This window comes from Akebia trifoliata, chromosome 9 (genome assembly GCF_017979445.1).
Source record: "Akebia trifoliata isolate Shusen 1 chromosome 9, ASM1797944v1, whole genome shotgun sequence".
NCBI classification, from domain to species: Eukaryota; Viridiplantae; Streptophyta; class Magnoliopsida; order Ranunculales; family Lardizabalaceae; genus Akebia; species Akebia trifoliata.
This window is the reverse complement of record NC_141383.1, coordinates 13,703,537-13,775,625: the sequence shown is the minus strand read 5'-3', so window position 1 is coordinate 13,775,625 and position 72,089 is coordinate 13,703,537. Positions and strand designations below refer to the sequence as shown.

General features: G+C 33.4%; 2 protein-coding genes across 5 annotated transcripts; both read left to right on the top strand.

The window, feature by feature from the left end:
- The first annotated feature begins 35,073 nt into the window (after window positions 1-35,073).
- Window positions 35,074-46,867, top strand: LOC147394322 (uncharacterized). Its single transcript, XM_086453445.1, has 6 exons — window positions 35,074-35,821; window positions 36,773-36,981; window positions 45,381-45,657; window positions 45,744-45,829; window positions 45,908-45,999; window positions 46,076-46,867. The coding sequence occupies exons 1-6, from the start codon at window positions 35,486-35,488 to the stop codon at window positions 46,312-46,314; spliced, it is 1,239 nt and encodes a 412-aa protein (XP_086309571.1). The 5' UTR covers window positions 35,074-35,485; the 3' UTR covers window positions 46,315-46,867.
- A 4,467-nt stretch (window positions 46,868-51,334) lies between these two features.
- Window positions 51,335-61,369, top strand: HIK (ATP binding microtubule motor family protein). 4 transcript variants are annotated; one of them, XM_086453979.1, is made up of 15 exons: window positions 51,335-51,569; window positions 53,389-53,636; window positions 53,734-53,823; window positions 53,934-54,034; window positions 54,410-54,526; window positions 54,657-54,738; window positions 54,844-54,911; window positions 55,002-55,061; window positions 55,153-55,277; window positions 57,200-57,398; window positions 57,769-57,906; window positions 57,998-58,090; window positions 58,849-59,784; window positions 59,870-60,192; window positions 60,755-61,369. In XM_086453979.1, exons 2-15 carry the CDS (start codon window positions 53,402-53,404, stop codon window positions 61,080-61,082), a joined length of 2,895 nt encoding a protein of 964 aa, XP_086310105.1. In that variant the 5' UTR covers window positions 51,335-51,569; window positions 53,389-53,401; the 3' UTR covers window positions 61,083-61,369. The 4 variants fall into 4 exon arrangements, with proteins under 4 accessions (XP_086310105.1, XP_086310104.1, XP_086310103.1 ...); XM_086453978.1 differs by having other exon boundaries at window positions 53,323-53,636; window positions 60,755-61,368; XM_086453977.1 differs by having other exon boundaries at window positions 51,335-51,606; window positions 53,318-53,636; window positions 60,755-61,368.
- The last annotated feature ends 10,720 nt before the right edge of the window (window positions 61,370-72,089 follow it).

Genomic DNA, 72,089 nt, shown 5'->3' with positions numbered 1-72,089 from the left:
GTTCTTGAAGACAGCAGCGTATGGGCACTTTGGCAGGGATGACACTGACTTCAGGTGGGAGGTTGTGAAACCCCTCAAGTGGGAGAAGGCATGAGCTTAAGATCCATGGATTCCATCCTCTCCATTTATATGATTTCTTTATTAGCCATTGATAATTATGAATTGCTTGTGTCTTGACACTGCTCCAAAGGAAAAAACTGCCCAACTTTTTCTTTTAACTATTTCATGTATTTTCCTTTTGTTATTTTTTTCATCTTTCTATTTAGTTTGTGAAATTTCAAAAGAACAAGTATCGTTGTAACACCCCAAAATTTTAATTCGTATCTCGAGAAAAAAATAAATAGTGGAATTTTAAGAAAATCTTGAAAGTGGGATTTAGGGGTAAAACTTTAGGATGTTTTTAATCATTTTTAATGGAATCTGACCTCACCATTAGATTCAAAATGATCGAAAAACATAGCTTAGCCTGTAAGCACGCTTAAATGCGATTCCGAATATAAAAGTTGCAAAATCCTTGATTACCGAGTCGGACCAGGCTAAAACAGTGACTTTTTGTTAGAGGAATAATTTTTAAAATTCGATCATACCATTGGGTTCATAACGAAAAATTATTCAACATGGACTATTTATTTGTCATTTTTGGAGATCAAGAAGTCGAATTATCGTCAAAAACGAAAACGACATCAAGTTTAGGGGTCACCTCAGGCCAAAAATGTAAATTTTTGATGGAGACATAATTTGTAGAAATTGACTGTACCATTAGATCTAGAACAAAAAATTAGGTGAAATAGAGTATTCATTTGTCAGTTTTGGAGTCCGGACGGTCAAGTCATCGTCGATCAAAATAATTAACAAAATACCGAATTCGTCCCACATTTTATATAAATAATATTTTTAATTCTTTTTCTCTCATCTTCCCAACTCGTCCAAAACAGCCGCGTGACATATATAATGAAAATTTCGTTTTTTTCTTCAAACTTCCACATCAGATCTCGTGCAAACGGCTTACCGTCGACGACCGACGCAGAAGAGAGAAATGTCCGTAGCTACGTTCTCTACAAAACCCACCCAACCTCTTTCCATTTCAATTTCTTTTTCATCCAATATCGTAAAAAATCAGTCGTATTTGGATACGAAAATTTTGAAACTTTGACCTTGGATTTCGTCCATTTCTGGGTCAAATCGTCTTCCGACACAGAAGGGAGAAACGTTTACAGCCTCATTCTCTACATAACCCACCCAAATTCCTTCCGTTTTCTCGTCTTTTTCACCCCATATAGTCAAAAATCAGCCGTATTTTTATATGGAGATTTCGTAACTTCGACCTCGGATTTCATCCATTTCGGGGTCAAACCGTCCTTCGTCGCAGAAGGGAGAAGGGACGAACACATCAAGATCTTCAAAACCACTGGGCCGATTTTGAAAATCAACCACTTTGAAGTTCGGTCTGTCTCGATTTCTGTGCCAATCATCTTGATTTCAGCGCACATGCTTTGATCCTTTCGCCTAGACATTGTAAGGAACTCTCAATTTCTATTAGTAATCGTAGATTGTGAAAATTGCATTTAGAATTTTATCGAAAAAATTTGGATGTATTTCTAAAATATAGAATTCTTTTGTTATTTCAAAAATTCACGCCAGAAATTGCATGTTTGATATGTTTAATTGTATTTTTAATAAATTATACGTGGGTAGGGTATTTTAACGGGTTATTTCTATAAATTGGGTCTTGTGCACTGCTCGGATCCCGTTTTGATATGAAATTTATATTTTTTTCGATATTATTGATAGAAATAAATTCTATAGTTGAAAAATGTGATTTAATATTCATTGAACTCATATTGAGTTGATGAATATCAGAAAATGGATATTTTATGAAGAGATTGAAAACTGTAAAAATCGAAAAAAGGGAAAAAGGGTATGAAACGATAAAATGTCAGAGTCACACCCGAGGGGTGATGTCTGCATTTTACGTTGTTGTGTTGTGTGCAGGTTGATGAACAGATATCCAGGGATAATATTGTTGGTTGCATGTTTATTTAAATTTCTGTTAGCGCGAGGCGCTGTTTACGTTTCCGTTTTGTTATTTATTTTAGGCTAGGTGGCTACACTTGCATGGTAGGAAACTGGATATCTATTCTCAACCTTGTATTGTTAATTTCTCTTTTGTTTTCAAATAAAAATAATATATATATGTAACTATTTTATGAGCTGTTAAAGAGTTTATGAATGCCTGAAGGGATAATGCGTCATATCATCCGGAGTGGTGTACTATCCTGGGATGTACGGTAGGGACCACCAAACTCATACGTGGTATGGGACGCCTATGAGAGTGGAGTCACAATTGAAATCCGGGATATTCCTCTCTATCTTTACCAGTGAACTTGTAATGTAAAGGTGGTCGTATACGAATGGTTTGTATATTTGGGAATCACATGTACGCCTGATATGCATAGACAAAGATGATTGGTCAGTGATCACTAACAATCTATAGTAGTCGAACGTTCTGACACATCGAAAAGAGACCCATTGCTTACGGTCACGTCAAACGGCCAGCCTGAGCCGGAGAAATGGTCAACCAAACATGGTAAGTGCAGCGACCGGCCACAAAATCAGGAACTAAAAACCTGAGAGAAATTGTAACATCATGTCCCGATTGGGAACGTTCCAGTCGTGAATCCCAACACTCTAATTCCAATACTCCACCATTGTGTATTATGTATTTGTTGTCTTATTTTGATATATATAAAAATGAAATGCATGTTAAATGTTTCAATTTGATCAATTAGATTGGTATATAAAGAAAATGCTATAGTGAGTAATGTTGATTGATATAATGTCAGTTTTAAAATGTTTAGTTGCTCATCCCTGGCTATACGTACTAGTTAATCGTAATTTCTTCTGTAAAACTTTAATTATTTTAAAATGATTTAGTGTGCTTATTCGTTCATGTTAGGAGGGGTTAGTGGCAGAAATTGTTTGTTTCCTTACTGGGTAACCATTGTTACTCACCCTTTCCTTCTCTATTTTTTTTTAGTTTCAGATCTGAAGCTTGACGAGACAGGTATAGAACATGAGTGAGAATCATCTGGTGGGTCAGATAGACAGCCAGAGTTCGTCACTTGGTGAGTATTGGGGCTACATTCCTCTAGTGGTGTTAGTTTGTCTAGGTAATATTATAGATTCTGTTCTGAACGTTAAGACTTTTGTTAGAGTGAGGAATCTCTGTATAATCCTGTATATAAGTTTTCTTCTTCCGCACTCTGATTTATCGTGCGATATTAGACGTATATAAGCTTCCGCTAGTATTATATTTTGTATATGTATGCAGGATTATATGTCGTTTATCAGGTGCAGGTTGAACGCCTTGGAATGCTAACATAAACAGAGGAGACCATGCCGAAATTTTGAGGTGCTACATAATACCTCGAGATCTGACATGGGGATTTGTGTTAGTGTTTGGCAGGACGCCACAATCGTGATGAGAAACCTCTTTACAGAAAGGATTGTAGTAATGTAATCTATATTAATCGATGTGGAGCCAAGAGAATTTATTTGTTTTTGCTATTACAATTTGTATCTCTGTTTGTATTGAACCTATTAATGATATAATTAATTATTGAGAAAATTACTTAAATCACCCTTGCAGAAGGGTTTCTTTCTAAATAGTCCCTACGTTTTGAGTGTCTCTGGTCGTATTGAACCTACTAATGATGTGATTAATTATTGAAAAAATTATTTGAATGACCCTTACATAAGGGTTTTTTTTTCTAAATAGTCCTTACGTTTTGTGCATTTTTTTCTAAATAATCCTTAATTTTTGCGCATTAGCTTGACGAGACATTTAGTAAACTTTTTCTTTCTTAATAGTCTCTCGTACTGTCAAGTTCATAATTTTTACTGTCGAACTTGACGTTTTTTTATTCAATGTCGAGTTCACATTTTTTACTGTCAAACTCCACTTTTTAAATTACTATTGAGTTAACCATTTTTCTAAATAACAAGTGGTGAATTCGACATATGTAAAACCCACTCATTTTCAATTTTCAAGTTTTGTCGACTAAAGTTCATGGAAAGATCAACTAAAAACTTGAAATAACAACTTGTTTAAATGATTTCAACCCAAAAAACCATTATTGATTGATTATCATCCAAAAACTATAAAAAAAAAATCCTAGTTTTTTACATTCATCTTCAAAATGTTTAAAAAAACCCTTGAAAATGACTTTTTCTTCTTTATTAAATCTTTTCTGACAGAATAAAATCTCCAAAACCCGATTGAAATGTCAAAAATCTAATTTTTGGATGAAAATGATGAGTTTGAACAGTTAGAGCATTCGATCGTGAAAAATGTGGGGATGAGATGTAGGGACCATTTAGAAGGAAAAAGGTTATTATTTGTCCTATCAAGCAACCCCTGAAAAGTTAGGGACTATTTAGAAAGAAGTCCCTTGTGAGGGTCCTTTAAGTAATTTTCCTTTAATTATTTCAAGAACACAAACCCTCTTTCCCATTTCCTTATTTTCCTGTTGGAAATGATATTGGTAAGCAAAAATGAATACAAAAGAACAAGAATGTACAATATGATTTATTTTTGGATTACATTTCCTACTATTCTATACTTTCAAATGACCCCATGTGCCAATATTCATACAGCCCTCCCTTTCGTGTGCTTTGAATTCTCAGTTTTCAATTTGTTAAGGTGAGATGGGACAATAGAACTCATCACACATGAGAAATATTTTTGCATCTCATTCATAATTAAGTCCCTCAATGATTGAATCCACTAGCAATTATCCTAAAGGAAATGACGTATTTGCTTCTTCAAATGAATCACCAACATTTTCTGCATCTTCATTAGAATCAACATCTGTAATTGAGTTATTGACATCATTCACACTTGAAAAAATCAATGCAAGGTAGAAGTGTTCTGTGGCTTGTGAAATTTCCTCAAATGCCTCAATGTTATTTAGAAGAGCATCTGGCCCAAGCTCAACACCATCCACCAATAATGCCTTGCTTGATTCAATTACAAGCTTCCATAATGACATGAGTTTAGGGGTAGATACCTCCTCAATCTCAATGACTGGTCTTTGAATTCCACTATTTGATTCCCATGAAAAAAAAACCCAATAACAGTGTTCACAACTACAGTCCTATACTAAAAAATAATCCCTCTTCCAAACTCACAATGTTCCACTATTGAACAATAATTTTTTTCTAATATAAAATTACCTTAACATTGTCATGAGAAAGAATTTTAAAAACATCGATGTTCAATAGATTGTAAATCAGTCATTGATCCATAGAATTTGGTCATAATGGTTTTAGAAAACTATTCACATTGTATTATCTAAAATATAGAGGGAGCTGTCTCTGATTTTAAAATCAATGGAGTGCTATTGAAATTTAGTACCACTTGCACGTGAACCACGTACATGTTGGAAGTTCGAAAGCATATTCTATGGTGTATGTGGCATGGGTCCAGATGGCATATTTGGAATATGTATAGAAATCAATACATGATAAACTACATAACAAGTGACAACAACAACAACAATTACATTATCTCTAAGTTAAGTTAAGAAGTAGTACCTTAGATGCATGCAAGTGCTAGTAAATATCACTTAGAACGAAACAATCTCCAGAGAGGTTGTGAAGTTTAAGCAAACACTTATTTTTAGGTGCACTGATAGATGACAAAACCAGCCACTAAGCTCTCAACAGTCTAGTGCTAGGCTTCAACCATTATCTACAAAGACAACACAAACCATGGTCCTTCATCAAGTTTATCCAATTTATTAAACTTAAACATTTTTAAATTATTAAAATTTCTAGCTCTAGACATTATTGAATATGTTGGGCTATGGCCACCCAAGATTGAGATTAAGAACACAAATACTTGGTAATACACAAAATAAATTATATAAATTGTAGTCCTCCTCACCTTGTTTAGAAACAAAGAATGCAGCATATGGTTCATGAGTTATAATCTCCAAAGAGTAGTAACCCCCGACCAGATAAAGAGACAATCACAAACTGCAAAAGATTAAATTCCATGATTAAATGAAAGGAAGTATTAGGAATCAACTACAGAACATGTCAAATTTAAATTATTGAAAGACATGCTTGGCGACTGAACCTAAACATAAACCATTTTTCAATAACTTCCAAGAAACACAAGCTTGACATTTCTTTCATATCAAAGGGATTTTAATGGAATCAATTTCCGACTTCTTATTGAATAAACAAGAAAAAGATTATAAGTTTGATATCCCATGCACAAGTGAACTCAAGAAAGACCAAGCAAGAAAATAAGCTTGAGATGGAATACAAAAGAATTCAAGGACTCTGATGAATGAATTGTAGTACTATCTTCACTGATATGTGCACTTCTATTGTGTTCGAAGTTCTGATAGTTGAAAGATAAGGAAAACAAGAAAAGACCTTGGAGTAACTCGATCCAAATATAGAATGATTAGCGTTGTACGTCGACATAACTGAAAAATCATGTATCTACTAAATTTAGAAAATCTAGAAGATCCATAAATTCCTGTGTAGACCGTCCCAAAATGCAGGCATGTATTTTATACCAACTAGTGATTGTGCAGAAAATGCGAGACATCCCGTTCCACTTAAAATATTTACCTTGAATATGTTTTTTGTTGTATCTGCATCAAACCAGAGACAACAGAACAAAAGAAACACCAAAATGATTCTCCACTTTCCAGAGGTTTGAGTTTGACTTGACAACAATGCCTATATCAGCTTCAAGCAGGCAAAACAAGTCACCCACTAAGTCTCCAATGTATACGGATAACAACTTGTCATCATTCTTCATAATACTCCTGAGATGTTGAACCTTGTCTATAAGTGACTTGAGTTCAATAACAATTTTATCAGTAGAAATCAATTCTCCGTAAGTTAACTTGTTTGCGTGTACATTCAATCGTTTTAAACATTTTGCTACACAGCAGAAGTATAGCGCTTTTAATAGAACATTTTAACATAATCATATATTTTTTCTCTCTTTTTGTGAATTAAGGATCATTTTAATCTTACTGTCATTTGGTGATGATTCTAATAAAAAATGGTTTAAACTTATAAAAAAATGGTTTAAGCCCTAAATAATCGGAAATCAAATCACAATATATAATTATTTCACCAATCTTCATGTTCACAGAATAATTCCATTACATACCAGATTCTCATATCAAGATGGATGGAATCAGAACCAAATACATATAATCCAGAAAACAAGAGGATACATCTGATTTTAAATTGGATGGTTCATCATAAACTTCAATACATACATGCAAGGAAAAAAATTCATTTCAGGATTTAAGGGAGAAGATGGGTTTTGATCTCTGGTCTGTGGCACTAGCATCATACACAAAATCTACCACTTCACTAAGGCAACACCTTCAAGAATACATAATCTTCAATATATTGAGTAATTGCACTTTGTAACAATATAAGTTTAATACAAAAAAGATGCTTAATTTATGCAACTTAAGTAGCATTTTCCAAAATTATTAAAGTCCTATCGAAGATTAGGTTTACTAAGTAGCATTTTCCTTTTGAAATCCTTGTTCAACTTGAACCAAATTAAATAAAAAAAAGTTGGTTTTGTGTCTAAAATTACCTCATTCATCATATTTTTCCTTTACAAAGACTCTAGGGTTTCTCTCTTTCTGCACATACTAAAAAATAACTAATATGGTTCTTCCTCTAGTATTAATTAAAATCATAACATGATCATTAGCTAGAAAATAAATAACCTAAAAAAATTAAATAAAAAAAAAATCCTAAATAATTTCAAATTTTCTATCTTCATAAAATTGGAAATCAAATCATAATATATAATTATTTCACCAATCTTCATGTTCATAGAATAATTCCATGACATATCAGATTCTTATATCAAGATGGATGGAATCATAACCAAATAAATATAATCTAGAAAACAAGAGGATACATTTGACTTTAAAATTGGATGGTCCATCATAAACTTCAATACATACAGGTAAGGAAAAATCCCTAAAGGAACAAATCCAAAAACCTACAAATAATTCTCAAATTGGAATAAAAAAATCCTAAATAATTATCAAATTGGAATAAAAAAATCTTAAATAATTCTCAAATCAGAAAAAAATAACCTTAATTAATTACGAATTTTTTGTCTTTATCAAATCGAAAATCAAATTATTCCATAAAATGAAATCAAAAATCAAATTAATATAAAAGAGTGATGGGAAGAAAGAGAGATAGAGTACCTATCTTCGTCAAGAGGGAATTGTAACACACGTGAGCGAGAGTCGCAGTGAGAGATGGAGAGGTTTTTTGTAGTGAAAGTCGTTCGTGCGAGGTAGTTGCAGCGAGGAATAGGGAGAAAACAAGAGAGAGAATGAAAAATCTTGATTTTTGATCGAGAACAAGAGGGAAAGCGAAAGCGAGAGAGAATGAGAGAGTGAGAGAGATGGTTTCAACGATAAAGAAAAGGGAGAGAGAGTTTTGTCGATAGAGAACTCTTTGTTCTTTGTTCCATTTTTAGTTTAAGAGAACAAGGAGGTAGTACTAAATAGTCGTAAGTTGAAGGATGACACTGTAAATAATGAATAGTTTATAACTTAAACGCAATCACATTTTAGATTCAATCTCAACCATCCGTTCGCGTCTTATCCAATAACTGTAAATTGTTTGGTAAAATGTCTGTTAAAGAATAAGACGTTGAATGCTTCCCATATATATATATATATAGTTATTTTATAAATTATTAAAGAGTTTGTGAATGCCTGAAGGGATAGTCTGTCATATCATTTGGAGTAATATACTATCTTGGGATATACAGTAAGGACAATAAAACTCATACGTGGTATAAGACGCGTATGAGAGTGGAGCCATACCTGAAACCCGATTTATTTTTGTCTATCTTTGCCAGTGAGCTTGTGACGTAAATGTGATCGAATACGAATGAGAATTTATAATAGGAATCACATACATGTTTGATAGGCATAAACGAAGATAATTAGTTAGTGATTACTAATAATCTAAAGTAGTTAAATGTTGTGACATATTAAAAAGATACCCATTGCTTACGGTCATGTTAAACGACCAGTCTGAATCGAATAAATGGTAAACCAAGTGTGATAAGTGCAGTGACTGACCACAAAATCATGAACAAAAAGTCAATAAAATGTTGGAACATCATATCCTAATTGAGAGTGATTCAGTCGTGAATCCCAACTCTCTAATTTCACTACTCCACTATTGTGTATTATGTATCTGTTGCCTTATTTTGATATATAAAATGAAATGCATGTTTAAAATTTTCATTTTGTCAATTAGATTTGTATAAAAGAAAATGTTATAGTGAGTATTGTTGATTGATGTAATATGAGTTTTAAAAATATTTAGTTGCTTATCCTTGGTTATATGTTCTAGTTAATCGTAGTTTATTCTATAAAATTTTATGTGTGTTAAAATGATTCAGTATGCTTATTCGTTAATGTTAAGAGAGGTTATTTGCAAGAATTATTTATTTTCCTATTGGATAACTATTATTATTCATCATTTCCTTCTACATTTTTTTTAGTTTCAAAATTGATGCTTGGCGAGATAGGTATAGAGCATGAGTGAGGATCAACTAGAGGGCTAGGTAGACAATTAGAGCACGTTACCTGATGAGTACTAGGGCTATATCCCCTAGTGACATTAGTTAGTCCAGGTTGTATTATAGATTTTGGTAGAGCGTTAAGACTTTTGTTAGAGTGAGGAATTTTTGTATGATCATATATTTTATTTATCCTTCCGCACTCTGATCTATCATATGTTATTTGATGTATATAAGTTTTCGTTATTATTATATTTTGTACGTATATTTACAGGATATAATGTATATTATTTATCCGGTGAATCATGTATTTAGTGCATTAAAATGCTAACATAAATAGAGGAAATCATGCCAAAATTTTGAGGTACCACCTAGTATCTCAAAATTTGACATAGGACTTTGTGTTAGTGTTTCGAGGGCGTCACATAATTACGTCATCTAGTTTGAGTTTTTAAAAATTATTTTGTACTTAGGGTTTGAAAATGAAAATTTCCAATAGTGTTTCCATAACGCACATCTAGTATTTGATAAATTTCTCAAGAATATATTTTGAGAATTATGAGAAAGATTTATTGTTTTCATCTAGTTGATTTCTAAACAATGTTGTATACCATTATTAGGGTTTGAAAATGAAAATTTTCAACAGTGTTTCCATGGTGCACATCTAGTGTTTGATAAATTGCATAATGTATTTTTAGAATTATGAAAAAGATCTAGTGTTTGCATACATCTAGTGTTAAAGAATTACGAACTTATTTTTATTTTTTCATAATTAGAATTTAATTTTGTTGTTATATCTTTAGTTGGTTCTTGTTTATGATTTAAGTTTTTAAAGCTTTGTGGGTTCTCTTGAGGACTTGGGTAATTCCAGAGCTATGAGATTTTAATTTTAATTTTAATAAAATAATGGGTTTTTTAGTTTTAAGGATTTGCTAAACTTAAAATGTAAAAGATAAGAGTGGAAGGTGAAGGGTAATACATCTTTCAGTTTAGCATGGTGAGGTGCGTGCAACAACACAATATTTCTTATAAATCAAATTGTAGTTGGTACTTTTCTTTTTGAACCATTTCTTTAATTGCTATATATTTGAGTTAGTTTTCTTTGAAGGTTAAAGGGGGGGGGGGGGGGGAACATTTTTGGAATTCAAATTTTGATGTCAACCCACTTTTGCTCCGCCTTTTATCATTATAATAGTAAAGATGTTGGTGCATTTTAATTTTATTTATTGGGTTTGAAAACTTTATGGGCCTGCTTGATAATTAGAGTTCATTTCCTTTTACATGGGATTTCTATTATTTGTTTCCATGCAATTTTACCCTACCCTCTTGTATAAGAAAATACTATTATACTAAAATCTTCATTGGACATCTCTATTTTTTGGTCTTTAGTTTCTTTTACACGAAATTTCTATGATTTGTTTTCATGCAATTTTATCCCTATACTCTTGTATAAGGAAGTATCATTATACTATAATTTTCATTGGGTATCTCTATTTTTTGTTCTTGAATTCTGCGTGCCCAAGAATTCAAGTAGTTTGTCATTAATAGATTGGAGGACTGAACTTAATTTTGGGGAGTGGGTATGTTTTTCTAGATTTCAAATTTTCATTTAACCTAACTCAATCAAAGTTAATGTAAAGGGAGTAATAGTTTTAGAACAAAAAACAATTAGTCTTGGAGTGATCTCAAGATTGGACCTCATATCGCACATCTTGACGTGAAAGTGGATAATAACCATATATGCTTTTTTACTTGCATCTTGAGGAAAATCATCTATGATTTTCATACACTCTCACGTCAGCGTGCGCAATGTGAGGTCCAATCTTGAAGTCACTTCAGCAGTATTAAAAAATAATACATTGGGTCAGAAGTGAATTTCCTAGGCCAATGGAAACTTGTTGATTTCACCAATAGTCTTCCACGTGAAATCAAACTCCTCAAAAACTAAAAAAATGTTATTTTCCTCTTTTATTTGGTAGAAACCTAATGCATTTTACTTATGATTTTTATTATTATTATTTTTTTTGCAAGGAAGAAGAATTATTCTCATCGTGAAAAAATTCGGATCTAACACTATGTTATTCATCTTGAAGTTTTTTAATGGAGCTCTATTGAAGTCTTAGTCAATTTTGATTTTTTTTCCTGATAAAATTGTATAATTTTAGGGTATGACTACGAAAATAAAGTTACAAAACTATTATTTGATAAGTTACTTAAGAGTAGTTGAGTGATGGGTTAAAATGCTTATAGGTTTTTGGTCTGGTAAAAAAACCTATGTTTTCTAATCCTTTATCTCACTTTCTCTTTACATTGATGATTAATGTCATTTTGTTATCCATTTGCAGATTACAAGAACCTTTTAATTTTCACTAGATCTCGGCATAAGGAAACAACTTATGGTGGCCTCTACAAATTTGAGGTGAAAAATTTATGGATTACAAGAACATTTAATTTAAGTTTCATTATTTCAATAGTTATTTTAGTAATATTTATTTTTTTTCTTAATGATTTTTTGATTTATGTGTTTTTCCATAAAGTGGTATGTTAGGGAAAGATTTAATTTAAATTGCACAAACTAGTTTAAGAGAGTACCTTCTTCGTATCTCTCCATAAGTTGAAACAATATCTTTACAAGATTTATGTGTTGGTTTTCCAAGATCTTGTTCTAGTCTTATTTCTTTATAGATCTCAAATCTCAAGTTGATATTGGCATAGTGTTTATTTAGTGTTAATTTAGACATGTGTGGTAAGGATATATTGGGTAGAGAATTGACTTGCATCAATTATGGCGCTTACTTACTTTAAATAATTTTTTATAATATATTCACAATTACTGATCCAACAATGGGTTCTTGTTCTCTTTCAACTATGATGATCTTCGAATTAAAGTATGAAGGTCTCACTATAAGTTTTCACTCTACAATTGGATTATACTCTTTCTTTTGTGTTTTGTCTTGTACTATGCAATCAATGTGAGGAACTTATACGACCTTACTTATGTCTATCAAGTGTATATTAGTAAATAATGTCTGGCTTATTATTTGGTAGTCTACCAATTTTTTTATCTTGTACTTCAATTAGGAGATGACTTATGATAATATGTAGCCAAAGCAAGTCCATTTTTAGAACAAATGAAAATAGTAACTCTAAAACTATAATATAATGCATTATAATGCACTTGTTTTAATTCCCAATGTATTTACTTAGTAAGGTTATTTGATTTATATTTTGTTGTAAAAAAACATAATTCCTTTCCTAATGATCAGAATTATATAAAAATAGATAAGTTTTATTAATTTCTCATGTTGATAAAATGTTGAACCTTTCTGAAATATATGGAATAATGATTTTTAGGGAAAATTTTTTAAGGGCCTTTCCATTCATGAATACTAGAAAGTACAAGAAGCTCAAAGCATGGGGAGAACCATTGGCTAAGGGCTTTTTGTAATAATTTCTCACTAAGAATGAAGGTAGTCTTTATTATAAAAAGATTTAAAATATATTGGATAATTATTATAATTAGCTTAATTAAAGATTTGTATTTTTGGTTGTAAATCGCATGTTCAAATTCATCAATTCTTTTCCTATCACAACTCATTTGATGACTCAATTTTTCATAGGTTTTATGGGGGTATTTCAAGTTAAAACAAATATTAAACTTTGTAATACATATTTTATTTTGTTGTTCAATCGTGGTGTACATGATTGAACTCAAATTTTAAACTTATGACACTTCAAAATAAGAGATCTTTTTTCAATTTATATGTTTTGATATTGTTGTTTAAATGTTCTTGTTTATTATTTTATCGGACTACCTTTGTTTTACAGTGGCAATATTTAAAAAGAAAAATTAAATGATGTTTTTGATATTACCTTCATTTCAAATATTTATATTAAGCACAATTTAAAAAATTTGATGACAATTTAATGAAAAATGATCACCTTTCACATGTAACGACAATGATGATTTTTTTAAAATCCATCATCATCTTTATATAACGATTAGATGACGATTTTTTAAAAGATGTCATCAATAAATGATGGTTTATTATAAAAATTATCGTCTTTTGTACAAAACAATGATGATTTTTTGAAAATACATCATCGTTTGTTTTTAATATTTACATAAATTAAGGTTTTATGTATTAGATGACAGGTGTATAAAAAGTTGTCATTATGAAATGACGGTTTCTTAAAAAATTGTCATTGTATGTACAATAAATGACAGTTTATTAAAAACTATTTTTTTTTTATATTCTATCAAACTTGTCATTTTTTATACATTTAATGACTTTTGTTACAGAAATCCTCATCATATGTGTTTAAATCGATGACAGTTGAATGAAAAACTGTTAGCTTTTGTATATAATGATAACGGTTTTGAAGAAAACTTGTGATCTTCAATATTAAACAATGCTAAAGTTATGACGAAAAACCTTCATCTTAAGAAAATATGTTGTTCTCATAGATGTCGATTTTTTACATTAAAAAAATCGTCATTAAAGATAAAAGATGACAGTTTTAGTGTATACAAGCGTGAAAGGTAAGTTGATTAGGACATGAAGCTTTTTGTTTTTATTTTTTTGGATTTGTTTATTCTCTACTACTCTTACAAAACTAGAGATAGTCGATCTATTTTTTGAATTTATTTGTATTTCTTATTAAGAGATAGGAAATAATATATTTTGAAATATGCATTATGAATTATGTTATTGGAGTTTATGTTTTCTTGTAAATTTGTTGATTACTTTGCATTTTGTGATGCTATGATTTAAAGATTGTATTGGTGCAATCGATGAAACACATATTAATGTAGTTGTTCTACTGATAACCCAAATTGCGTATTGATCTAGTAGGAATGGTGAGCCCAAACAAAATGTGATAGTTGTTTGTTTATTTGATATGCAGTTCACTTGGATATGACCTAGATGAGAAAAAACAACTTATGATTCGCTAATTTTGTCAAAAGCAATACGTACTCCAAGATTGCATTTTCTTCATGTTATGTTCTAAATTATTTTATATTATTAAAATATAATTAATTTTTACATTAAGTAAATATTATGTGGTTAATGCAGGTTATCCCAATATGTAGGGATTTCTTGTACCATTTCGAGGAGTACAATACTATCTACGAGACTAACGCCATGGAGATGGAAGAGCATGAGTAGTAAATGAGATTTTTAATCATACTCATTCATCTCTAAGATATTTTGATGCATTGAAGGTACAATCTCCAATCCTAAAGATGATGTCTTCATATTCTTTTAAGATATAGGTGCTCATTATGATTGTTGCATGTACCAAACACAATTTCATTAGACAAGACTCTAGAAAATATTGGTTAGTTGAGAAATATGATTAAGATGATGTAATCGTTATTGATGGTGATGATGAAAGTGAAAAGATTAATATGATTTAGATATGACATTATAACAATTCGATGAGATGGATGCATTTAGTAAAAGATTTGCATATGCAATATAATGAGATATGCAAATGCAATGATATGCCTTCAATATTTATATTTTAGGTTTTACATAAAAGTATGATTTTTAACTTAATGAGATGATATTTTACTTTTGGTATTGAACATTCAATGTTTATTGTTATTTGAAAATATTATTATTCCTTATACATTCTATTAGAAACTCACCAAAATCTAATGCATTTATATTAAATCATTTTTCTTTCAATTTTAGCATAAATGTTGTGATATGTAGATCATGTGGACCACAAAAGAGGAGGCAATTACGAAGGATGCATGAACATGTTTTTTTAAATTTTTATTTCATTAGCTTGGAAAATATAATTTGAGGGTTTTTTTTCCATAAAATCAATTGTATCATAAAAATTACAATTTGTGGAACATTTAGACCTCAAAAGAAAATCAAAGAAAGGATAAATGATGCATTTGAACATTTTTGTTTATATTTTTATCCCATTATTTTAGAAAAATATAAATTGGTGTGTTATTCCACAAAATCAATTTTTAGAAACAATGTAGCCAAGAGGGATTCCGACTGTAAAATCATTTTTTAAAACAATTTAGATAAAATAAGATTTTGTATTCTGAATAATATTTTATACAATCTGATTTTGATAATCCATAATCAAAATCATGAATCAAATTCTACAATCTAAACCAAACTCACCCTACATTTCTTCCTACAAGTATGCTAGTCATCTTAATTTTTTATACCGAAGAAAATTTCATCTTAAACTTGAACAATAATCTATAGGAGTACTCAAGGAAGAAAAATAATAATTGCTAAATATAAAAAAATTTCATGATATATGGGATGAATGACCAACTCTTCAATTATAATCTCAGTTTGCAAATTTTTAGAAAAAGTCTCTATCTTGTGAGCCCATTTCCCTATTTATTGTTGAAATTTGATTTTAAAAGGTATTTGAATCTATATTATCTTATTTGATGATTCAAATTCGAGTTTGTAATTTGCCACTCAATAATGAACCTAGTGAGTAAGGGTAAATTGAGATGAGGATATTTGAAGGTTGAAGTAATGAACATGGTAAAAGAAATGTTGAAGATGACATATTTTGAAAAGAAAAAAAAATCAAGTTTTTATAGTATATTTTATTTTATTTTAATAGGTTGAAGATGAGGGTATTTGGTCATTTTTCAATAGTTTATTAATAAAAACCAAGGTCAAAGAGGCATGTTAGCAGTTTGAAAATTTAGGGGGATAACTCAATATTATTAATATATGGAGGGGGCCCATAATAATTTAGATAAAATGATATAATTTATTTAGTTCACTACTTTTCGTGAACCTAAAGTGAAATATACCACAAACTGGTTCGATTCGAATCGATTCACAATTCAGTACCTTTATAGCAAATTCGGTAACTGTGGTTTGAATAATGAGATTTGAGGATTTTTGGAAGGTTTATTTTTATATGAAATTATTGAATTTTATTATGAGTTAAGCTAACAAAATAAGATTTCAAATCTCACTAAGGGTTGTTGAACCCACAACGACAATCTAGTACCTGCCTTTAGATTTCACAAAAAAATTAATATTCAAAAAATAATTTTTTGAGCTTGATCCAAGGTTTGAAAAATAGACGGTTACCGAACTCTCAAATTTATAATTAACGTTCAATTGTAAAATTAACTTTTTTATTTTATTTTATTTTTCATAGGTCTTAGAATTTTGTTCTCTACAACTTTGCCCATCATATCATGTTTTTAGATGCTACAAGGTGATGCAGTCAAGAAACTTTCCTTACTAAGTTATTAAGGAAAGTTTTTTTTTTTCTTCTTATTATTCTTATTATTTATTTTATATTTTTGGGATACTGAATAACTCTTTATTGAGAATATGTACCAAATAGTCCCCTAGTAAATAATACAAACCATTTAAGTCCCACTTAATAAAATATTAATTTATTAAAGATCTTTTGAAAAAATTTCAAGAAAAATACCTGAAATACTGTAACACCCCAGATTTTCAACTCATATCTCGAGGAAATTAAATGGTGAGATTTGGAGGAAAATATCGAAGGAGAGACTTAGAGTAAAATACTCGGATCTTGTTATGATTAATTTCAAGGAAAACCGACTTCGCCATTAGTTTCAAAACGATCGTAATATATACATTAGCCTGTAAGGAAGATCGAATTCGAGTTCGGAGGAAAAGTTATAAAATTCTCGAATTTCGTGTTAAGTGGGATCCAAAATAGAAAATTTTGTTAGAGCAAGAGTCGAAAAGATTTGATGACACCATTAGAACCACAACGAAAAATTATTTGAAATGGCATATTCGTTTGTCGTTTTCCGAGTCCGAATAGTTAAGTTACGATCGAAACTAGAAATAAAGGGGAAATTACAGGTATGCCCCTCAACTTTATTATAAAAAGGAATCTGATTTCTTTTATTTCATTATTTCATCTTCTTCTCTAAGAAACCCCAAATGACAGCCACTTCTCCACCCTAGGGTTTCCACCCATTGTCATCAAGTTTGTATGCAAACGAAGCTGAGTTGAACCTCGACGAAGAAGACAAAGTTGTCGGCCACGTCGAGAACTACAACCTCACCATCTTTACTTACCCATTCTTGTTCGTTTTCCCCATCCTCCATCAAAACCAGTCGGGTAGGTCGAGTAAACCTCAACATCTTCCATCCGAGGGCTTCATCGAGTTAGGAGCTAGGTCTATACTTCATTATGGAGGAGAAGGAGGACGTCATTGTCGGATACTTTGCAAACCCTCGCTCGTTTCGCATCCAAGTCAGCCCAACCTCAACTTTCGAGCCATCCAACCTTGAGTTGTAGTGCTAGCTTGTATTCTTGGCGTCCACAACCAAGTAAGGGACTTCCAATTCTTATTGATAGCTTTAGATTTCTCAATGTGCATTTAGGGTTTTGAAACAAAACTTATTGTTTGCATTTAAATCGTAGAAATTGGTGTTTGATTTCTAATTCATGGTAGAAGTAGGTGTTTTGTTTATGTTTTATCGAATTTTGATAACAAAATCGTGGGTGGGTCGAATGGTTCGAAGAATGGAAGAAGAAATCGAAAAAGGGATCGAAAAACTCAAAAATTGCGAGTGAGGTTCAGGCTGTAGGTGGGAAGGGTCGGTGCCACCGGCACCTACCGAAGGCATTCTGTCGGTCCCACCGACAGAATGAAGCTTCTGCCACCGACGAAACGCGAGGAAATTTTGTTCTGTCGGCAGGACCGTCGGTCCCACCGACATCTGCTGATGACCAATTTGTCGGTTCCACCGACAGAATCTTGGTTCTGCCACCGACAACCACCGACAGACACAGTTTTGATCAGAACAGTGTTCTGACTCTTGGCTTGACCTCCTCACACCTTATACACTATTTCTCACCCTTTATTTCATTAAAAACATTTAAGTAAATGTCCTCTTTACTTTAAGTTCTTTAATGAAATTAAGGTTTTACCCCCCATTTCGGAACAATGGGAATGGTTTTAAGATCCAAATCTCAAAGGATCGAAATCCGAATTTTGGTTTCAAGAACAAAACGTAATTTTCGACGTTTTCGGTAAGTTTTTAAAATGTAATAATTTTCGCGTAACTTTGAATTAGATTACAAAAACTATATGGTGTCGAATCTCATGATCGAGACTTTCATTTCGAAAAACCCGTTTTTAATTTCGAGAACTTTAAAATTTTGAGTTTTCGACACTTAGCCAAATTTTCACCAGCTTTCTCTATTTTTAACAGTTGTGATCCCGAGCATCACTGGAACCTTATTTTTGAATAAACTTTGATGGTTTTTCAATAGAAATACCAAAAGAATGACTTTGAAATGTTGGAAGTGGATGGTTAATTTGAAAAGATGAAAAGTGAGAATGTTGAGAGAATGGGAAAAGGGAATGAACGGTAAAATGTCAGAATCACGCCCGAGGGGTGATGTCTACATTTTACATTGTATGTTGTGTGTAGGTTGGTGAAAGGATATCCAGGTTATTAATGAAAGGGTTGCATGTTTATTTCCGATTATGTTAGCGCGTGCGCTGAGTACTGTTGTTTATTTTAGGCCGATTGGCCACGGTTGCATGGTAGGAACTGGATATCCATTCTCAATCATGTTCTGTTAATTTCACTTTTTGTTTTAAATGAAAAACTATATATATATACGTAGCTATTTTGTGAGCTGTTAAAGGGTTTGTGAATGCCTGAAGGGATAGTGTGTCACATCATCCGGAGGGGTGCACTATCCTGGGATGTACGGTAGGGACCACCAAACTCATACGTGGTATGGGACGCGTATGAGAGTGGAGTCACAACTGGAATCCGGATCCATTCCTTTCTTATCTTTACCAGTGAACGTGTATTGTAAAGGTGGTTGTATACGAGTGGAGTGTCTTTTGGGAATCACATGCACGCCTGATAGGCGTAGACGAAGATGATTAGTCAGTGATCAATAACAATCTAGTAGTAGTCGAACGTTCTGACACATCGAAAAGAGACCCATTGCTTACGGTCACGTCAAACGGCCAGCCTGAGCCGGATAAATGGTTCCGCAAGCGTGGTAGACACGACCAGCCACAAAATCAGGAACTACGATGTTATTTGGGGAATATCATGTCCTGACTGGGAGCGATCCAGTCGTGAATCCCAACTCTTTAATTCTAATACTCTACCATTTGTATTATGTATATGTCGTTATATTTCGAATTACAAACTGAGAAGCATGTCTATTATTTTAATGTTGCCAACTGTATTTGCATAAAATGGAAAATGTATAATGAGTATGGATGATTGATGTTATGTGAAATTTTTAGAACTGTTTAGTTACTCATCCCTGGCTATATGTACTAGTTGATCGTATTTTATCTTGTAAAACCTTGCACGTATTAAAATGTTCAGTATGCTTTATTCGATCATGCTTAGGAAGGGTTATTAGTAGGAATTGGCTGTGGACTTACTGGGTAACCATTGTTACTCACCCTTTCCTTCCTATTTTTTTTAGTTTCAGCACTTGCAGCTTTCGAGGCAGGCGTAGAGTCAGTAATTGAGGAGTATCTGGTCGATCAGATCGACGATCAGAGTTTATTGCCTGGTGAGCACTTGGGCTACATCCGTTAGCGTTGTCAGTTTCATCCAGGATGAATGTAGTTTTTGGATTTGAGAGTTTTGGCCTCTGTTAGAGTGAGAGTGTTTTGGTAAGCCTGTATATTGATAAATCTTTCGCACTCTGATCTACTTACATGTTAGATGTAATTAGTCTTCCACTGTTATTTTTCTGTATCTACATTTTTATATACAGGTTTTGTTATAAATTGGTTTATCAGGTTTGAGTTCCGTGAAACGCTAACATAAATAGAGGAGACCATGCCGAAATTTCGAGGTGTCACCTAGTACCTTGGGATTTGGCCTTGGGATTTGTGTTAGCGTTTGGCTGGGCGTCACAGATGGTATCAGAGCACAATATTAGATCCGTATGGGATACATATCTATTATGTTTTGGAGAATTGACTGATACCACAGGCATTAAAGATAATCCTAGAGTGTTACTAGGAATCCAATATTCGAGCTTATCAGTGGTTCCGTATTGGGATTACGAGCTCTCCCGTGTCTAGAAGTCCGTAGAGCCTAGTAAGCCTAAGATAAGATTCTAGGTTCATTCTACAGTAATGAAAATGGTGTTCATTACTAAATTCCATATTATAATAATGGTTAATGCTTTCGTAAGAATGATGTTGACCTGGATCTAAAGAGTACCTTGCTTTTGATAAATAGTAGATTACTGAACTCGCAGGTGAGGAAAGATGCAAGGAAGTAGAGTTACAACTGGACCCATGACACAGAGTCAAAGTGGTAGGGAAGACCTACCTGGGTCGAGTAAACTCACCAAGATAGAACAGTTAATAGAAGCAGTCTCGGAATTATCTCATAGTCAAGCACGTATGGAAAAGAGACAATTGGAGATGTTTGAGGCTCAAATGATCATGGTGGGTCAATTAACGAAAAGACTAGAAAGAATAGAAGAAAAACTCGACCACCATCTTAAGGATGAATCCCATAAGGACCCTAAGGTAGATATTCCAACACAAGGAGGACTACGAGAAGAAATAAGGATAGTACAATCATCGCCTCCAAGCCTATTTGAAAAAGGGCAGTTAGGATCTAACAAGAGGCAAACAATTACGAAACTAGTAGGGTCACGGGAAAAACGACCATACATAAGTAGCGAGACTATAGAAATACCCATGCAAGAGATGGAGGAGTTTTGTAAGAAACAACATCATATGATGTTAAATCGATCGAAAGAAAAAATGATAGCGTGTTATGAATGTGGTAAGTTGGGACACACAGGGGTGCAATGCTCAGGTCCACATCGACCGATTAAAGATGCATGGCTCAGAAAGATGCTAGAAGGGCAAATTCAAGGAACAATAAGTTCACCGAATTTTAACAAGGTCGATGACATGCTTACACCATCACAAGCGGACCGAACTAGTGGTCAAAAACGAGAAAGGATGGAATTAAAGATATCCTAGGGACATACCAGTCAACTCCCAACCTTTTTTATTTCCAGATCTGACCCAGCCAAGAAACCGATGTATTCAAGGCCAACTGCCTCTGGATTAGCGTATGCACAATATAAAGCTACTACACCACCGAATTGTGGGGTGCCCTCATCATCGAGTCATAGAATGGGTGGAACTCCAACGAGGCTAATAGGGCCAAGAGTACCAACGAGACAGACCCAGAGAATTCAGACTCCAGTTTGCCAACTGCTTACTCTACAGAAATCTACGAAGATGAAATCATTAACATGTTATGGGTGTGGTCAAGTGGGACATATTAGAAGAGAATGTCATCTATCACAGTCACATGCAGGGATTGTGACTCAAGAGGAACCGATTGTCTCCGACAATGTCATAGAAGGTACGATTTTTTAATTATGATGTTAGAAATTGGAGTTCTATTCAATATTGCTTCCTTTAGATCATATATTGTTGCTAAAGTTTTGCACACTTATTGGATCCAATAATTTATTGAGACGGATCGAGTAATAAAACTAGTTACAACACTATCAGAAAAGTTGTGAAAAACTATGGGACAAAGAATGTTGAGGAGATAGGCACAGTTAGGTAAGGTAGGAAGGGTATTATGAGTAGAGATGTGTATTGTGGTATAAGTATATTCAAGACGTGATAATAATATGGTGTTGAGTATGTGTGAATTAAGGCTAAACGTAATTGTTAAAAAGTGATGTTAGAATGATACCTTGGGAAGGGAAAATGAGGTTCTCTGAAGATTAAGTAGGAACCTACAAAAGAAAAATTATTAGGTATGGAATCGAAAATTGAAATTTTTGTGGATGACAAGAATGAACGAGTATTTTGAAGTAAAACTTGATGGGTGAAATATGCGCTTCATTAGGAGAAGAAATAAATTTCTGAATGGGGAAGCATGTTGAATTTGACGATTATAATAGTGAATAGTATTTTACTAAAACAATTTGGAATGACGGTAGGGAAGAGTTAGGTAGAAAAATGTAGTTTTGAAAATAAGGTGGATCAATATAAGATACGAGGAAGAATATTGTTATGATAAGGTTGCATTAATGGTGACTTAAGGGAATAGTGAGAAGATAGATGAAGAAGGTAAGACAACAATACTGTTTATGAATTGAAATTCACGAGAGATAGTTGTGAGATTTGTAAAAGCTAATCATGGTATTATCAGTATTGGGTGATAAGTAGAAATATGTATGATTTAGGAAAAATATATAGTTACATGAATAAGAATTAATTGATATTACAATGATATTTAAACAATAGCCGGCCAATACTGTGATTTTGGGAATAGGGAAAGAAGGCATGTGACTTGCGGCTTATGGTACCGTTTGAAATAGTTGAATGGATTTTAAGTAGGTTCACCGTGTGTTCTACGTGCTATGCCGAAGAAGTATTTGTTAGACCCTTCACGCGTGGTTTAATTGTGAAACAATTTGTTTGACGTAAGAGTTACCCTCATGATTAAGATTTTTAAATCACGAAGATTGTGACAAAGGCCTTAAGGAGACATCACGATAAGCAAAACTTGGAATATGGAGTCGAATGTAGAAATATTGGTGTATTGGGAATAAAGGTTTGATGCGATTTGTGAAGTAGTATTAGTGTAATGGTGTTTGTAGTAAAACAACGTATTGAAGAGTGATTTTCATTATAGGTACAAGTACGCATAATAGGCGATGTGGTTGGTAAGGAAAACAATGATAAACGATAGAGGAGGTATGAAAGAATTATTGATAGAAATGGATGGGGAATTGACATGATGCGAGTTGACTGCATTCGATGATTATACAAATGATAAATTAGTTGGGGCATGAGAATGATTTGGAGTGATTAATGGATGCATGTATTGAGTTGATGAAAACTATGTGACATGCAGTTAGGAGTTATGAAAGAAATGGGCTTGAAAACCTGAATGAGTGATAATCACCTAGAAGTCTTGTTGGTTACACATGTTGTGTTAGTGAGGTAGCGGAAGAAGTTCGATAAGATATGATTCAAATTTTGAGGACGAAATTTTTATTAAGGGGGGGGGGGGAGAATGTAACACCCTAGATTTTCAACTCATATCTCGAGGAAATTAAATGGTGAGATTTGAAGGAAAATATCGAAGAAGAGACTTAGAGTAAAATACTCGGATCTTGTTATGATTAATTTCAAGGAAAACCGACTTCGCCATTAGTTTCAAAACGATCTTAATATATACATTAGCCTGTAAGCAAGTTCGAATTCGAGTTCGAAGGAAAAGTTATAAAATTCTCGAATTTCGCGTTAAGTGGGACCCAAAATAGAAAATTTTGTTAGAGCAAGAGTCGAAAAGATTTGATGACACCATTAGAACCACAACGAAAAATTATTTGAAATGGCATATTCGTTTGTCGTTTTCCGAGTCCGAATAGTTAAGTTACGATCGAAACTAGAAATAAAGGGGAAATTACAAGTATGCCCCTCAGCTTTATTATAAAAAGGAATCTGATTTCTTTTATTTCATTATTTCCTCTTCTTCTCTAAGAAACCCCAAATGACAGTCACTTCTCCACCCTAGGGTTTCGACCCATTGTCATCAAGTTTGTGTGCAAACGAAGCTGAGTTGAACCTCGACGAAGAAGACAAAGTTGTCGGCCACGTCGAGAACTACAACCTCACCATCTTTACTTACCCATTCTTGTTCGTTTTCCCCATCCTCCATCAAAACCAGTCGGGTAGGTCGAGTAAACCTCAACATCTTCCATCCGAGGGCTTCATCGAGTTAGGAGCTAGGTCTATACTTCATTATGGAGGAGAATGAGGACGTCATTGTCGGATACTTTGCAAACCCTCGCTCGTTTCGCATCCAAGTCAGCCCAACCTCAACTTTCGAGCCATCCAACCTTGAGTTGTAGTGCTAGCTTGTATTCTTGGCGTCCACAACCAAGTAAGGGACTTCCAATTCTTATTGATAGCTTTAGATTTCTCAATGTGCATTTAGGGTTTTGAAACAAAACTTATTGTTTGCATTTAAATCGTAGAAATTGGTGTTTGATTTCTAATTCATGGTAGAAGTAGGTGTTTTGTTTATGTTTTATCGAATTTTGATAACAAAATCGTGGGTGGGTCGAATGGTTCGAAGAATGGAAGAAGAAATCGAAAAAGGGATCGAAAAACCCAAAAATCGCGAGTGAGGTTCAGGCTGTAGGTGGGAAGGGTCGGTGCCACCGGCACCTACCGAAGGCATTCTGTCGGTCCCACCGACAGAATGAAGCTTCTGCCACCGACGAAACGTGAGGAAATTTTGTTCTGTCGGCAGGACCGTCGGTCCCACCGACATCTGCCGATGACCAATTAGTCGGTTCCACCGACAGAATCCTGGTTCTGCCACCGACAACCACCGACAGACACAGTTTTGATCAGAACAGTGTTCTGACTCTTGGCTTGACCTCCTCACACCTTATACACTATTTCTCACCCTTTATTTCATTAAAAACATTTAAGTAAATGTCCTTTTTACTTTAAGTTCTTTGATGAAATTAAGGTTTTACCCCCCATTTCGGAACAATGGGAATGGTTTTAAGATCCAAATCTCAAAGGATCGAAATCCGAATTTTGGTTTCAAGAACAAAACGTAATTTTCGACGTTTTCGGTAAGTTTTCAAAATGTAATAATTTTCGCGTAACTTTGAATTAGATTACAAAAACTATATGGTGTCGAATCTCATGATCGAGACTTTCATTTCGAAAAACCCGTTTTCAATTTCGAGAACTTTGAAAATTTGAGTTTTCGACACTTAGCCAAATTTTTACCAGCTTTCTCTATTTTTAACAGCTTTGATCCCGAGCATCACTGGAACCTTATTTTTGAATAAACTTTGATGGTTTTTCAATAGAAATACCAAAAGAATGACTTTGAAATGTTGGAAGTGGATGGTTGATTTGAAAAGATGAAAAGTGAGAATGTTGAGAGAATGGGAAAAGGGAATGAACGGTAAAATGTCAGAATCACGCCCGAGGGGTGATGTCTACATTTTACATTGTATGTTGTGTGTAGGTTGGTGAAAGGATATCCAGGTTATTAATGAAAGGGTTGCATGTTTATTTTCGATTATGTTAGCGCGTGCGCTGAGTACTGTTGTTTATTTTAGGCCGATTGGCCACGGTTGCATGGTAGGAACTGGATATCCATTCTCAACCCTGTTCTGTTAATTTCACTTTTTGTTTTAAATGAAAAACTATATATATATACGTAGCTATTTTGTGAGCTGTTAAAGGGTTTGTGAATGCCTGAAGGGATAGTGTGTCACATCATCCGGAGGGGTGCACTATCCTGGGATGTACGGTAGGGACCACCAAACTCATACGTGGTATGGGACGCGTATGAGAGTGGAGTCACAACTGGAATTCGAATCCATTCCTTTCTTATCTTTACCAGTGAACGTGTATTGTAAAGGTGGTCGTATACGAGTGGAGTGTCTTTTGGGAATCACATGCCCGCCTGATAGGCATAGACGAAGATGATTAGTCAGTGATCACTAACAATCTAGTAGTAGTCGAACGTTTTGACACATCGAAAAGAGACCTATTGCTTACGGTCACGTCAAACGGCCAGCCTGAGCCGGATAAATGGTTCCGCAAGCGTGGTAGACACGACCAGCCACAAAATCAGGAACTACGATGTTATTTGGGGAATATCATGTCCTGACTGGGAGCGATCCAGTCGTGAATCTCAACTCTTTAATTCCAATACTCCACCATTTGTATTATGTCTATGTCGTTATATTTCGAATTACAAACTGAGAAGTATGTCTATTATTTTAATGTTGCCAACTGTATTTGCATAAAATGGAAAATGTATAATGAGTATGGATGATTGATGTTATGTGAAATTTTTAGAACTGTTTAGTTGCTCATCCCTGGCTATATGTACCAGTTGATCGTATTTTATCTTGTAAAACCATGCACGTATTAAAATATTCAGTATGCTTTATTCGATCATGCTTAGGAAGGGTTATTAGTAGGAATTGGCTGTGGACTTACTGGGTAACCATTGTTACTCACCCTTTCCTTCTTATTTTTTTTAGTTTCAGCACTTGCAGCTTTCGAGGCAGGCGTAGAGTCAGTAATTAAGGAGTATCTGGTCGATCAGATCGACGATCAGAGTTTATTGCCTGGTGAGCACTAGGGCTACATCCGTTAACGTTGTCAGTTTCATCCAGGATGAATGTAGTTTTTGGATTTGAGAGTTTAAGCCTCTGTTAGAGTGAGAGTGTTTTGGTAAGCCTGTATATTGATAAATCTTCCGCACTCTGATCTACTTACATGTTAGATGTAATTAGTCTTCCGCTGTTATTTTTCTGTATCTACATTTTTATATACAGGTTTTGTTATAAATTGGTTTATCAGGTTTGAGTTCCGTGAAACGCTAACATAAATAGAGGAGACCATGCCGAAATTTCGAGGTGCCACCTAGTACCTTGGGATTTGTACTTGGGATTTGTGTTAGCGTTTGGCGGGGCGTCACAAATACCCTTTTAACAACTTTTCAGTGTGGTTTCATCTAAAAATAAACCTACTTAAATTTAAAAAAACTTAATCAATTTATTTGATTATTAATATTTATATATAAAGTATAAATAAATATTTTTATTTACTAAAAACTATTCATAAATTCAATATGATCTTATTTCGCTTGACTTACTAATTTTTTAGTTGAATCAATTTGATGAACCTGTAAGTCAAATTTTAATTTTTTTTTTTTATCGTTTAGATCTATTTTTCATTGATCTATAAGAGATAATCATGGTCAAGGGGCATGTCGTTAATTTGATAACACAAGAGTACCTCAAATACTCTCAAATAAACATGTTTCTTTTAACCTCAAAAATAGGTGAAAGGGTAATTACGACATTTTTGCTTCAATTCAAAAAATAGGTCTTTGTTGTCACTGTCCCTATTTTTTTTAGCTAAAGAGATTTTGTTATTGGATTCGATAGAGCTTTTTAGACAAAGATTTTGTCAAATTTTTATTGAGATTTTTGTAGATTGAGTTTAACATGGAAAATTTCTATAAGGCATATTTGGTGTAGTTAGTCTTTTACTTATTTTAAAAAATTTCTTAGTATGTTTTTTTTTTGTTTCACCTTTTAAGAAGATTTTAAATTTTTTTCTTTTTAGGAAAATTTGGTAAAGAACTTCCTTTGAAGTTCCACCAAAAGCCTTTGCATGATTATGATTTTCATTTTATTACTATTGTTATTATTATTCTCTATTTTCATTATTCATTTTTTTTAAATGTGGGTAAATGAAGTGTTTTTTATTTATAATGTTTTAGAGTTTTTGAAGCATTAGTACTATTGATGATTTAAATAACATCATCTTGAGTATTTGCTTGTGAATTTGTCAATTTTGATAGAAATTAAGAAAATTTATTTAAAGGACCGTTGCGGAGGGACATTTAGTAAAGTTTTTCTTTCTAAATAGTCCCTAGACCTCATCTCCCACATTTATCATGATTGAATGCTCTAAGCGTTCGAACTTATCGTTTTCATTCAAAAATTGGATTTTTGACATCTCAATCAAATTTTGGAGACTTCATTTTATAAGAAATGATTTAAGAAAAAAGAAGAAGTCATTTTCAAATATTTTGAAGATATATGTAAAAAATTAGAGTTTTTTTCACTTTTTTTCTTAGTTTTTAGATGAAAATCGATCAAGAATGATTCTTTTGGGTCGAAATCATTTAAACAAGTTGTTATCTCAAGGTTTTAGTCGATCTTTTCATATATTTTAGCCAGAAAAATTGAAAAATTGAAAATGGGTGTTTACTAGTGTCGAGTTCGAGGGTAATAATTGTGAACTCGACAATATGAGGGATCATTTAGAAAAAAAAAAGTTTTCTAAATGTCTTGTCAAGAAAGCGGGCAAAACTTAGGGACTATTTAGGAAGAAACTCTTTGACAAGGGTCCTCTAAGTAATTTTCCCCATAAATTATCATTTTGCCCTTTAGAGGGCCTTTCGATTTTGGAAAATATCTATTGAAATTTTTAGGTGCCCCCCCGCCAATGGTATTTCAGTTGCTTTTTGAAAATTTTGTATTCTTTTACGAAATGGTTTGTTTTGTCTCAGAGTAATGTTTTTTATGTTGAGAATCATTCTTTTCTATATGTTGTGTGTAAGCATTATTTCTATAATTCATTCATTACTCACAGAACTAAACAACAATTTCTACAATTATACACGAAATTTAAATTGTTTATATTAATCAAGAATGAATGCAAGACCAATTTTAGGATTACTAACAAACATATAACCATAGTGTATAGGGTATACCGTTACATACCTGGAACTGTAGCCAAGCGCAGCTAATCCAATGAAAAAAAAACTTGACTATAAATATCCCCTTCGGTAAAATTAACTTTAATCTCTAGACTCACCTTATCTCCTTGACCTACCTTCTATGGATCGAGTGCTTAATTGATGAAATTTAGATTCTCAATAGTCTCTTTCTCCTTGTAGATTTTAGAGTGCAAAACCGTCCAAGAGTTCTTGAGAATTCTCTTGATTTTCTTTGATTGGAAATCTACACATACTAAGGGAGCCACTCCATACCTTTTATAGATAGGAGTAGATGGCATAGATCTTATCTAAATTATAATCCAACCTATCAAAGGATTTTAATCCTTTCCAACATAGAGGTTTCCCAATTGATCAATTGAAACTCTCAATAGTACATTCCATTGATAATATTTTTTTTTTAAACAAGAAAATCCAAATAATTAAAAAAAAAAAAAAAAAAAAAACGTGAAAACCCTAGGTCATAGGCTTAATGGGCCACACAACATACCAACAGGTCTAACATTTAGGTGTTAAAGCATTTTGGTCATTTTGACAAGTTCTGCAATTTTCAAGAATTTGGTGGATTTTGACCTAAATGCCTATTGTTTTTTTACATTTGGAAGTATTGTTGGAATGTCCAAAAGGGATTTGAAGGCCCGAAAAAATTCAAGAGGCATTGCACAAGCTTTTATGTCCTTAATCGTCACTAAGAATCCGCAATAATATATCAAATTGATGAGTTGCTAAGTCTAATAATTGTAAAATGGGATGTCTAAAAAATTAATGATTGTTGCAAAGATCTTTACAAAAAACTTGGTGGAGAAAAGGCCCTTCAAACAAATTTGATCAACTTTATTTTCAAATCACTAGTTCTTTTCTTTTCTTTTTTAATTCTTATTGATTTTCAATTATCTTATTCTATCCTTTGATGTGATGTTAACACCTATTTATTCTATATTTCAAATACATAAGCTTAGTAACCTTGACTCACCACCACCACCAGGTGACTCATCATTTTGACTAAGTCAATTAATGTCAATCCTCTTTGACTTGGACAACATTAATGCCAGAATCCATTTTCGATCAACGAACTCCAATTTGCATGATCTAATAGTCAATTCCTAATAAAATTTTGAAATCTACCTATACTTATCGATTATCCAAAATCTTCCTCCATAAAAATCACATTAATTAATGGTAAATTACGCTTTACGAGATTTTCACAAATTGTCAGACAAATCTCAGATTTATACATTCTTATTATCTAAATTAGGTTTTTCGATACTTTCTAATGATGAAGTTTGATCGCCCACAATATTCTTCTATCAAAATATAATATTTGAGTTAGTTATTTCCTCAAGATACATGCAAAATTTTTAGGTCATTGGAAGATGTTACATGAATGGCTACAATCTCAATGCAATCCTCATTTATTTGGGTTTTGGGAAAATTACAATGACAATTTTCTTTGCAATTTTTGTAATAAATATATTAGTGTATATATATATATATATATATATATATAGAGAGAGAGAGAGAGAGAGAGAGAGAGAGAGAGAGAGAGAGAGAGAGTTGCAAGGACCACACATTTATGATCGATCACGTTGCAACCAAATACATGATCAGGTGCAAAATGGATGTAGAGCATGGAAATTTAAAAACTCTAGAACGATCTAAAAGATAGACATTTTTCATTGATGGATTTGAATGTTAAATTAAGGAGTATGGTGGTCATTCATTTTCAAAGTCTTCAATTAGGCAAATTGTTTTAAAAAATATTTCTAATTCAAACCATAAAGACTTGGGCAGACGTGGAAGTTCTTGTAGCCCAAATGAGGACTTAGGTCTAGGACATGGTACGCTTGTCCATGTAATTTTTTTTCCATGTATAAGGAGAGTTCAATTGACTCAAGAAAACACACACAATCCTAAGCACGTAAGTGTGAAATTCAATATTCACAATTTATATGTATCGGAGTAATGTATCTCTTTGATACTTATCTCAAGGATATGTCGTAAGAGTCATGCTGGAGTGACCTCAGCATGGGACACACGAGGGACACCTTAACGTGGTGGCGCATGCATGTGTGTAGATGCGTTTTACTTGTATCTCGGAGAAAACGCATCTATGGTTATGTGCGCGCCACCACGTTAATATGTTCCTTGTATGTCCCCCACTAATGTTACTTCAACATTAATGATGTCATGATAGTTAGATTTCATGCTTATAGGTTGTAAGATTTTGTGTTTAAATGGTTGAGATCATGTGTTTTTTCTGTGAGTCTTTCTTCATTAATAGTATTATAATGAGACAAAGTGGAGTAAAAGTGGTTTGGCACCAAAATTTGGATCTCCCAAATGTCCTCACTTTTACATTTAAACTTAATACTATCAAGGTCATTTTGGTTAAAAATTGAAAAATTACAATTCCTATATTACTCAAATGCATTAGTTTTAAAAATTAAATATTTATCATTTTTGTATAATTCAAAAACGCTTTTATCAATATTTTAAATACAAATAAGCCCTTTTGATATAGTGCCCCTCCCCCCCTTTTTTTTAAAGATTAATGGGAGATTAGGCAAACCCCCAACCATAAAAAAACGAGTTACATTTTGTCATATCTATGCCCGGAGGCGTCCTTACATACAATGTTCCTAAGACGAGTTTGGAGATCTCCAGATACAAAGCACCCTTTTAGTGCATATATGGGGTTTTTTTTTTAAATTGGGTGAAGAGGATAAAATGGAGGTTGTGATTGCTTTATCAAAGATTTATTGGGTTGGTAATAGATTACAAAGGTCTGATAAGGACATCCAACATTTAAAGCTATTGTCCATGTACTCAAAGTGTCACACCATTTAATCATTGAAGTAGGTTAGCCTACCCAATTTAGTTAGATTTCAAATTTTACTAAGGATCATTGGCTCACATGGATTGCCATGTTGGGTAGGGGTACAACTTGGTCTGATTCAAATCAAAATCAAACCAAATTAATAGGTCTGGACCCTTGTTAACAATCTCCCGTTTAATTCTTAAAAATTTCACAATTTTTCATTTTTTTTCAATGAAAGTATTATTCTCTGAATTATTGAATTATTCTTAATAATTCATGAATTTTAAGTTTGAAAAAGAATAAAACTTGTATTTTTTACAAATTTTACAGATTTTTATAAAACTCGATGGAAAAAAATATGTTACTATAACTTGTTGTATGTTACAAAGAGTAAACTTCTAAATTGTGACATGTAACACAAGTTGACTTTGAAGCAGCATGCTTCAAAATTTTGGGGGAATCTACATTTTTACGTGACAAATGTCCCTTTTATCTTTAAAAAATAATGACATGTCCCTCTACATTTATTTGAGATTACACCTTAATCTTCCAAATTGATGATTTATCCTTTGACTTTGGTCTTCTTTTAAAAATCAATGGAACAATAACCTCGATGTCCTCATTATCACCACCATCATTATTACCATCACCGATTTCATTACCACCATCACTATTAACATCACTATCATATGACTGAATCTTTGGTTTTCAAATTTTTGAAATGAAACGGAGAATACACGTATGAACCATATGCCACATATTTTCCATTTATCGAATTTTTGGTTGAATTTTAGACTGGATTTTTGCAATCTAAAATCGAATAGAACTTGAATTTTTGCTGTATTCTAAATTGCTAACAAGGGCCAAGACTGGTTTGTTCAGTTTGGACAAGTTGCACTTCGATTCCAGCTTAAGAAAAAATAGAACCGAATCAAACCCTTACACAATATATATATATATATATATATATACATATACATGTGGTGTTCAGCAACCAATGTTAGGGAGTCAATTTTTTCCTATATGACTTATAAGTTTCAGATTGAGCTGATTTTTTGTGAGAATGATTTATAGGATGAGAAGATCATCCTCACAAAAAATCAGCCCAATTTGAAACTTCTAAATCTATCAAAAGTGATTTAGAAATTATCAGTAAAAATTGGTGATCACCAAATCCAATCCCTTTTGATAGGGTTAGAAGGTTCAGATTGGGTTGATTTCTATGAGATAATAATCTCCTCAGCATAGAGATTATCCTCACAAAAAATCAGCTCAATCTAAAAATTTTAAGCCATATAGGACCAATCATTGGCTCTCTAATGTTTGACTACCAAACCTGACCCATATATATATTCATAAATGTTTTATGGACAAATTAATGATTTATTATATGACTTTTCTCATTTTTTATTTATTTCATTAAAATTATGTTATTTTCAAGTAAGTTAATATGATATCAGTCATGAGTCTCCTCTTGGAGTTAAAAGGGGAAAAGAGAAAAGACGGTAAAATTAAAGTAGGGTAGTGTAAATCCCATTCTATAGTAATTTGAGTGAGATAATTATAATTTATACCTCACAACCATAATTGAAGTGGGGTCTATTGTTATATTTTATTATATAGATTGGCAACCTATATTGATTCTTATTTAATGAAACCAACCTATATCAAATCATATTCTATTGGCCTTTCAGCTATATTTGATTCTTATTTAATGAAAACTACCTATATCGATTCATTTTGAATTTGACCCAAATTGAACCAAATCAAACCAAGTTGCAACCTTAATGTTGGCAAATCCAACACCACAACCCTCTAAACTTTATGGTGTAGACAAATTTAAAAATAAAAATCAGAATTTATTTTTCCTGAATTTTGTTGAACACTTTAAGATGGTCACTCTAACTCATAGTTTTTAAACTCGTCCAAGACCAAAATGTATCGTCCGAGTTAACTTGATATCGGAGCTGAACGAGACCAACTCACAAAGTCATTTTTTACCGAGATTTACAATTCACGTTAAACTTTTTGATTTGTCTCACGAGACATCATAAACGTATCAGAAAAACTTGTCCGAAATGACTCGGTATTGGAGTTGAAGGAGACAAGATGAGATACTAAGTTTAAAAACCATGCTCTAACTCCCAAATTAAAAATTAAAATTTAATGATAATTTTTTTTTAAAATCTCTTTTCAAAATTCTTAAAATTCTACATTCACGTAGGACCCTGAGATGTAGACCATTAATATTGCACGTGTCAATCAGTTCGTAAGTCTATATCATACTTTGGAATCACATAGTTGTATCAAAGCTTTCCCTAAAAATATAATGGGGTCCACTAGAGAGGATAAGCATCATACTCTATATCCATAAAGGTGGACGCGGAAAATCCGACGAGATTGAAAGATTTTCAATATTTCGAGGCAATCGAGAAGACAAGAACAAGCCGCCCCAATGATACAATCTTACCATCAAAACCCTACACGTGTCATATCCACTATCCTTGAAACGTTCGCTGGCGTTATGCGATCCGAAGACACAAAATTCCACCAATCACAACGTGGTTCAGTTAAGGAAAGTAGATCAACTGATTATCATTATTAACGTCGCCTCCAAATATTTGGTGAAGTTTGACCTCGGTCTTCTCTAAAGATTACAACAAAATTACATAAATAACCTCATCTTCAGTTTGTAACCAAAATCCCTTGATTTTCTTCCCAAACCCATATTCTTAAAACTCTTAATCCTTAACTTTCAGACCAGAAAGGCATGACAATATTTTTGAAGTAGAATATGATAAAAATTTGAATAAAAATATCAAGAGTTTTCTACGAGTAATTAGGGTGTGATTGACTATAAAGGATTGAGTATTAAAATAATTTTTCATAAAGATATCAAAGAATTGAAGAAGATTGATTTTGAGAAAGAAAAATAAAAAAACCTTTTTATATTTTATATTTTTTTATTATAGGATAATGCATGACTATCAGACTATGTCTAATATCATTTCAATCTATAAGAGAAGACTGAGGTCAAGGAAAATATAGGGGCATCTCAAGTATGAACCAAATCGTGTATTTTTTTTTCTTTTCAATCAAGAGATTTTTTAATTTTTTTTATTAATTTTTTAATTTTTATGATTATAGGTTAAAGACCATGATATCTAAGTCATTTCTCATTACTATATAAGATAGGACCGAGGTCAAGGAAAATATACGGACGTCTCAAGTATTTAGGGGTATATGTTGCAAATGTGCTAATGAATCCGATAATTAATTAGAAAATATTAATTAAATAATTATCTTCTTCTTCATCTTCTTCTGCTCTTCGTTCCTTTGAACTTCTCCCTCTCTGCTCCAGTCGAAGATCGTTTCAATTTCTCGTTAATCTTCGTCTTCCATTTAGATAAGACAAAATCCATTAGTCCGATCAGATCGACTAGTATTTCCTTCTAGTTTGATCTGATTCAATCTTCCGTAGGATTTCTGAGAGATTTGACATACGAGAAATCATAAATTCTGTTTAAAATTTCGTTCTTTTTGTTGAATCAGAAGTGCTAGAAGTCATTTTGGTTGATTAAATCTAAAATTTTCTGAAAATTTTGGGGTTGGTAATTTAACTAGGACTTCTGTGATCCTGTTTAGGGGTTTTAAGAAGGGAAATTTGGTTTTTATTCTAGGGTTTTTTCTGGTTTGAAAATGTTGGGGACGAGAATACAGTTCGGACGTGGCAATGGAGAGGATTGGTTCTACGATCCTGTGAAGGCGAGGAGGAATCATCGCCATTATCATAAGCAATCGAATCAACAACAACAGATTCAAAAGGCTCGTAATGATGGATCTGTAGGTTCGGTTTCGTCAACAAAGGGTAAATCTGTAATTTCAGATGACATGGAACCGGAAAACCGAGCTGGATCTGAAGAACCTTCGCCCATCGCTGTACCAGCATCTGAACCCGTAACAGCTCCTTTGAGTAACCTTGATCGTTTCCTCAAATCAACGACTCCATATGTTCCTGCACAGTATCTCTCCACGGTTGCATTCCTCTCTCTCTCTCTCTCTTTGTCTTTTAATTTTTAATTTAGTTGTTTTTTTGCTTGCTTGTTCTTTAATTTTAAGATTTAGTTATTAGTTTTAATTTTCTTGTTTTCTTTTAATTTTCTTTATTTTTAAGATTTGGTTTTAATTTTGATGTTTTGAATTAATTTTCTTTAGTTGTTAAGATTTTGTTTGTAGTTTTAATTTAGTTGTTTTCTCATACTTTTCCTCAGTTTTAAGATTTAAAATTTTGTGTTAATTTTCTTGTTTTTTCTTTAGTGTAGTTGTTTTTGCCCAGGTTTTAAATTTTTTTTTTTTTGATATATTGATTGAATGTTTTGGTTAATGAAAAAACTGATACCGTATGGACCTATAGATTTGATGCAAACCGATACATCCCCAAAATGTTGATGTTTTGGGATCAAGTTTCGTATCAGTCTTTGCTGATACCAATAAATATTGGCCAATACATTCTGATACATCCATGGTTTTAAAACTCGTTTTGATGTCTCGTCTCGTCCGTGAAGGAGGCTGAGTCATCTCGGACGAGTTTTCCGATACACTTGAGACGTCTTGTTCAACAATGAGAAAAATGAAGCCTGGGTTTTAAATCTTGTCCGATATGTTTGACTTGTCTATCTGACTCGTTGGTGGACAATACCAAGAGGTATCAGACGAGTTGTCTCAGTCTTGGATGAGTTCTAAAACCATGGAGACATCCCGATATTTTAAACCATGGTTTTCGCTTACTTTCTTTAGTTTTAAGATTTGGGTTTTAATTTTAGTTTCGTTATTTTCACATAATTTTGTTTAGTTTTTAGTATTAATTTAGAAGTTTTTTTGCATACTTTTCTTTACTTTTAAGATTTGGTTTTTTTACTCTTAATTTTGTTATTATCTCTTAATTTTCTTTTAAGATTTTAGTTTTTACTTTTAATTTTGTTGCAGACAAGGATGAGAGGGTTGAGGACTTGTGATGTGGAATACCATCCTTACTTTGTGCTAGGTGATCTATGGGAATCTTTCAAGGAATGGAGTGCATATGGGGCTGGAGTGCCTTTGATATTGAATGACAGTGATGGTGTTGTACAGTACTACGTTCCTTATCTATCCGGCATCCAAATATATGGAGAATCCACAAGTTTGCTTAAGTCAAGGTATTGAAATTAGCCACAGGGATTGAATTAAGTTTTTAGACTCTGTGTTTGATTAGTGCTTGCTGCTATTGTTTCTCTTCAGTTTTTATATAATCATTCAATCAGTAATTACTTCAATCATTTATGTCTAGTGATCTAAATTCTGGATTCTGGAATGTGTCTCCCCTTATAAATGTTTGAAGTTTATTACAGTCTTAAACAAATTCAAGTCAGTCAAATTGCAAATTGTAATGTTTTGAAAAATTTCATGTTAGTGCTCCACCTCTCATTCTATTTTCGATGGCTTGTTAAGTTCTTGAGTTTCAATTTCAGTTGGTAGTATGCAAAATTTTAGAAGACTTGTACAACTCCCCTAGTGACATCTGCGGCCAAGGGTTTGGTTTGGTTTACTTATCAAAAAAGAAAAGAAGAGAAAAGAGGATTTGTTTAGTTTATGCTTACTTCTGTAAATAACTAGATCGAAGGGTTTCAGGGTTGCTTCTAGAAATTTTGTACTTGTCTTTTGAAATGTAAATGTCTGCACTTCACTCCTTTAACCTTTGCGAGTATTCTATGCTGTTAAGTTGGGGTAAAAAATTCCTATTTAAGTTCACCTTCTTTATATGTTCATATTTGCATGTTGCAGACTAGTGTTCTTGTGAAAACCAATGATTAGCTTGGTCTAGTGTTAGCCATCGTGGATCGAAGAGTCAAGTGCCTTTCATTGATGTGGGGATTCTTTTCTTAAGTTCAATTTTGCCATCTCCTTTACCCTTTGAAATGAAAAAAGGACCACCCAATAAGGACTATGTCACATGGAATGGGGAAGACACTTATTGGGGTTTTAGAATTAGGAGGCATTGGAGTGATTGACAGATTCATCTTATCGGATCTTTTCACTAGCCTATTGTCTTGTATCTCCGTTGTCCATATTTTCCCTGAGATGAAAAATAAGAGAGATTATGGTTGTAGTTTTGTGTCCATTTGTTTGTCTCTTAATAGATTGTTGACACTTGATTTCCCTGTGGACCTTGTTTAGGCTCCAAGTTCCTTTATTTTGCCCATGTTTCCTCTTTGAATAAAATTTTGATTCTTGACCACTTAATTACTTGCAGGGGAATTGACGTTTATTATTGTTCCATGCATAATCATCTATTTCATTGTGACTTGGTTAGAGAAATTTGGGGTATTTTCTTTTGCCAAATTTGTATTTATTAGGGCTTATCAAGATTGGTGATAGATCTCTTCCATAGCTTTCAAACAGGTCGTTATGGATACTCACCATTTTCTATTTATTGGGGAATTTGGAAGGAATAAGACGAGGATATTTGAAGGTAAGTTGGAGAATATCCCTCATATTATTGTCAACATTAACGTGGTCTTATTCAATTTTTCAAAGTTCTTAATTGAATATAAGGCTTTAATTTTGAAAATGAGGTCTAGAATGCTTACCATGGCCTCGTTGAACAATTCTTTTCCCCTCAAGCATTCAATCGTTTCTCTCCTTTAGAATGCCCCAACCAACTGTGAAAGGGACCATTCACCGTACAAATTAAATGGTGGACGACCAACTTTGGTAAAGAGAAACAATTGATTGATGGAAGGCTCAATTAATACCAAAAAGGTTGGAGAAATGTGGCCAAATAGCATGAGCAAATTGGTAGTGAATGAGAAGATGCTTAATGGATTTGTCACTATCTTTACATAAAGAAAAAAAGTCAACAATGATTATACTACGAGTGTTAATGTGGTTCACCATGAGGAGTTAGAGATGGAAAACATAAAGATGATGAATGGACTAACAATTGGGATTCATTGATGATGAAGATCTAATGGTTTGAGGAGCTTGCCTTGATCAACAATGTTGCCACATGTGATGGAGATGGGGGAAAATGGGTCGACTTCCATGGTAACCAAGTTCATATTCTGCAATTAGTTTTCAGGGGTTAGTTCACTTTAGTTTGGGTATGTATGATGTTTTTTAACTAATAGAATAAGTGCATTATGGAGTAACAGTTTCAAGAGATGGAAAGAGGTGGAAGTTAGGATATATTCAATCGATTAAAAAAAATAAATAGATTTTTTTTTTTCTTTTTCGATTGAACAATTCACTGGTTCATTTGGCGAATTAATCGAGTTACCTTTTGTTGCCAAAATTTTCCTAAAGTTTGGGAAAATTCAAAGAATTTTATGACAATGTTTATGAGGAGAGAGAATTGGAGGATATACTTAGTGTTTCAGATTGAAGGAAGAAGATGAATAAAAAATAAAATTTTGATTTGTTGTGCTTTTTCATAGAAACTCTTGGAACAAGAAGACTTCCTTCATATGGAGTTCTAACTCCTAATTCTTACACCAAGATGCATACTTTTTAGTATTCAACAAGGAGTCCTATACAATTTAGTTCTATTACAATATTGGTTAAGGGATTGACATGAATGGTCTAATATTTCCATGATCGTCCTATAAGACTCGAGACCTGCTTGTCCCGAGTAGTTTTTGGAATCTGACCTATGTAACAGTGCCTTTGGGTAATCCTTGTTAAGTCTTTAACCTTTAAGGTGTGTATGGCTACATGGACATCTCTTTCTTGGTTCAAGGTAGGTGTTTCTTATATGGTGGGTCCCTTTTGGTTAATTATTGGTACTATTTGATTGTACTTTGTTATCTTTGCATATAGTGGAAAATTCTAAAATAATTATAGCTTGTAGTCACTCATTTGAAGAACCATATGACATTAATATGGTGTTATTATTACTTTTCTATTTTCACTTTCCCATCAAGCCCCTTGGGATTTGACTTCTTGCAAGATAGAGTAATCAATTTGGTTGGAACGAGGCTTTGGTGAAGATGGATTGAAAGTGGTGTTCGATGTGAGTGTGGGGGCAAAGATCTAGTCTTGGAGGGAATGTTATAATTCCAATCAATTGATAGTTTAGTGTTCAATTTATCATGTGAATATTTTGTGAGTTGACTCTAGAGCTCCAGAATGGGACATAGTGATACCACTATTGTAGAGGTTTGGGAATGATATGAGGCTGGAGGAGGGTTCCTTCAGCATTTTCTTTGTATAGATAATATATATTACTGGGGGAGTGATCAGTAATGAATGGTCTAGATGGGAAGTTTTGACTTAGTATATTCAAGTCCATTTTAAAAGTTTTGTCAGAGTGAATGGCTTGCTTTGCCCTGAGGTTTGTGTTACTTATCCTTCCTAAGGTGGAAGCTTTTTGTTTGATAGTTTTGGTAGACAAGAAACTAAAGGTTTGTTCGTTTGGGCTTCTGGAGTTGGCTTTTTCTGTTTTTTTTTTTTTTTTTGCTTTTAAGCCTAAAAAGCCAAAAGAATGATGTTCGTTTGGACTTTTTTTGCTCCCACGGATTTCAAATGAATCCCAAAACAGTTCTTGATGGAAGTCGTCCAAAAGGGATTTCTTCAAATGGCTTTTGTGTGAAGCCAAAAACGTAAAACGGCTCAAGTGTAGTTACCAAAATGCCCTTCATCTTTAATCAAAATTAACCTTAAAAAATGAAAGGAGATTACCTAAATGCCCTTCATCTTGACCAAAATACTCTTCATCTTTACCAAAATACCTTTCATCTTTAATCAAATTTCCAACCAAACTTAACCTTAAAAAATAAAAGGATATTACCAAAATACCCTTCATCTTTAATCAAATTTCCAATCAAACTTAATCTTAAAAAATAAAAGGGAATTACGAAAATACCCTTCTCTTTAATCAAATTTCCAACCAAACTTAAGCTTAAAAAATAAAAGGAGATTATTACAATACTCTTCATTTTTACCAAAATATCCTTCATTTTTAATCAAATTTCCAACCAAACTTAACCTTAAATAATAAAAGGGGATTATCAACATACCCTTCATCTTTACCTAAATACTCTTCATCTTTCAAAAGGGGATTACTACCAAAATACCCTTCATCTTTACTACCAAGACCAAAAGCAATTCATTATCATTATTTTATTACAAAAACACCCATCATCCTTATGTGGATGTTGGATTGTATATTATTCTGGTATTTTCTTTACCAAGAAAATTTCATATGTCCATTTTTAAGAGTTGATGTTGTCGAAATTTCGATAGAATTATAAATTTAAAAATTTATTTAAATTAAAATAACTATTTTTATAATTTTTTAATATAAATTTATTATATATATATATATATAGTGTAATTATAAATTTATTAAGGTATTCTAGTCATTTTTGGTCCATAATCAACATTAAGGGTATTTTGGTCATTTTACTAAAATCCAATCATAAAAAGTTGTTAAATGAACATCAATTTCTAGCTTATGTGTTTTTGTAATGAACAAGATTTTGTTGGATGTTGCTTTTTAGGCTCTGGGTTTCTACTTATTCTAGAAGACAACTTTTGGAGTTGTAAATTCAGATATACTAAAAAGAACCTAACGTGATAAAATTTGGATTTGGTTCTCTTGGATTTCAGATAAAATCCGACCCATTTTAAGCCCTATGTATCGCCTTTTTGTTCATTTATTTGCTTTCTTGTCTTTCTACTTTGCTTCATGGTCACCTCGACGATGCTATTAATAAAGATCCCTGATTTATCAAAAAAAAAAATCTTCGTCCACTGGAATTTCCATTAGTTTTCAATTGTTGGTTTTGCAACTAACATTGATCTAAAACTTGAGGGTTTCTTCTTTACAGAAGTCAGCTCCACCTTCAGAAGCTGTCTTCTGGAAGAAGTAGAAGCTCAAAGCTTGAAAGCTATATTCAGTAGAAGTTTTGTCGTTACAAAAGCACATAAGTTAGAAATTGATGTTCGTTTGACAATTTTTTATTGTTGGATTCTGGTAAAATGATTAGAATACCTTCAATGTTGATTATGCACCCAGAATGTACCAAAAATGATCAAAATACTTTAATAAATATATAATTACACTAAATATATATAAATATAATAAATTTATATTAAAAAAGTATAAATATAATTATTTTAATTTAAATAAATTTATAAATTTTATAATTCTTTCGAAATTTCGATATCATTTCCTTTTATAAATGGACATATGAAATTTTCCTGGTAAAGAAAATACCTACGTAATATACAATCCAACATCCACATAAAGATAAAGGGTGTTTTGGTAATAAAGTAGTGATGATGAACTGCTTTTGGTCTTGGTAGTAAAGATGAAGGGTATTTTGGTAATCCTCTTTTGTTTTTTAAGGTTAAGTTTGGTTGAAAATTTGATTAAAGATGAAAGGTATTTTGGTAAAGATGAAGGGGATATTGATAGTAATTCCCTTTTGGAAGATGAAGGGTATTTTGGTAAAGATGAAAGGTATCTTGATAATTCCCTTTTGTTTTTTAAGGTTAAGTTTGGTTGGAAATTTGATTAAAGATGAAGGGTATTTTGGTAATCTCTTTTTATTTTTTAGGGTTAAGCTTGGTTGAAAATTTGATTAAAGATGAAGAATATTTTAGTAATTCCCTTTTGTTTTTTAAGGTTAAGTTTGGTTGGAAATTTGATTAAAGATGAAGAGTATTTTGGAAGATGAAGGTTATTTTGTTAATTCTTTTTTGTTTTTTAAGGTTAAGTTTTGTTGGAAATTCAATTAAAGATGAAGGGTATTTTGGTAATCTCTTTTTGTTTTTTAAGATTAAATTTGGTTGGAAATTTGATTGAAGATGACAACTATTTTGGAAGATGAAGGGTATTTTGGTAATCTCCTTTCGTTTTTTAAGGTTAAGTTTGGTTGGAAATTTGATTAAAGATGAAGGGTATTTTGGTAACTACACTTGAGTCGTTTTACGTTTTTGGCTTCGCGCAAAAGCCATTTGAAGAAGCCCCTCTTGGACGACTTCTATTAAGAGTTATTTTGGGCTTCATTTGAAATCTGCAGGAACAAAAAAAGCTTAAACGAACATCGTTCTTTTAACTTTTTGGGCTTAAAAGCAAAAAAAGCCAGCTCTAGAAGCCCAAACGAACAGGCCCTGAGTTTTCATGGACTTTGAGGTTGTCGTGGTGGTGCACCCTTGAACTTCTAATGGTCTTAATATAATGCTTATACTAATATCGAAGCCAATGGTGGTTTATGTACGTGTTTGTGATTTCGGACTCAAGAATGTCTTCAATTTTTGTGTGGTTCTTCTTTGGATTGGGATATCAGTAATCTGGTTATTTTTGTGATGAAATCACGTTTATTTATTGAGATATGGGTTTTCTTGGCAAATAGAAAGAAAAATAAATGTGATGTACCACTTTTGTGATGTGTACCTTTTTAGATTGACTAACCTTTTGCAATGTTACGTTCATGTAATTGTTGTTCATTTTAAATGCTAAAGACTGATTTTCCTGATGTTTTTAACATTTCCAAATTTAGTGCAACTATTTTGATTTCCTCTTAGGTTCATGTACTGTGCCCAGTTCACTTTCTATTTTAGTCAATGTCATCTATATATCATGATTTTCTTCACTTTCAATTTTAAAATAAGGGTCATGCTGGACTGGCAAATATTCTGGAATTGCTGTAATTATGCAGTTACTCCATGGATTTTCTCATATAAGGTTTTCTGTAAAATATTGTCAGTCTTTTTTATTTGCTCTTAGGTTCATGAACTATGAGGGTTATTTAATCAGTTTCTCTTTCAATGATTTTCTGCTGTCTTATACTGTGGTCAATGTCATATATATGTCACGCATTTCTTCCTATTGTAATGTGTTAGATTCTTTAAATTCTCTCTTTCTTTTCACTTGGATATATTACTTTTCTTTACAATTGAGATTCTCCCACTGAACACACACACACACACACACACACAAACACACACATTTACGTATAAACTCGGCTACAGTTTTGTGGTGTCCATGCTATCTTGCCTTTCCTCTTCACCCGTCTAACTTTACCATCTTTCCTCTTTTACCCCTTTAACACCCAAAGCGGATTCCCATGCCTACAACATAGGCTAACTCTAGGGTGGCATTCGGAGGCCCTAAAGAGAGCCAAACATTGTGCCAAACATTTTTTCAATGTATGGGTTTGAAGTTTCAGAATGGGCTGATTTTTTGTGAGGACAACCAAAAATCAGTCCATTCCAAAACTTCTAACCCCATCAATAGTGGTTTACAAATATCGAACGGTCTACAATTCTTCAACTTGTATACTAGGGTTAGAAGGTTCGGAATGAGCTGATTTTTGGTGAGGATGATCTCTTCACCATAGAGATTGTCCTCACAAAAAATCAGCCCATTCCGAAACTTCTAACACCTATTTTGAAAAATGTTTGGCTCTCTTTAGGGCCTTTGATATATATATATATATATATATATATATATATATTATATATATATATATATATGAATTTGAGTAAATAAATCAACAGACAATATGTTTCAACTTTAGAGGGCTCGATTATTTACAAACAAATTGAGAAGTGTTAGATTCAAACCTATTTCCCATCTTCCTTAGAATTTGTTGTTTCTTGTGCAATGCATATTAGTAAATATCTAGTTCAGCACATCAGAGATTGATATTTGTTTGTCGTCTGGCCTACAAGAGGATTCCTGTCACAGATTTTTTTTTTTAAAGTTTAAATTTATTAATGAACAAGCAGAATGCAACGGATGCTAGTAAGGCGGTCGAGATGACCAACCGAACAGCCCCTAATGATCTACAATAGTCTCCCCCCGGAAAACAAGGTCCTCAAAGAAGAAGCCCTTAAAATCAGGGTAAAGCTTACACCAAAAAAATAGAAGCCCCAAAATGTTTAGCGAAGTCTCCAAAATTCGAGATCCGCCCTCTAAAAATCCTTCCATTTCTTTCCAGCCATATATTCCCCAACAAATGGCAAAAGGAAGAAGCCTCCACAAAATGTTCACTCTCCTCGAGAAACAGGACGAATCCCACCCCTGAAAAAGCGAAGGAATTGTGTTCCTGTCTCAAATTTTATTGTAGAACTATCATGAAGATGCATTTCTGTGGTAGAAAACATGTTACTCGTATAACTAGAGGTTGGTTGGAGAAGTTGAACCAGACTGCATCACATCTCTGACTTAGGCTTGCTTTTAATGGTGAAAGAGTCATTTCTTCTAAATAGAGAAAAAGACCTATCTGGCTTTTATTGGTTCTGCTCTTAAAAAGGTAAATCTTTCTTTAATGGTAAAGGAATCTTCTTACTTTAATTCATCTAGTTATCTACTGTTCATTGTTGAACAAACTAGGATGTTTTAGGACTGTTTGCATGTTCTTGTAAAAATGCACACCCTTATCACTGAATTGGTATGTAGTTACTTGAGAAATTCATGCAGTCATAGTTTAATTCATGTTTTAAAACTATTTTTTGTTATGACCTTTCATTGGACGCAACACGCTTCACAATCATGTAGTGCCAAATAGTGCCCTATGTATCTTACTACTATTCTCTTGTGCCTTAGGCGTCCTGGCGAGGACAGCGACGGCGACTCTTACAGGGATTCAAGTAGTGATGGAAGCAGTGATTCGGAACCTGAAAGATTGAAGTACTCCAGAGAGCAGTGGAATTGTCCCCATCTAACAAGTGAGGCTCTTGTTAGATTGGATAAGGAAAACCAAATTGCTGTCCAAGAAGGCTTCTCCAGTGATGAAGGGGAATCAGGGAATTCTCAAGGTTGCCTCCTCTTTGAGTTTCTTGAACAGGATCCTCCTTACAGCCGTGAACCTTTAGCGGACAAGGCAAGTCTTTTTCTTGTGAGTTAACTCTGATTTGTTTGCCTCATTTTTTTTTTTCATTTTTGATGGAGTATTCTTCTATTATACAGATATCAGACCTTGCACGTCACTATCCCGATCTGAAGACACTAAGGAGTTGTGATTTGCTCTCAGCCAGTTGGATTTCTGTGGCATGGTAAGGTCGACATATCTTGTTATTTGCTTCTTGACATGTATCACCGGCAACCCATTCATTTGGATGATATTGTTGCAGGTATCCAATTTACAGGATACCCACTGGACCAACATTAAGAGATTTGGATGCTTGCTTTCTAACCTTCCACTCTCTTTCTACACCCATGAGTGGTAATTGTTTACTTCTCTACTTCTCTCTCTCTCTCTCTCTCTCTCTCTCTCTCTCTCATGCTTCCGAACATTTCAGGTGCTGGCAATGCGCAGGGACCTGTTGTGACCTATCCCAATGGAATGGACGGTGCTCACAAAATGTCTCTACCTGTTTTTGGCTTGTCTTCGTATAAGTTAAAGGGGTCTACGTGGATGCCAAGTGGGGGATGTGAGTGGCAACGCTTATTGCAGGCTGCAGACGACAGGCTAAGACTGCTTCAAGTCAATCACCCAGATTTTCAGTTCTTTGCTTCAAATAGTTCATGCCGCAGGTGAAATGAAAGCAACAAAATTTTCCATTTAATATCCTGCAAAAGATCTGAACTTCCTTCCTGAGATAAGACATGTTCATACAAGGGGATTTCTTCAATTTGTGTTTCTTATTAATATTTCCTTAAAAAAAATTAATTAAGGAAAAATAAAGGATATATAGAGTGAAATGCCTAGGAGAGAGTAGAACACAGAACTTCAAAGGTGAAGAATGGATAAAAAGTTGTACAAGAGCTGAGATAGACTATAGAAAAAAGATGGTCGGGGGTGCTGGCACTGTGGGTAAGTTTCTTTCTTGTTTCTTAGCAGATATATATTATCAGAATTTCAGGATCTTGTTTTTATTCATTCTCGTAGTTGGAACTTTTATGCTTTGTTAGATCCAACTTTCAAGGGAATTTTGAAACTTATAACATATAAGAAGGCTAAAGTGTACGCTTACCCTCTCATATCAGCATCTCTGGAAGAGTAACTTATGTTGTTTTTAGTACAGTAGTTGAAGAACTTGTAGCATTATTATGTATTTTAGTGATATTATGAAGTAGTGAATATTTGGATATGGGTTTTTGTTTGTATGATATAATTGCTTAACCCCTTCTGGTTTTGACTTCATGGTTGGTAAAATTGCTGAAAGGGTCTGTCTGCATTGACACAAGCAGATGGACTACTTCATTGAGTGGGTAGCGTGATACTGTTCAAAAGCTGATTGTGATTTGAGGGTTTGGATTGCCTTCCTTTTTGTGGAGGTTGAATGAAGGAGGAATATCAATAGAACTGATCTCAAATTTTGTCAATTAAATTTTTTGATTCAAAGTATGAGGTCCCCCTGAGTTTCCAATTGCAGATTTGCCTTGTGTTTGAAACCTTAGTAATCAAAAAAGAGAAATAATTCTTTAATTATCATAAGGACTTTCCCATTTAAAACAATAGAATAAACCACTTTTAACCTTCTGATGATGTAGATAGGCTTGTCTTGTCGATACTTATCTCAAAGCCTATGATCAAGTTAAGATGCATCAAATAAATTAACAAAATTGATTGAGTCAAATCAGTCAAAATCAAGTAGTTTGATCAATTAAGTCAACTTGATCTAATCTTTGACCGGTTTACATGATTTGATCTAACTTCTTTTAAAACTCTTTCTTTTATTGAATTTCTATTTTTTAAATTGTTTAAGTAGTCTTAGTTAGTTTTCATTTCAATTTTAAATTTATTTTTATAGTTAATTTTTATCTTGGGTTTAGTATTATTAGAAAAGGTTTCTAAGCTACTACGAGGGAGTTATTTATATAAAGAGTAATAATAAACAAATTCAACAGTGGAGTTTTTGAGATTGATTAATAAAAGAAAAAATAAGAGACTTTTTTCTTCCCCTTTCTTTGTTTTTTTATGAGCATATGAATTCAATATTGATTTTTTAACTATAGTGCGATTAAGTTTCATTAATCTTAGACTTAGATTGAAGTTTGTAGTATGTTTTGCTCGATATAGATATCCTTTATTACTCTTTGTTCTTGGGATTTCACCATAGAATTTGATTTTTAATAGAAACTCTACGTTTGTGTGTTCTACGATACATCATCTTCCCTTGCTCTACGTTATCTCACCAACTAACTTTACTATCTCTCTTCACCACCACTACAATGGTAGTCTATGGTTTCCCATCTCTCATCTTTCTCTTTTCTTTCCTTTTTCGAAAGTGGGATTGGCTACTGTAAACCCATATCATCAAAAGTTGCGTTGTGATATAGCTATTAGCAATGATAATAATGCTGAAATCAGTGTTGGCAATGATAATTGAGGTGGCGATGGTGATGGTGAAAAGAGTTTAATTTCTGGTGAACCATATCACGGGCTGTCATCATCACTGTAGATGGTATCACCACCCTCGCCACTACCATTGTCATTGCTACTGCAGTGCTGCTAGTGTGATGACCACTACTTCACAACCCTATTACCATTACATGGTACAGGTGATGCCGGGTCAGATGTGAATCCCTACAATTGCCTAGTCCACTATTTCTGCTAGAGTTGTTCTAGACCGACTTGGACAATGCACTGATGTGGCAGTGTACAGGGAATCATATAATTTTTTTTTTCTTGGTACTAGGAGAAAAATTTACGATTCTCTGTACACTGCCATGTCAGCAGTGTTGAGCACAGTATCTAATAGAATCAGTTCAGCATTTTCCTTTATGCTATCACCGGCTGCCGCCACCACCACCACACCATCACCATTTCTGACCTTTTCCACTTGTAATTAGAATTATTGTTTGAATAAAGAACTGCTACAATTTCTTTGATGTGCGTTTCTTTAGAAATTAATTTTTTTTTGGCACAATATATATATATTTTTTTTTGAAAAATGTTTATTGTATGATAGTCATTTTGACATATCTTTAATACCCAAGGTAAGAACCAAAAAATCTTCGGGGCTTTTACTATCCTTTCTTCATCTTCAATTGATTTTGTTAAGTCACACATTAGACTCAGGGTTTTTGTGGGTTAAATATCTGTTGGGTCTTTCCACTTGACACCAATTGATTTTATGGTGGAATCTAACATGGTATATGATGTAGGGCAGAACACACAATCTTAGAGTTTATATTAAAAATCTAGTTCTAGGGATGAAAATCAATTACAAATACTAAAATTAAGAATCAATAGCGGATTCTTATGCTATATATATAAATAAAAAAATAAAAAATAAAAAAAAGGGATTAAGCCTCTTTTTTTTTTCTTTTATTAATCAATCTTCTAAAAAATAACTCATTGAATTTATTTATTAGAACTCTTTTATAACAATTTAGAAACTTTTTAAAATACTAAAAAGTAACTTTTTAATTTATTGATAACATATTACTAACTTTTTAATCCTATTAGAATTCAATTTGGACATCTAAAAAGATATCTTATTGTAACTTAAAGAATAAAAACAAAATTTAAATATAAAACAAATTAGAAACTACACATGAAAAGAAATTTTCTAAAATTGAAATAAAAACTAAGTAAGACTATTTAAACAACTTAAAAAATAGAAACTCAGCAAAAGAAAGAATCTTAAGAGAAGCTGTATTAGATCTTGATGACTGGTTGAAGATTGGGTCAATTTGACTTGATCAAACAAATTTGATTCAGTCAATGTTATTAATTTCTTTCATCGACGTTTCTTAACTCAATCATAGGCATTGAGATAAGTGTCGACAAACCTATCTACATCAATATTGGAGCCTATAGGCCATCCGTTGTTTGTAGGTCCGTTTGTTGGTCTGTCTATCCACGTGCCAGGCCTTTGTTTTGTTTCAATTCAGTTTGGACGTGTGGGCGGGTGTTAAGTCCCACATCGATTAAGGACTCATGATTTCTTTGGGTTAAATATCTGTTAGGCCACTCCATTTGATACCAATTGATTTTAAGTTGGAATATGTCAGATTTAACTTCTTAATGATGTATTTAATTCAAAATGAATATTACCTTTTCAAACTATACATTATTAATCCCAGTCCACATAGGGATGAAGGTTATTGGTGGCCAAAATAAAAAGTTCACCATTTCTTAATATGAATCGTGATCATTGATTTCATTCATTAATATGAAAAATGATTTAAAATATAATTGAATGGAGGATCATGATTCGACCCCAAGAGTTTCAGGACATGATTTTCATAATGATGATGATGAAATATTTTGTATTGGAATCTCTGGGCCTCCGAGAACACCCAATTAATCTTAGGGGCACATGCAATCCCCTCCCACCACACCCACCAACTAATTTCTGAGTTGAATCCTTAAGGCTGTGTTTGGATTGAGAGAAGTGGAGAGAAGATAAACTCATTGAGAGAAGAAAAGAGAAGGGAAGAGAAGAGAAGAGAACAAAAGAGAAGAGATATTCAAATTCTCTCTATCATGTTAGGATTGACAAGAGTGAACTTGGGAGAACTTTGAAATTTTAAAACATCTTAAAAGAGATCTTGGGGCAGGGTTGGCATTATAAAATATTTTAAAAGAGTCTCTTCATTTTCTCTTCTTTCTACTTTTGGAGAGAGAGAAAACTTATTTTAACTTTTTTTTTTTTTTTCTCTCATCTTCTCTTCAATTCTTTTCTCTTCTTTCCCTCACTTAACAATCCAAATCAAGAGAAATGGAGAGAAGCTCAATTACTTTCACTTCTCTCCTTTTCTCTCAATCCAAGCACAGTCTTAAGGGTGGCCCCTAAGGGGGATTTAGATTCAAGATCTCCTTCATAGTTGTTGATGATGAAATATTGGTGACTTTTTATAGTGAACTGTGTTACTCAATTGAGATGAGTTGGAGGCTGATTCACTATGGAAATTGCTCTTACACATTAACTTATTCTATAACTTCCAATCTTCTTAATTATTACTAATTATTTATCATACCCTAATTAAAGATTAAAATATACCATTCAAATAGCACAAAATTTTTTGGTTCAAGTTATTATTTCAACATTACAAAGCGCTACGACATATTGAATTAACTTCAACAGTTATTTACAATTAGGACTATGCTCATATAAAAACCTGGCACTCCAACTTTTACTTATTCTTAACCATTGAAATTTTTTTACTTTATTTTTATAAGGGTTTCAATAGAGGCTCTCTTATTTTATTTTAATTGGAGTGTACTAAGTAAAAATTGAGATGCCAATAGCAGCTCACCATCATGGAAGATAATAGGTAATTGAGTTCCCTTAGCCTTAATAAGTTAGTAAGGATTTCACTAGATGTTTGATCATCAAATCCTGTTTTTTAGTGGGCCCAAAATCCTGAAGAACAGTCCAAAAATATAACATTTTCATGTGGGACCTACTACTAAGAAGAAAGGTCATGTGACCAAAGGCGTCCCTCGGTCCCAGCTTACATTTTGCCAAACTATAACACCGTTTGAACTTCAAACTTCGTGCCCGGTTATTTCGAGATAAATTAACGATAATCGCTTCAACCGAGAAATTGAAGAGAAATAAACGAACTAGCCGTTAGACTCGAATTCAAAAAAAATTGGTCCCGGATCTCATTTTTTACTCCTTTTGTTTAAATATTTATTTCATAATAGCCCTAAATCCCTAGAAATAAAAAATTCTCCTTCTCTGCATTTCGATCTCAGAAAACCCTAATTTCTTCTCAATTTACTTTAGAAACGAGCCGAATTCCTTCTCATTTTACTGAGTTGCAGTGTGTTATTCAAAGATCTTGAAGTGGACGAATCGTGGGGGGGTTTGAGGAACTTTGTTTGAGATTTTTGTGAGTGTTTTTTCTTTCTCGTATTTCTTGATTTCAGGTACAATTTGTTGCTTATAATGAGTACAGAAACATGGTTTTTTTTTTTGGTTAGTTTTCTTTCAGGATTTAACAGAGAGATATCTTGATGCAAATCAGATTTCTTTGACTGAAACAACATAAAAATGGAAACTTTCTCTTTTTCCCCCTGTTTTATGTCACAATTTGCGCCAGAAGATTTTTTTTTCTTCTAAAAATTGTAATGTTTCAGTGAAATCTCTTTTAATTTCTCTCGGACGGAGAGTTTTCTCATCTGAAACAAAACATCTGTGCTGAATAGTAAATGATTTCAACTTTGATTGACTTTGAGTGGATTTTGTGTCAATGAATTTACATGCGTTGTAGCTCAGAAGAGATTTTTGGAATCATTTTGGTAGATCTGTTCTTGAGATCATGTTAGAAATGAGAGCAATGTGCATAAAATTGTCTGTTAAGGAGCTCTCAGCGAGCTTGAGTTTCTTAGAGAAATCAATATTTTTCAACTTGATCTACAGTTTCTTCAAGAGAATCTGCTAAATCATTATGGGAGATCTGTTGAAATCTTTATACGATCTCTGCTAAAGAGTTCGGTGATTCTTAGAGAAACCAACTTCTTTCCACTTTGATCTAGAGTTTCTTCTTTAAGTTTGTCTCCTAGAAAAATCGAGATTTTCCTCTTCGATCTACAAATTCTTCTTTAAGTCTGTCTCCTAGTCCTAGAAGTTTCTCCATTTGCACTATTTCTTTTTTTTTTTTTTAATATTTTTTTTTCTTCTAGATGAATTTCTTAGATGATCCTATTTATTTCATAGTATAACAATTCTGTTTATTTATTTTTATATATTATTAGTAAAAATATTCTGAAAAAACAGGGTTACTTGGTAATTTTTTTATTTATTTGACTTCCCATCAAGTAAACAACAACCCAGATGGATTAGCATTGTGGACAATGGCTTTGTCCACATCATGCTTATACTCTTTATCATATATTATGCTATTCTCTCTACAATGGAAGCCATTGAATTTTAAATGAAAAATAGGCAAAATAAATTTGCCTCTTTTTAGCACCCTGTGGGATGAATTGGGTTGAAACTTTTCATGTTTAGGAGGGGGAGCAGATCTCTGTAGGTTGTTTTCTCTGTAGCTCTTGTTTTGCAGTCCATAGAATATCATATTTAACAAAAGCTCAGTCATCTTGTACTGTGATTGTTTAGATCATATTTGACTTTTTTTTTCTTTAATAAAGTGTTTGAAAATGGACGGTGAACAAACTTCTAAATTTGAACGGTTAGATGTAACGGTCTTGATGGTGTGGTACACCCCTCAAGCGTTTAAAATAGCTACAGAGAGAGCAAGCTACAGAGGATCTGCTCCCGTTTAGGAGATGCTTAGGTAATGAAACTAGTGGATTCTTTTGAGCTGCCACCTCAGCTACCCTTTAAAAAAATCCCAACACTACATCGACAAGGTCTGCAGTGTTGATCTAAAACACCTGTTTTTCTGCAGTTTTAAAGATTACCCATGAAGCTTGACTACACTCCTTGGCAGTTTTTCAATAACGGAAGACATGGCTTTAGACGAAATTGAATACTGTAATAGAAGTTTTCAGCCGATCTCAAATTTTGTGATAAGGCTTTGATGATGATGATGGGTTCTTTATTTAAATCTTTATCTTCAATTCAAATTTCAAATTTTAATTCTGTTTCTACACCTCCTTGCTTTCTATTTTGAAGGTTAGCCTCTCTTGGGAGAGGCCTCATCAGCTCTGTTCTTTTTCTTGGTCTTCCCCTTATTTGAGCTGCAGAACTGAAATAAAGATGTCTGTTAGAACTCCTGGTACACCTGCATCAAAGCTTGATAGGACGCCTGCATCTACCCCAGGTGGGTCTAGCAGAGTTAGGGAAGAGAAGATTGTTGTAACAGTAAGATTGAGGCCTTTAAACAAAAGGGAGCTTAAAGATCAAGTAGCATGGGAATGCATAGATGACCAAACCATCACATTCAAGCCACCACCACAGGAACGTCTGATTGCACCAACCTCTTATACTTTCGGTATCAATTTCATTTTCCTGTTTATCAACAATGCCCATTTGTTTTGTTTTTTGTAGATTCATTCATCTCTTAAAGGAGATATTTTTTTTTCTGTCAGATAAAGTCTTCGGACCTTCTTGTGTAACCGAGATAGTATATGAAGAAGGCATAAAGAATGTTGCTTTGTCTGCATTGATGGGCATAAATGGTATGTCATATCTAAAAATTCATATGACTTATTTTTACTTATGCCATAAATTAATTTTATATTCAAGTGTAACAATTAATTTAACAGTAATTTGATTCTTTTTCTTGCAGCGACTATATTTGCTTATGGGCAAACTAGCAGTGGAAAGACTTACACAATGAGAGGAATAACAGAGAAGGCTGTAAATGACATATATAATCACATATTAAATGTAAGCTTGAAATGAAATTTTAGGCTCTGTTTCGCTTGCAGCAATTAGTTTTCTGAATAATGTATATATTTTTTTCTTTCATAAAATGACATTTAAAATAGTGTCCTTTGTTCCCATATTTCTTTTATAGAAGCTACTTACTGCAAACAGGCATAACCATGTATTCTTGTTGTCATGATTGGTGGTCAAAGTTAAATTTAAATACTTTTCTCTCATTTAGTGTTTTATTTGCACATCTGAAGGAAATAACATCCTGATTTTCTTAAGTTTTGTAGATTTTCATTATATACTTAATTATCAGACTGATTGGAGAGGTTTATGAGCGATATATGGTTTAACAAACTTATTATATATTCACTTTGCTTGGCTCCGCAGACACCCGAGAGAGATTTTACCATAAAGATTTCTGGACTAGAAATCTATAATGAGAATGTAAGGGACCTATTAAATCTAGACTCCGGTCGCAACCTTAAGCTTTTGGACGACCCAGAGGTATATAAACAACCTTAAACTTTTGTATGAATGAAGTTACTCTCTCTTTCTCTCTCTCTCTCTTTCTCTCTCTCTCTCTCTCTTTGTTCCTTTTTATTATTTCAGTTGAACTGATTTCATATGCATGCAGAAAGGAACCGTGGTTGAGAAATTGGTAGAAGAAACAGCAAATGATGATCAACATTTGAGACATCTGATCAGTATTTGTGAAGGTAAACAAGTGAAACCCTCAGCTATTATTTAGATCTTGATGATACATCTTATGATTGTACACGTTCATTATAATTGAACCTTAATTGATAGCGGATGTTTTGCAGCTCAAAGGCAGGTTGGTGAAACTGCCTTAAATGATACCAGCTCAAGATCACACCAGATAATAAGGCTGGTGAGTTTATCATTCTTTTTAAGGTACTTGTATGCAAATCTTTAACTTGTCAAGACCATTTCTTTCTACTTTTTGTTTGTCTCAATGCAGACCATTGAAAGTACCCATCGTGAAAATTCAGGTCGTGTGAGGTCTTTTGTAGCAAGCCTGGTAAACAAACTAATTCTAATTTGATTTGAACAATTTTAAATGAAAAATTACTGTTTGATTGATGTTAATTGTTTGAAATGGCATTCTGCAGAACTTTGTGGACCTCGCTGGAAGTGAAAGAGCCTCACAGTCACAAGCAGATGGGGCTAGGCTTAGGGAAGGTTGCCACATTAACCTTAGTTTGATGACTCTGACAACTGTAATCAGGAAGCTCAGGTCAGAACTTATAAATACTATGTCAGTGAATATTGTTCATCAGTAGTAAAAGAATAATATCGAAGTGGCATATTGCTTACATTTTCTAGTGCATATTTTGTATCTGCACATTTTCTAATGACTATTTTGTATGCATGGTTTCTGATGAAGACAGAATTTGTCCATGATTGGTTCGTGATCCAAGAAGTGGAATAGATTATCCATGAATTTTTTTTCTTATTGAGAAATATAGAAGAACTATAATGACCACATTCTTTTTGATCTCTATAAGTGAATCTTAACCCTAAACTTTTGGGTTTTTCCATTTTTGTGCTGACCTTCCTGTTAACCAACCAACTACTCCAAAAGACCAATCTGTGGAGAAGGGGGAGAAATGTGAATATAAGAGGGTCACGGGGCTTAACTGGGGTATGACACACCCGAAAGTGGAGGAAAATATACTTTCATAGGTTTGTAGGTTAAATGAGCTTTTGGGGCAGTTCAAGATGTCTTCCTAGTTACTAATCTGAAGAAATGGAAATTTTTTTTGATGATAATTAAATCTAACTCTGCATTTACGAAAGATGGTCAAAATGTTTTGCATGACTTCATGTGTGTCGTCTGAATAGGTCTTTCATATTAGATTTAGAAGCCAGCAACAAACGGCATTGCCTAATGTTTTGCTTCCAAATTGGAGGAATATGTGCCATTGTGATGAATTTCCTGAGACAAGCAAGCCACCTAGCAGTTAGAGAGCATTGTTAAAAGACAAAGAAAAATGTAATTGAGGCAAGAAGTGAAAATAAGTTTTTATTTTATTTTGTTTAGTTTTTTTTTTAGCCACATGTTCATGAAGCCCTTAGAGCAGGATAATGGGTCCCTGATTTGAAGATTTGTGAAAGTATAGATAGGTTTGACCTTATGTTTAGAAGTATTTTGGTATTTTTGAAATGAAAATCCATGAGGCAAATGTAGGTATTGCGGTTATGGTAAATTATTCTATTAGATTGAATAAGTACCTTGTGTTTGGATAGGTTTGACCCGTTTGTTTGGAGAGTATTTTGGTATTTTTGAAATGAAAATCCACAAGGCAAAGGTAGGTATTGTGGTTATTCGTAAAATCATTCTATTTGATCGAATAAGTACCTTGTGTAGGATAGGTTCGACCTGTTTCTTTAGAGAATGTTTTGGTATTTTTGAAATGAAAATCCACGGGTCAAAGGTAGGTATTCTGGTTATCGTAAAATCATTCTATTAGATTGAATAAGTACCCTGTGTTAGATAGGTTTGAACTGTTTGTTTGCAGAGAATTTTGGTATTTTTAAAGTGAAAATGCACAAGGCAAAACCATTCTATTAGATCGAACAAGTACTTTGTGTTAGAATGAGAAGTTTTATAGCTTGAATTTGGAGTATTCTCTTATTGACCCTTGTATCTACTATGGTGGCAGACCTATTGTCACTAAGAAAACTGAAACGAACCTCATAAATGGAAGAAATAGAAACAACTTCTGAAATAAGGGGGACTACAGAAGAGCAATAGTGATCTGAGTGCTGTGCAGTAGCCAGTGATTGTACCCTTTATAGAAACAACTTTGGATAAAATAAATGGCTAATTTGGAGTATTTTTAAATATAAGAAAGCTGAAATTGCTCAAATTTCCTTTTGCAGATTGACGTCTTTTATTTTTATCAAGGTTCCTATTTAATTTTCCTCCAATCTAATTGAAGGACTTCCCCTCTTTTTTACCTGCAATTTTGTTAATCAGAAACTGTGCAACTATGTTTTGTATTATATTACAAGGTGTAAATCAAAATTTAAAGCAAAACTATCTTTGATATCCTTACAAGCAATTTCAGTCCATTTTCATGATGCCTAGACATTTTCATGGTCTATGATTTTTAGCAATGGTTTATTGTTGTTGATGGATTGTTTAATCTGCAGTGTTGGAAAACGAAGTGGTCATATACCATACCGAGATTCAAAGCTCACACGAATTTTGCAGCACTCACTTGGTGGAAATGCTCGTACTGCTATCATATGTACTTTGAGTCCAGCGATGTGCCATGTGGAGCAATCTCGCAACACTCTGTCCTTTGCCACCCGTGCTAGGGAAGTTACAAACAATGCCCAAGTAAACATGGTATGCATCTTTGAAATATGTTGCATGAATTCTCTTTAATAGGTGCTCTACCTTTTGTCAGATGTGTTGTATTTTGATCCTCAGCACAGATTAGAGGGTGATAAGTTACACCATTAAGGCCTTAACTGATGATGATATAGACCCTTACTTTTATACAAAACTATTTTATAGATTATTCAAAATATACTGGAATCTATAAATTATTTTTCTCTTTTTAGTTTTCACTAAATTTAATACTCCCTTCTGGTGTTTAGCTCAGATACCTATTGTACTTTTATTCTATCTGCACTTTCTAACTCATTTTTCAATCACAAATTTATTGCATTTCTTATTCACTCAATACACTGAAGCTGATACTTTATTTGAACAGTTTGTTTCGGACAAACAACTAGTTAAACATTTGCAGAAGGAAGTAGCCAGATTGGAAGCCGAGCTACGAACCCCAGATCCATCTGCATATTCAGGTACAGAAGATCTATCAAGGGAAAAAGATCTGAAAATTCAGCAGGTATGCCATTAATAATATGTACTTCTCAGGTTTGAATTTTGGGTATCAAGAAAAGTGGTTTCATCCTAACTTGTTAGTCAACGATATATAGATGGAGATGGAAATTGAGGAACTGAGGCGTCAAAGAGATCTTGCACAATCCCAAGTAGAACAACTGCGTAGAAAAATGCATGAAGAGCAGCAGGTATTAAACTTTCCCCCTGCCCATAGTCACCAAGTTGGAATATGGGTTTAAAATGGGAAGGGAAAACTTCGGAAAAAATGGGAAAGAAACGAGAACAAAACGGGGAAAAAAAGATAAATATACAAAATGAAAATTATGAAAAAATATAATATATATATATATATATATATATATATACATGCATAACATTAGACATTTTTTTAGTCTACATTTTTTTTTTTGTTGAAAAAAGAAAAAAACACTATGAAGTATCTATGCATGATAACATGTTTCCACTCATAATTGTACATTTTGTAATGAAAACAAGACTAACCATCAATGGATCTTTTGAGCAAAATAAAATACTCCTGAAAAAATTTAAACAAACAACCATAAGAGCATAGACTTTAACTAATAGGCCTAAAAAAGGGGTTCCTGTTATTTTTATTTCTTTTGAAAAAAAAAAAAAAAGTGGTCAAAGAAGGCGTTTAAAATGTAAACACATATTTTTTGAAAAGGTCGATGTTTTTGTTTTAATCATTAGAGGTACAAAACACGTTTTAAATGTGGTTAAAGAAGGTGTTTAAAAATGTAAAAACACATTTTTTTGAAAAAGTCAAAGTTTTTTTTTTATTGTTTTAATCAATAAAGGTACAAAAAAAACATTTTAAATGAAACGTTTTTTTTTAATATATATAAAAGAAAATGGAGTTTTTTGTTATTCTCTGTGCCCCCACCCCTCGTTTAATTTACTTTCATTTTATTTGACCTCTCCTCAGGTTTTGGACCCGTTTGAATCATCGCCTCACCGGGTGAAAAAGTGTCTCTCTTTCACTGGCCCAGTGCCACTTAAAGTGGATGGTAAGGAGCTTGTTCGTGGTGATAGAACCAGGAATACTATGGGGAGGCAAACGATGAGGCAATCTTCAACCGCTCCTTTTACACTTATGCATGAAATCCGCAAACTTGAGCAACTCCAAGAGCAACTTGGTGAAGAAGCGAATCGAGCACTAGAAGTGTTACAAAAAGAGGTTGCTTGTCATAGATTAGGTAACCAAGATGCAGCAGAGACTATTGCCAAGTTACAAGCAGAAATAGGAGAGATGCGCTCTGTAAGATCACTAGAGAAGAAAGACGTTAATGTGGGAGACGTGGTTGCGCCAAACAGAAGCGTTAGTGCCAATCTCAAAGATGAGATCACTAGACTTCATTCACAGGGAAGTACGATTGCAACTCTTGAGGAGCAGCTCGAAAATGTACAGAAGTCTATAGACAAGTTGGTATTGTCTCTTCCTAATAATGAGGAAAATTCGAAAATAAAAAAGCAACCTAAGAAGAAAAAGATGCTTCCTTTGGTTTCAAATAACAGTGCCAACATACAAAATCTTATAAGATCTCCGTGTTCACCTCTGTCATCATCTCGGAATGTAATGGAGTCTGAACCTGAGAATAGGGACCCAGAAAGTGATGACATTGTGTCCAGTGATTTGCCTGGATCAGAGAAAGCTACGCCAACCAAGAGTGAAGATGGTGATGTCTCGTCGAAGGAAGGTGGTCCGTGCTATCGGCGTTCGAGTTCAGTTAACATGCAGAAAATGCAGAAAATGTTCCAGAATGCAGCTGAGGAGAATGTTAGAAGTATAAGGGCATATGTAACCGAATTGAAAGAACGAGTGGCCAAGTTACAGTACCAAAAGCAATTACTTGTTTGTCAGGTTAGTAGAGGAGTCGTCTTTCTAACATTAATGTATAAAAGATTTACATTGCAGCATCTTATTGCATACTGTTATGTCATATTAGGTACTTGAGCTCGAAGCAAATGAAGCTGCTGGATATGAGATGGATGACAATGAGAATGTATCTGAGGTGTTGGAACCACAAGTTTCATGGCATGTTACTTTTCTGGAGCAAAGGCAACAGATCATTGAGTTATGGGATGTTTGCCAAGTGTCTATCATACACCGGACACAATTCTACTTGTTATTCAAGGGTGATCCAGCTGATCAGATATATATGGAGGTGGAGGTTCGCCGTTTGACTTGGTTGCAGCAGCACTTTGCAGAACTCGGCAATGCAACTCCAGTCCCTCAGGGAGACAAGCCCACAATCTCTCTGTCGTCAAGGTATATATTGAATAGCTCTTCCCCCCCCCCCCCCCCCCACCTTCCCCCTCTTTCCCCTCCTAATATCTATTCCTTTTGCGATACATTTTGATGAATAGTAAATTCTGGCCGAATTTAACAAAATTTTAGGTGTAAAACTTTCGACCGAAATATTCTTTTATGAAAAAACTATAATAGCTTTTAGAAAGAATTTGTAAACTACAAGTAGTATTTACTAATAAAAATTGCACTTCATCCGTTAGTATAAATGAATTATGATTAGTTAGTGATTTATGTAATCTTATTTTAATGTATTCTAAGCATATTCATACGTTTATACATGCATGCATATAATTTCCGCACTGATTGAAATATTTTTATGACTAATTTTCCCTGCAAAAGACCTGTCATTTCCAAACACCCCAACAAACTGTGAAAGGTTTTCTACCTGTAGCATTAAAAGTATACCGTCCTATTTTCCTCCCATCATTAAGAATGGACAATTGTCAATCATTTTCTTTGTTGGAGTAGCGAGAGATACTTTTTGTCTTCATTTACGTTCTGTTTCCAATACTACGTGCAGTATCAGAGCATTGAAGCGCGAAAGGGAGTTCCTTGCAAAGAGGTTGGTCTCACGTTTGAGTGCAGAAGAACGAGATGCATTGTACGTAAAATGGGAAGTCCCTCTCGATGGGAAGCATAGGAAGTTGCAACTCGTAAACAAGCTATGGACAGATCCTTATGATTCCAAGCATGTTCAGGATAGCTCTGAGATAGTGGCAAAGCTGGTGGGATTCTGCGAAAGTGGGAATGTCTCGAAGGAGATGTTTGAACTCAATTTTGTACATCCAGCTGATAAGAGGCCATGGTTTATGGGCTGGGAACCAATTTCAAACCTGATAAACCTATAAGAAATTAAGGTTCAACAGTCCATGAGAAGAAACATTACAACTACATGGTTGGAATGTATATATGGTTTTGGAGATTTACATCTTACTAACTTTTGCATTTATGTTGTGGCTAGTTTTGCTCACACAAATGCATGAGTTCTGGAGATTTAATTCCCTCAATCTGAAATGATTAGATGTTTGTAAATCTTTCCATTTGGATTTTATTTGTTAATGATGTGGACATGTTAATTCCTAACCTTTTGGGGGCTGTAACATTCAATGGTGGATTACACTATTTTGGGGGAGCTTTGTGATGATTTTCACTTTGGAACCCTTCTTGGTCACCCCATTGATATCATGGTTTTCAAATGCTATTTGTCTCATCAATATATATAGATATAGAGAGCGGTTCAGCAGCCCCTTTTGAAATCAGCTCATTTTAAAATTTCTAACCCAAGTTTACAAGTTGAAGAATCGTGGACCATCCAATTTTTGTAAATCACTTTTGATGGGGTTAGAAGTTTTGGAATAGGCTGATTTTTGGTGAGGATGATCTCCTCATCATAGAGATCATCCTCACAAAAAATCAACTCATTCCAAAGCTTGTAACTCATGTTTTGAAAAATGTGTGGCACCATAATGGGGCTGCTGAACTGTTCCCATATATATATAATGAGCTGAGTTTTTGTAGTGGGAAGATTATCCTCACAAAAAATCAGCCCAATCTGAAACTTTTAAATCTACCAAAAGTGGTTTACAAATTATTTGTAAAAAATCAATGGTTCATAATTCTAATTAGTTTTGATGGGGTTAGAAAAGGTTTAGATTGGGCTGATTTTTTTATGATGATGATTGTTAGGACTCTACGTTGTTAGATCTAGTTTTCTATTTCACTTAGGATTTTAGGTGTAGTTTAATTATTAATTTTGTTGGTATTTTAGTAAGGGTAGAATTAGTAGTTGATTGGTATTTTAGTAAGAGTGGAATTAGCAAATTGGTAGGGGTAGAACTCTTTATTTATAAATAAATGTAATTCCATCATTAAAATAATAGGAGAATATTTGTTTTAATAGTGTTTTTATACAATCCTTGGTGTGTTGAGCTCTCGAGATCGTCTTTTCTCTCCTTTGAGTGGGCATGTTAGGAACTAAGTTCCTAATAATGATCTCCTCATCGTAGAGATCATCATAATTAAAAATATCAATGTGGTAACAGGCGCATGTATAGACACCCCATTTTTACACTCGCCTGATTAATCAACTCGTCAACCCGATTTACAACGGTTCCCAATGATGGATGTTTATTCCAATGCTTTATTTTATTACCAGATATGTTTCAGAAATTTGGATGAGGTATCTCGAACTGACAAAATTGTAGAAACCACACTACGATAGGAAAATATAACTCCAAAAACTTAGAAATCATCATTTTTTAGATAAAAAGAAGCTTCACGATAAAAATCACTAAAAAATGACCAAATTACCAAAATACCTTTAACCTTAAAATATCCCTAGAGCCCACATTACGCTTAGGAAAATCCATTCAAACACATAAAACAACAAATCGAAATCAAATAAATCATTTCGCCAATTTTCACAAAATTTGACAAAATTACGAAAATGCCCCTCATAAAGTTCACAACCATTTAACACAAATTTTTTTATAAATGACACAAATCAATATTTTCATTGAATTCCTTACGAAAAATCGATTCTAAAACATCCTAGAACATCAAAAATTGACTTGAAACACAAAAAGTTCTCTTTGAAGGCAAAACGATAATTTTACAATTTTTATAATTAAAATTTTTAAAATTAATAAATAAAACATTAAATAATTAAAGTGAAACATTAATAAAATTAATTTAAAAATTTGAACAAAAAAAAATCGATCAATCAGGCTCTCAAGCAAAATTGTTGATGGTTGCCAAGATATTTATTCAAGAACCCCTCCATTTGGGGGTCCAAAGAATTAAAGATATAATAGAGGGGGGGTTCTCCAAAAAATTAAAGTCAATCAAGTAAGACTAAAGTCAAGATATTAAATTCAATCAAGTAAGACTAAAGTCAAAATTAAAGTCAATCAAATAAGACTAAAGTCAAGATATTAAAGTCAATCAAGTAAGACTAAAGTCAAAATCTTAAAGTCAATCAAATAAGACTAAAAGTCAAAACCATAATAGAGTTCTAATTAAATAATAATTCTATTTAACAATCCTAATTAAATAATAACTTTATTTAATAGAATTCTAACTAAAATATAACTCTACCTAAAACAATTCTAATTAAAATATAACTCTAATTAGAAGAATTATAATTAAACACTAATTCTATTTAAACAAATACTTAAAAAAAATCTATAAATAGGGGTCCTCACAACTTATTTTCGTATCCAAAAATAAACCCTAAGAGAAGTAAGTCAAAAAGCTTCTCTTGCCTCCCATAAACCATAATTTTGAAGTCCTAACTCCTTACCTAATACCCATACCTCAACTTTAGCTCGAAAAACATCTAGAAGTCCTTCAAAAATACCCAGAAATCCATAAACAAATTCGAAGAATCTAGATCTAAGAAAGAGATACCTTGCCTCGGAGATCAGTAATCAGATCCGGAGACAGAACGAAGCGATGAGTATTGTACAAGGAGTTACTCTATCAGATCTGAGGGAACACGACCATTGTCTTCAGAAAGGTATACAAATTTCTTATTTTTTTATTATTATTATTACTTAGGCCTTTTAGCAATGTAGTTTATTTGGGAATTAGTAGAGACCGACGTTTGTCAGGCGGGGTTGGTGCTTAACACCTTCCAACCCCGTAATTTGATCCCCGAACTCAGTTATTTTCTGTAGTAGATTAGTTGATTTATCCGTTTAGAGTCCAAGTTTGGTTCCTAGACCGTAATAACTAGGTGGCGACTCCCAAACCTCAAAGGTCAAAAGCGGATCCGCACACCCCGAGGATCAAGGGCGCTTTCAGTGGCGACTCCACTGGGGACCATTGAGGATCAGACTTGAAAACCCCAAATATGGGAGTATTGCTAGGACAACCTAATTTTTTTTATTTAGTTCAATTTATTTACTTGTTTATTTTTGGTGACCCTAAATAATGAACGATTCAAATTGATATATAAGATGAGGATGAAATAATGATGATTGGGATGAGGAACCATAGATTTTTAGGAATTTTTTTTTTTTTTGATGTTTTTTTTTTACGTTACTATGCATGGGAAGCGAATTGAGAAGATAAATTATTTGTAAGTGATGTGCTAAGAAACAAGAAAAATTGTTTTTCTAAAGTTGTTTGCGATGAAGAGGGGATTCCAAGAAAAAAAAAATCAAAAAAAAAAAAAAAAAACAGCACACCGGACTGGTGTGCCATTAGCAAAACGGGATTCTTTATTTTTCTATCTTCTTCTCCATGGAGAAAAGAAGAAAACAGAAAAAAAAAAAAGAGGAAAACGCCTTATTCCCTTTCTCTCTCTCTCTCTGCAACGATTCCCCATTTATTCCTTCTTTCTTATCATTTTCCTACCCTAGATATATTCAATCTTCCTTTTTTAAATACTCCGATTCTTGAAGAGATCAATCTAGTCGCCCGATGTTCGAACGTTGAGCGATCTCTATCAGAACAACAATGGGTTGATGCTTCGGTAGGAATATTTTCGTCGTCGAAGATGACACCATTGCTGGTATCTCAGCAACAACCGACCGTCCTTAGATGCTTTTAACTTCAACCGCTCGTACCCAATGGAGTTTTGATGGTTAGGGTCTTACTAACCTTGGATGTCAGTCTTCTTCTTGCATTTGCTGTTTTGGGGACTCTTGGTACAATTCTGAACATTGGCATGGGAGGAGTTATGTCAACTCTGAAGCTTGAAAATAAATGAAGAGATGAGATGGGAATTCTGTTGGGTTTTGGTTGCTAGTTGAGAGGTATAATCTGGGTGAGGGATTAGAAAATTCACGCTTTTATTTGTTTAATATCTTTTTGGAACAAATGTATTGGGCGTGATTGATGAGAGAAGAACCAAATTTCCTGATTTTGTTGGTTTACTTTCTTTGGTTACAATATATATTTTTTTTCTCGAAATAAATGTATGAGATTGAACTTCATATTGCTGTCATTGTGATTCAATTAAAAAAAAAAAGGTATTGTGAGTATGTGTTGCTGGCAGCAACATATGTTTAAAAGAAAAGGGAATGTTGTGTGTCCTGGTAGCATGTTCGATATTTCATTTCAGCATTTTCCAAAGAATAAGTGGTGTGGACAGCAACATATATATAAAAAAAAAACATAACAATGTAGCTGGCAGCAACAATAGGTGGGGGTCAATTGTTATCTTTTAAGTCTATAGGTAGTGTTTTGCTAATTAGAGAAGTTTTAAGGGTACATTGTAAAATGGGATAATTGTAAAAAAAAATAGCGAGTTGAATGTTGCTAGCAGAAACATGGAAATTTTTGGTTTGTATTTTTTTTTTTATAAAAAAAATTTGCTACTCTTACTAGTTTAGTAGGGTCTCTTCCTTACTAAGAGTCGTTGACCTTGCCACGTGGCACCCAAAAAGGAGATCCAATGCCACATGTTTATGGCGGATGAAATTTTACGAGTTTTTTTTTTAAAAAAAAGAAGAAGAATTTCAAGAAAATTTTTAAAAATTAATTTTGATTTCAAATATGATTTCATAGCTATTTATTTTCAAAATATTGGACCAAAGTAATAAAAAAAAAATGTGAATTTCACTTTCGGATCCAAATTTTTCCAGCAAAATTTATAAGGTCATGGCATTGGATTGACGACATGATGAACCACGTGACATAATGACCCTTAGTAATTTTGAAATCTTATTTTGTTAGTCAAGCTAGTTTGGTCCTCGCCCAAAATGATCCTCGATTAGACCATATAAATAAAAAAATAAAAAAAAAGAAAAGAAAAAAAGAAATTAGGGGATTTCAAAAATCAACCATAGGGGAAAATATTGGTCGAGTCAACTCAGTTGAACTCGTGTTGCATCACGCAACATGCGCGGTTTGGTCTTAACATATTGTTTTATATGTTTTCACAATATACATTGCTTTAATACCCCGATTTTGAATGTGATGAATCGGGTCGACTCGGTTGAATATCATGCAATTCAATATTTATTCTCATTGCATTCCTTTTATGCTTCATGCTAATGCTTCATGTGATATTTTTCCATGTTCTATGATGTTGAATGCTATGAGGCGAGTTAACTCAATAAATCCACATTTGATTGGGATGCATGGTTTTTTTTTTTTGATACCCAATTGATATGATTATATCCCTAAGATATCTCGATTGCTCGAACCATTAAGTCTAACATGTTGATTGTGTGATTCTAATTAATTGATTGGTTCTGATTCGATTGATTGATTTTAATTTCTTCTAATTTGCATGCTATGATTTTGATTTTAGTAATCTTCCAATATTTGTATTCACTATGTTGGTGGCCCATTGATGATCTGATCTGGCCCATGGGCCATTTATCTGAAAAACACCCCGGGCACACCCCACCCTACTTGGCACACACCACTAGTATGTTTATTTTGTTGCATTGCATTCTTGCATGTCTCATATAGCCAACGTGGCACTAGTGCGTGGCCCGGTCTCTTCGAAGATGCGACATTATTCATGAAAATCACTACTCCAGTCACATACCTTAGGGTATATAAAACTAGGGCATCAGTACCGTTTGATCAGGTGACTATGAAAGGTATATCGATGCACTCAAGCTAGAGCGACCTGAGCCTTTGACCTATTGTAAACCACACAATCACATGTCCCGTTTGCCAACGTAGTACTAGTATGTGGTCGGTCATCTCGTGGGATGCCAAACCATTTATGAAAGCTACAACTCTTGACTCGTACCTGTAAGTATATCAAAGATAATCCAAGTACATCAATTGCATTTCTTTGTCAAAATCGGTGCCTAAGCGAGATCCTGCCCTGTTGTACCCTACTATATGAGGGGGATAGACTACGTCTATTTTAGACGAGAGGTATTTAAGTGGGCCTTTGCTCAGCATCGTGCGCCACCTCTCAACTGGAGATCAAACTGGCTGTTTTTGACTTTAGAGAAGTGAGTTGGAGTTTTAGATTATCATCTATATGGTATGTCAAACCAAGTCACCACGTACCGTTCGATTGAGTACGCTCGAGAGGTATGTAGGTGCACTTGGGCAAGGGTGGCCAGATAAATTGCATTGCATGTAGTAAACCTAGAGTCTAAAAGCCTTCCTATAGGTCACGACCTGAACTGACTATGGGTCTTCCCGGGTTGCTTTATTTAATCCAACCAACAGGTAAGTGGGTAGATTGATCCAGACTGTTCAAACTAAATCCACTATATCGGTCTGACCCAATCGGTGAAATGTATCGATTAATTTAAACCAATTAAACCAGTTGGCCCAATTGACGAATGGATCAAACTAATCAATACCAAATCAGTTGGACTAATTGGTTTCACTTTTAAAGATCCAGGCCACTTTATATAAAAAAAGATTCGATCTTAGGGTCAAATTATTTTATTTGATCAAAGGCTCAATCCCAATCAGGGGTAGACTCATTTCTAACATTTCTGACCTTTTTGGTCACTACAGACTTATAATGCATTTGGATTTAATATTTTCCGCCGGACTTAGGTTAATTTCAAAATTTTAATCATGTGGTTAAGAGTCAAACCTTCAGAATCGATGGTTAATCTTAAGTACCCCTAAACGTTCTAAACCCGCATCTGTGTCATTTTGGGTCCATCAAAAGAGTCGTCTAGCCAAAATACCAATGTCAAGTCTAAGTAGTCCATCCACCCAGAAGGACTTCTCGCTTTGTAGATAATTGTCCCTGAGTTTTCTTTGAGTTTCAATCTAGTTTTCATTAGTCTTTAAATCCAGTTAGTTGTTTCAATTACGATAGTCTTTCTTCAACTTTCCAGTTTTAGTCGAGTTTGTCAGTCTATGTTTTTCTAATTCCAATAAAGTAAAGAAGCTTCTGATTATCATGTGTGTAATAACGATTTGAACATAATATCTAACATGAGGAATGACTCAAGGTTTATTAATCGAACTTAACGAATATTGGAATTAAAGAGTACACTCAAGAAGTGCAAATTGGTACTACATTATCCTTAGGGGAATATGAAAAAATAATAAACTTACTTGAGAAATTCAACAACGTTCCTACATGGTCTCATGAGGATAGATTGTACCAAAATAGATCAAGCCATAAAGTCGATGGTGAACTTCAAAATCAAAGATTATCGATCAAGAATGATGTAGTTCAAACCATCACAAATGTGTCAAGACCCACAATAAGGTATCCATCATGTTTTTCACTCAGAGAAAAGAATTATTGTTCGCAAAAAATATGAGATTTTCTTCGAAGTTTGAAAATGGTTGAACGAGTCAATGTCAAATACAAAGAACTCAATCACACTCAATTTCGTAGAAGAAGACTGGAGATTATTCATTCTCAGAAGAAAACTGAAGTTACTCCTTCTCAAAAGAAGACCTTACTCGACAGAGCAATCTAGATATCGAATTCTTGAAATTTTGACCAAGTCAAGTAGCATTCACCAAAGGAGGCCTTCTTTGACCGAACTATTTTCCTATCTTACAAAAAAAAAAAAAAGATAACTTTCCTTAGCCCCTTGCAGCCTCTAAAAAAAATCAAATAGCATGTTTCTTTCTAAACCACACCAACCAACCTCGGGAGGGAAGTCTAACTATGAACTACGTTTTGACCTGATCCCAAAAGAAAAAGAAATATTTGGGGTACGTAGGCAACCTGAGAAGTTACTTCAGGCCCGGTCAAGCAAAAAAAAATGTATTCTCTTAAGAAAAGTTTCATCCAAAAGGAAAATCCCCTATTGAAAGATTCAAATAAAAAAATGCCAAACTAGGGGCATTTAGAAAAAATCAAAATAATTGACAGAAAAGAGAGAATATCAAACTAAGGGCATTTTGGGAAGTTGAGCCTTATATCTTTTCTTTCTAAAACATATCCTAAGCCCACCTATTAAATCCTCCTGAATGCTAATTGACTCGGTTAAGGTGCAGGGAACCAAGAAGTTGTTGGGTTGGTTATTCAAGATCATCAAGAAAAAAAGAAAAGCCCGCTAAATCGAAAATCCGAAAAGGTGATTTAGGTAAAATTTAGGGCATAACCATAAAAAAGAAAGTCTGCTAGGTTGAAAACTTGAAAAGACGACCTAGGCAAAAATCAAGGTATCATCAGAAAAAGAAAAATAAAGTTCGTTAGATTGAAAACGTGAAGAGGCGATCTAGGCAAAAATTAGGACATCATCAAATGAGAGGAAATGTCTCATCAAGAAGAAAAATTCAGAAAGAAGCTTGTGCTGAAACTAGAAAATGTAGAATCAGTCAAGCCACAATACTCGTTTTTCAGCCAAGAGCTCACATCTGACGAAGAGAATGTTGAAGTCGAAAAAATCAGAAGTCATCTTGAACATTGTAGGATCTTCAAAAGTATGTTTACTTGTTCAAGTGTTCGCTAATGGAAGATGTAGAATCATCAAGCACTTTGAAGAGAAAGATCTTATATTATAATATTTATCAAGATTTTTTAAGTTTAGCTCAAGCATTTTTTAAAAGAAATTCGAAAAAAATGATCAATCCCTTATTGCACATATGATAACCTTAAGAGTCTTAAATTTAAGGGAATGTCAGTTCTTCTATCTATCATACATCAAAGTCTATATTTTTCAAGCGTAATCCATTCCATCAGTCTCGTAATCAAGTTCCAGTTAAAGCCAACCTTGAAACTAAGGGCATTTTTGAAAGTCTTTGTGATTCCAAAGTTTTATTCTTAATCACATGATAAAATGAAAATCTTACTTAAAAGTCCGATGAAGTCCAATGATAATTATGAATCCAAATGCATGATAAGTTAATAAAGGCCCGATCTTTCAAACTTTGAGCTCAATTTTAAATCATAAAATGAATTAATAGGATTGTTTAAGTTCCTATAAATCTAAGCTAGAGAAACGTGACATAGTAAGTTCGAGTTCGAGAAACGAGACTCCAACTTTTTTTGGAATCATAGAATGAATTAATAGGATTGTTGAAGTTCCTATAAATCTAAGCCCGAGAAACGTGGCTTTGTAAGTTCGAGTCCGAGAAACGAGACTCCAATTTTTTTAATCATAGAATGAGTAGGTTTTTTGAAGTGCCTATAAACCTAAGTTCGAGTATGAGAAACGAGACTCCAACTTGTTGAATCATAGAATGAGTAGGCTTTTTGAAGTGCCTATAAACCTAAGTTTGAGTCCGAGAAATGAGACTCCAACTTTTTGAATCATACAATAAGTAGGCTTTTTGAAGTGCCTACAAACCTAAGTGCGAGTTCAAGAAACGAGACTCCAACTTTTTGAATCATAGAATGAGTAAGTTTTTTGAAGTGCCTACAAACCTAGGTTCGAGTTTGAGAAGAGAGACTCCAACCTTTTGAATCATAAAATGAATATGTTTTTTAAAGTGCCTATAAATTTTAGTTCGAGTTCGAGAAATGTGACTCCAATTTTAATAAGATTGCTTAAGTTCCTGTTAGCCTTAGCTAGAGTCCGAGAAACGAGACTCCAGCTCTGTTTGAATCATATTGAATTAACAGGATTGTTTAAGTTCTTTAGCCCGAGAAGCGTGGCTACAATAGGTTCGAGGATGATAAACGAGACTCATACTTTTTCGAACTCTAAAAAAGAATTTCAAATAGGATTTAACGAAGTTCCTAGATTGTTATGACTCCAGTTACCTCATTGTTCAACCTTACCATGATTACTTTCGTTGCATAAGCACATTTCAATTTTGAATCATTATTCTCAGTGAGAGAAGATCTCTAGGACCTAACACAATTTTACTCAGTTTCACACAGTACACACACTCACACTTGCACTTTTTAGTCAAAGAGAATTCTTTAAAATTCAAGGATCTGACACTGTCAATGAGAGTTCTCGCTCAATGACCTGACAATCTTTTAGTTCGGAGAAAGTTTTACGCTCAAGGATACGAATACCCTGACGAATTGCTAAATCAGGATGAAAAATGAACTGTCACTAGCTTTAGCATTCAGATATCGCACTATCTACCAAAATAGATTTTCTATCTAGTTTGCTTCAACCCTCTACCAAAGAGGGGCATCTGTCGACATCCCATTTTTGCACTCGCCTGATTAATCAACTCGTCAACCCGATTGCAACGGTTCGGAATGATGGATGTTTATTCCAATGATTTATTTTGTTACCAGATATGTTTCAGAAATCCAGATGAGGTATCTCGAACTGACAAAACTGTAGAAACCACGCTATGATAGGAAAATATAACCCCAAAAGCTTAGAAATCATCATTTTTTAGATAAAAAGAAGCTTCACGATAAAAATCACTAAACAATGACCAAATTATCAAAATACCCTTAATCTTAAAATATCCCTAGAACCCACATTACGCTTAGGAAAATCCATTCAAACACATAAAACAACAAATTGAAATCAAATAAATCATTTCGCCAATTTTCACAAAATTTGACAAAATTATGAAAATGCCCCTCATAAAGTTCACAACCATTTAACACAAAAAATTTCATAAATGACACAAATCAATATTTCCATTGAATTCCTTACGAAAAATCGATTCTAAAACATCCTAGAACATCAAAAATCGACTTGAAACACAAAAAGTCCTCTTTGAGGGCAAAACGGTAATTTTACAATTTTTATAATTAAAATTTTTGAAATTAATAAATAAAACATTAAATAATTAAAGTGAAACATTAATAAAATTAATTTAAAATTTTGAAAAAAAAAATCGATTAATCAGGCTCTCAGGCAAAATTGTTGATGGTTACCAAGATATTTATTCAAGGACCCTTCCATTTGGGGGTCCAAAGAATTAAATATATAATAGAGGGGGGTTCTCGAAAAAATTAAAGTCAATCAAGTAAGACTAAAGTCAAAATTAAAGTCAATCAAATAAGACTAAAGTCAAGATATTAAGGTCAA

Coding starts and splice junctions, on each gene's coding strand:
- LOC147394322 (XM_086453445.1), top strand. CDS start 35,486: ATGTTGGGGACGAGAATACAGTTCGGACGTGGCAATGGAGAGGATTGG. Junction 35,822..36,772: donor CTGCACAGTATCTCTCCACG/GTTGCATTCCTC, acceptor ATTTTGTTGCAG/ACAAGGATGAGAGGGTTGAG. Junction 45,830..45,907: donor AGTTGGATTTCTGTGGCATG/GTAAGGTCGACA, acceptor ATATTGTTGCAG/GTATCCAATTTACAGGATAC.
- HIK (XM_086453979.1), top strand. CDS start 53,402: ATGTCTGTTAGAACTCCTGGTACACCTGCATCAAAGCTTGATAGGACG. Junction 55,278..57,199: donor ACTGTAATCAGGAAGCTCAG/GTCAGAACTTAT, acceptor TTTAATCTGCAG/TGTTGGAAAACGAAGTGGTC. Junction 57,907..57,997: donor AAGATCTGAAAATTCAGCAG/GTATGCCATTAA, acceptor AACGATATATAG/ATGGAGATGGAAATTGAGGA.